General features: G+C 34.7%; 1 protein-coding gene and 1 pseudogene across 1 annotated transcript; both read left to right on the top strand.

The window, feature by feature from the left end:
* The first annotated feature begins 22,002 nt into the window (after window positions 1-22,002).
* Window positions 22,003-33,641, top strand: LOC122590286 (annotated as a pseudogene).
* Window positions 33,642-42,342: 8,701 nt separating this feature from the next.
* Window positions 42,343-45,927, top strand: LOC122586709 (probable serine/threonine-protein kinase DDB_G0278521). Its single transcript, XM_043758696.1, has 4 exons — window positions 42,343-43,200; window positions 44,392-44,622; window positions 44,718-45,176; window positions 45,494-45,927. The coding sequence occupies exons 1-4, from the start codon at window positions 42,343-42,345 to the stop codon at window positions 45,743-45,745; spliced, it is 1,800 nt and encodes a 599-aa protein (XP_043614631.1). The 3' UTR covers window positions 45,746-45,927.
* The last annotated feature ends 26,162 nt before the right edge of the window (window positions 45,928-72,089 follow it).

Raw genomic sequence — 72,089 nt, 5'->3', positions numbered from 1 at the left:
ATCGGTTTTGACATCCACATTTAATGTTTCCCATTACACATAAATGTATGACGGTTGACAGCCCACAAAATTACCAACTTGCACTTTTTGTGTTCCCAAGGTAACAAAACCATCATTTTAAGTTGAAAAAGTCATGCCACGTAAGATGAACAGTGTTGAGTCATGAAATTCGCTGATGAACTTGCTGAGGCAAGTGCTCGCTGAGAGCGTCAGCGACAAGGCTTTTCAGCATACCCTCAGCAACTCTGTTATCTTCAAGTTAAAGATTGGTTCGATGACTCACTTCCAAATATTTGTAAGTCGAATATAGGCGGGAGTTTGAAGATAAGAGGACTGGTCCCAAAGACACGTGTTGATCAAGCAGAAAGAAGACATGTGACCTTGTACCATGTAATACCTGTGCATCTTCTCTTTCATACTCGTTTGGGAAAGAAGACAAAGTAGACAGAGAACACCTGCACAACAGTCTTATCACCTAATAGATGGTTGACAACCTTCATGTGTCAACATCTATTGGGTTGTCATGTGACTCCTTCCTTTGTCTATATAAAGGAGCACATACCCTAGTCGCAAAGCAGTTAGTGTGTGCTACAATAACACTTAGTGTGTTTTTTTCTTGTTCTTGTAAGTTGTTAAGTTTTTGTATGTAAAAAACTTAACAATATTTTTCTTTCTTATTCATTGTAAACCAACCCTATATTCACCGTTTAATTAATATACATATGATTAAACGTGTTTACTTTATTTGTTTGTGTTTACTTACTTAAGCTTACATTAGTTGTAACTTAACTTAATCTATGCAAACGTGGGACTTTCAAACAGTAACTGTCCAGATAAAAAGTTTGTATTTATGGCACGCACTAGCATCAAGTATTAAAATATTATGACTTAACACACCATGACTCATTTCAATGCATCTGGAGGTTGACTGGACACTCAAGCATCACTGGTGGATTAGGCCAGTAGAATATGCACTGATGGTACACTGTAGGGACACTCCAGTACGTACCCAGATTAGACCATTCTGGTAATCCTCAAACACGCACATCAACTAATATAGACAAATGAGAGGGACACATTTACAAAGCGACTGAAGTCACTTCAAACATGCACATCAACTTATCCAGTATTAATGAGAGGGACACATCTACAAGGTACCAAAAACATTTTCCAGAAAATTTGTCCAGTGAGATAATAAATTAATAAGTTCCCCCTGAAACTTAGATAAAAAAAATGTGGTCTGAGTCTTCCCCCTGGAATGGTGATCCATAAATCTATCAGTGTAAAGATAGTATCACAAAGGCGTTCGATAGCTTTACTGGTATAGATTTATAGATCTGGAATCAAAGAACCCTGCCAGTGTCACAAAGGCATTCATAACAAGGTTCCAGATTAAGGGTTTAACATTCCCAACTCACTGACAAGATATTGAAAAGTTTTCTCATCCAAAGGTTTTGTAAATATGTCAGCGAGTTGTTTGTCAGTGGGGATGAAGTGGATTTCAACATCATTTTTCATAACATGATCACGAATAAAATGATACCTGACATCAATGTGTTTCATCTTGGAGTTCATGACTGGATTGTTTGAGATAGCAATGGCACTGGTATTATCACAGAAAATAGGAGTCTTTGAATACTTAATACCATAATCAAGCAACTGGTTCTTCATCCAGAGTATCTGTGCACAACAACTGGCTGCAAACACATATTCTGCTTCAGCAGTGGATAAAGAGACTGATGTTTGCTTCTTACTGGTCTAGCTCACCATTTTGCCACCAAGGAAATGACATCCACCAGTAGTGGATTTCATGTCTATCTTACAACCTGCATGATCTGAATCTGAATGACCCATTAGATCTAAGCCTGAGCCTTTGGGATACCAAAGACCCAAACTGGGAGCACCCTTAAGGTACTTCAGAATGGGCTTTACAGCCGCCAGATGAGATTCTTTTGGGTTAGATTGATATCTGGCACAAAGACATGTTGCAAACATTATATCTGGTCTACTTGCAGTTAAATACATTAGTGAACCTATCATAACTCTATACAGAGTGGGGTTCACTGGTTTTCCATTTGGATCAGAATCTATTGTTAAAGGTGCAGAAATTGGAGTTGATTTTGAAGGTGAAGAATTCATATCGAATTTTCTTAAAATATCTCTAACATATTTTTCTTGAATAATAAAAATACCATCACTGGTTTGTTTAATCTGGAGCCCAAGAAAAAATGTTAATTCACCCATCAAACTCATTTCAAATTTTGAAGACATAATTTTCGAAAATTTCTTGAACAAAGATTTATCAGTAGAACCAAAAATAATATCATCAACATAAACTTGTACCAACAGAAGATTACCTCTTTCACGAACAATATATAAGGTATTGTCAATTGCACCTCTTTTGAAACCGTTTTCAGAAAAGTGATTAGTCAGAGTATCATACCAAGCTCGAGGGGCTTGTCTGAGGCCATACAGTCCCTTGTCCAGACGATATACCCAATGTGGATGCTTTTCATCAATGAAGCCTGGTGGTTGCTTGACGTAAACTTCTTCTTCTAGTTCTCCATTCAAAAATGCACTATTGACGTCCATCTGGTAGACCTTGAACTTATGATGAGCAGCAAAGGCTAAAAACATTCTGATGGCTTCTAACCTTGCTACAGGAGCAAGTGATTCTTCAAAGTCAAGATCTGTCTGGACGTACCCTTGTTCCACTAATCTAGCCTTATTTCTTACCACGTGTCCATCTTCATCAACCTTATTCCTGAAGACGCATCTGGTTCCAATTGGTTCTTTCTTGCCAACTGGAGGAGGAACTAGATACCAAACTTTGTTTCGTTCGAACTGGTGAAGCTCTTCTTGCATAGCTATCACCAAGCTTGGGTCATTCATTGCCTCATCAATCTTCTTCGATTCAATCAGTGATAAGAAGCAGACATATAAATATTGTTTACTGGAGGCACTTCTGGTCTGAACCCCTCTAGATGGATTACCAATGATTTTATCAATTGGGTGATTTCTGTTCCATTTAGAGTATTGACCAGGATTGTTATGAACAACAATATCAGTGCAAGTATTCAATTGATTTTCTGGAAGATGATCTTACCAGACAACTTCAACGTCTTCATCAGAATCTGTAAGATCACGATTTGCATCATGAAATTCTTAATTTAAAGGCATTTCTTGAATTACCGGCTCAAAATCAATTGGAGCTGATACTGGAGGTGTAGTGCGAATATCTGATCCAATAACAAGTTCAGAGGGTAGTTTAAAACTTATTGAAGGATAAAATGAAGTAATACTGGGAGGTTTCTCAATTTGCACTGGTTCCAAGTCAGGATGACTGGAAACATTTTCAGATCAATCTTTGATAGGATCAGATTCACCTAAGATAATTGGATTTTCAGGGGAAGGATTAAGGGTTGGCTTTTTATTGATTGCTTCATTGGATTCATCAAAAGTGACAAGTATTGACTCTTGAACCTTTTCTAGTCTCTTGTTGTAGACTCTGAAGGCTCTGCGAATGGCTGAATATCCTAAGAAATATCCCTCATCAGCTTTGGCATCAAATTTGCCTAACTGACTAGAGTCGTTCAGGATGTACAAAAACGTGAAAATAACAAATATTTGGTTTTCTATTTCTTAATATTTCATAGGATGTCTTCTTGTGTCGCTTCACGTATACTGAACGATTTTGGGTGTGACAAGCAGTTGCAATTGCTTCGGCCCAGTACATTTTAGGAAGACCAGATTCAGCAAGCATACTTCTGGCAGCCTCTATCAGCGTTATGTTCTTTCTTTCTACAACTCCATTCTGCTCTGGAGTGCGTGCTGATGAGAAGTTCTAAGAGATGCCAGTGTCAGTACAGAATTTCTCCAGAGTTGCATTCTGAAATTCTGTTCCATTATCACTTCTTAACTGACACACTTTTCGCTTATATTTGAGTTTAATTTGCTTGATAAGAGCGAAGACTTCAGCAACAGTTTCATTCTTTGATTTTAGAAGTATTACCCAACAATATCTGGAGTATTCATCAACAACTACCAGGGTATATTTCTTACCAGCACGAGTCTGAACATTCACTAGACCAAAAAGGTCCATATGAAGCATATGAAGAGGTTCAGATATGCTAAAATTCTGCTTTGTCTTGAAACTGGTGCGTTTTTGCTTACCCATCTCACATCCTAGACATAGCCTTTCCTTTTTGAAAGAAACTGAAGGTATCCTATTTGCAAGTTGTTTTCTGGACAACTTATTAATATTTTTGAAATTTAAATGGGATAACCTTTTATGCCATAACCAGTTTGTGTATTCATTAGCCTTGGTATAGAAACATTGCTCTGAAAGAAAGCTTTCCATATCCATCACATACACATTCCCTTTTCTGGGGGCAATCAATACTACCTTCCAATCCTTATTAAATACAATGCCCTGGGAGATGTTAAACAACACCTGGTAACCATCATCACACAGTTGGCTCACACTTATTAGGTTATATTTCAAACCATTAACATAAGCCACCCGTCTGAATTTAACTTGACCATTATTCTGGACACCATATCCCTCAGTCTTTCCAGAACTATCATTTCCAAAAGTAATAGAGGGTCCATCTGAAGCCACGAACTCCTCCAGCAGGGTCTTACATCCTGTCATTGTCCTTCCAGCAGCGCTGTCAAGATACCAAATATATTTCTTTTGATCACCCTGCACATCCACCAGATTGATTAGTTAGTTTTGGGAACCCATCGACTGATGGGTTCTCTGGATCCTGCCAAATGGATCCCTGGGGGTATCTGGTTGAGTTCACTTTCTTTGACAGTAGTCTTAGTTGAAAGACCACTAGGGTTAACATTTTTGAAACCTTTTTCTTTTTCTCAACAGGAGTAACAATTTTAACTTTCTTGGAAAAAGGTTTTGCATTTTGTTTTGGGCCAGATGAAGTATCTTCAAAATTGTTTAATCTTGCATTGCAACTTTGAACTTGACGAGCCAGTAGTTGAAACTGGCTTTCCAATCTTAACAAAATGGTTTCTTCAGATGACACCTGAGCCTTTCCAGATGACTGGACTTTTGGCTTAGGTGGAACAACATTTTTCTTCTTCTGAACCTGGGGTTCCTTAAAAGATGATTGAGGCAAAGGTTTATTCTGCTTGACCTTTTTGACTGGAGCATTCATCTGGTGTGCTCCAGTCTTGACCTCAGACAATTGAATAGGAGGAATAATACAAGTTTTGGGTTCATCATAAATAGTGCTTGGTTTTAACACTTCTGGTAGTCGGTCAACAATAGGTATTAATGTTGCGGCAGTTACATCACCCCCCAGGTATGCTCGTTTTTGGGAGGGATACTGGTTTCTTGCAGCATCATATGGTTTTCTGGTCTCAAGCCATGACTGAATGACATGTTTTTCTTTTGTTAAAGCATTTTCAAGCTCTTCCTTTTCTTGGACCAGTTGTTCAGTGACCAAAACTTGTGCTTTAAAAGCCAATTCAATGTCTTGAAGTTCTTTTAACTTTGATTGTAAATTTGCCATTTCAGAAAAATCTGTTTCAAAAATATTTGACATTTCTGATCGAACAGTTTCCACAAAAATTAAATCAGAGTTTAGAGCTTCAGCAATGTCCAATTTTAATTCAGGATCAGTTTCCTTGTCATAATTAATTACCTTTTTAATAACAATGTCCACCCATCTTCCAGATGTGACATCTTCCTTCACCAGATGCTCTTGATTAGCCAGAGCCATATAACAACAATCTCTTTCCTCTTCATCATCAATTGATGAGTCATCAGAGGGAACCTATTCTTCTTCCGCAACCATGCATTTATTATTATCTTTTTCTGCAAACATGATAGCAAGTTGAGCCTTAAGCTTTTTATATTTCAATCTGTAGCTATCATCAGGCTGGTTATAAGAAGATGATGGACCAGATTGAGAAACAAACTGATTGGACTTGCACTCCTTCATGAAGTGACCTTTTCTGCCACACTTAAAGCATGTCAGATTGGTCTTGTCAGTAGAGGAACTGGGTGCATGTTGTCCAGTGGGTCTGTTGGCTCTTGCTTTAAAACGGTTAAACGTTTTAGCAATCATAGCCATCAGATCATCACTATCAGTTTCATCACAATCTGAAGAGATATTATTCATGGCTCCAGAATCCATTAATTCAGACATCATCTTTTTCATAGAAAATACATTCTCAGAAGACATTAATGCCGCACAGGGTGGTTCAGTATGACTAACCACAGGGGAACTACTTGAAGCATGATTAATAGCATCTTTTTCTGCCTCAATTCTCTGGGCTTGATTCTCTTCAGTGAATCTGAAGGCTCCATACAATGTTGACAGAGTATGGGAATGCAAGGTTTTACCTTGTCTCGAGACCACGATCATGTGAGACCATTTAGATGGAAGAATATCACAAAAATTTTCAAGAAGTATGTCCTTGTCTTTTTCTAACTGGTGTAAGTACCGGTTAATGATTCATTGGGCAAAGCAAAAAATGACTCGTACTTCTTATTTAAAGACACTTTTTTGGTAACAATAGTGTCATCACCACCTTCATACTAGTTTACTAGTTCATCCTACATGCTTTTAGCACTAGGATAAAGAACTAGTGTGGGAATAAGAGATTCAGGAACGGCCCCGAGGATCATACTTTTTAAAACAGTATCTATATTAACAAGTCTTTTATACTCTTCAGACCAGTGTTCCTCTCTCTTTTCCCTTCCAGATCTTGCTCCAAGAGGGTCAAGAAGTGGATTGAGAGGGCTTCTAGGAATATAGGGTCCTTCATTTAAAATTTTTATCATATTCCTCTCAATTCCAGTAATATGTAATATCATCCTAGCTTTCCACGTGCCAAATTCATCACCATTCCCACTGAATTTGGGAACAGGAGTGTTTGAGTAGTGCACATGCACGTGTGGAGAAGCAGGAATAGGAGGTGGTGGTGGAGGATTATTGTTAACATGGTCAGTAGTCTGTTCAGTTTCAATAATGGGGGGAGGTCCTGTATTTAAAGGGTTTCCTTGTGTATTCTCTGGGTTGGCCATCAAGAAAATACGAATCTAGGCAAGTATATTAGTCTTCCGCTCTGATACCAATTGTGAAGTCCCTCACTTGATGGTTTAACCCACAAGTGTAGAATACAACAAGTCAAGTAAGCACTAGATTGGACTAGTATTACAATGAATATAAATGCGACAAGTCAACTAAGCATTAGATTGGAAATATAAATGCAAGAATACATATAAAGTAATACGTAACTTAAGCAATATAAAGATAAGCAAGTAAAGTAAATGGTGAGACACAATGTAATTTTCAAATGTATTTTATTTATTGATGTTAAATAAAATACAAGGTTGTTAATGAACTAAGATATTACAAAATTAGTATCTAAACAACCTTATGAATTACAAGTGATCTAATATTTGCTAAATAGACTCTTTTGATCGAAATACTTGAAGTTGTGAAGTATAACTGTTTAGATCGAGAGTATTTGAGCAAAGGCACCAAATTGCAAAAGTGTAATTTGGATGAGGGAAGTGACTTGGTATTTATAGGGAAAAAGAATAAATATAATATTCTTTTTTTCGTACAAATATGGTTACATGCATTTAAGGAAACTACTTTAATTCCTTAAATACATTGGTTAAAGTACAAGAATAAAGTCACTTGATAGTGACTTGTCTTCTAATTAACCAACCACCTTTACATGCGTGTAAGGCTTTTAACAAAGGACAAATGGATTGTCCGGATAAAGGCATGTAAAGGCATAAAGTAAATTCCTCGTAATCGGTGTTCAGACTTGTAAGGTCTAGAAAACTGTCATGGACTCCAGTCAGGAGATCTGGTAAGTTTACCATTGAGCTCCGCTATTTGCCAGACTTCTTTCTTCACACTTCAGTCTTCGACTTCAGTGAGAATGTTCTTCAGTGGAAAGATCTTGACGGGAGTGAAGTCCAGTGAACCAATCTGGTGGAATCCAGATTCCTTTACAAGTAAATGGTTCACTGGTCTTCACATAATTTCTGGACAAATCTTCAGAGGGCTCCAGTAGTCACGTTTGGAGCGAGTCCAGTAAATCTGGACCTAACAAACACATTTCAGTGATTACCAACAACTATATAGACACATTTTAACATATTTACAGCATCAACTTGTTTCAAATCTCATGAACACCATCATATGGGTCATTTACCCATTTTGACACTATTTTCGACCAAAATGCAACTTCACAAACTTTCTAAAAGCTTTACACCTGATCATTTACATAATTTTAACAAAAGTATGACCATCAAATCAAAATGTACCAAGAGCCATGAGGAGAGAGATTTCTAAGCCTCTAAACCAAAAGTTTGTCATTCATCCAAGAATGACCTAATACCTTCAAGTCTTGCAAAAGTCAACGTCAAGCTCTAATCAACTCTTTCAATTCAACCACACTAGTTCCTTCTTCCGGAACTACCTATAGAATGGTATACAACTAAAATATAAGCAAAGGCTTAGTGAATATACTTGCATACATTTACGAATACAAAGGAGGGCAAAGTGCAAGGACTTTCATATGTAGCCTATGACACCGTCATGCCACATTTACATGCTCACCTTGCACACTAACATGCTATACATGGATCCATATAAGCTAAACAATCATATGAATCACAACTATCGGGATTCTTAGGCCCCGGAGGTTCTTAGGCCTCATATCATATCAACTATCGGGATTCTTAGGCCCCAGAGGTTCTTAGGCCTCACAATCACAATGCCCCAAATGGGCTTATGCCACATCAATTACCACACATGGATAAATAAACTTCAACATGATGTGGTCAAATACCACACATGGACAAAAGGCTTCAACATGATGTGGTCAATTGATCCAACATATACATAAAGGTATGCAAATATACTCACCTCCTCCGTAACTTGGAAAATAAAGCTAAAACGATTATGCACAACAAGCTTCAACCTATGATCATCACATAAAAGTACATAAGCTTATATTCACAACTTGACTAGCTCAATCTAGCCATTCTCAATCACTAGCCTTTTCTGAACCCAAAACCCAACCCATTTGTCATTGAGTTACTTTCATTCTCAACATTAATAGTAGGAAGTTCAACCTACCATTTTTCATCAATATTTCAATAATTAGTAAAATTCATCTTTTCTCATTAACTAAAATTTTCACACGAACTTATCAATTTCATAATCAAACACATCACATAACTCAATGACAACTAGGTTAACTAAGGAATTGAGGAAAATTAACCATAATTCATATTCTAGCAAAATTCCTAAATTGGTTCACTCCATGAACCCTAATTTCAAAATAAAGATGAAAACTAAATTAGGGGAATTCAATACCTCAACACACAATAAGTTAATGCAAGACTTAAGTTGGAAATTCTTCTTCCTTTCTTCCTCTAGAAATTTCGACCACCACCACAAAACCCACAAACCCTAACTTTTCAATTCTTGAATGAAGATTATTTGATGGTGATGATTATTATTATGATTTCTATCCTTAGATTGAAGGAATTAATCTTTGATTTTGAAAGAAATGGGAAGAAGATTGCATGGAGAAGATGGTGAAGAACAAAGTGGAAATGTGAATAATAGAATGAGAAAATGGCTGGCACTTCATATGAGTGCCATGCCCCTCATCAATTTTTGATGGTACAAATACCCGCTATTCGCTAAAGTTCCAACTAAATTAACCTCATATCTAAAAATAACATAGTAGGAAATTAATTTAATGTCAAAACTTGTTGATTCATGGATTCGCTGAGAGACTCAACGAGACACTTCATCAGCAAGCTCTCAGCGACCTATATTATCTTCGAGTTAAAGGATAAGTTCAATGACTCATCGCCATATTTTGTAAGTCAAATATGGGCGGGAAAATGAAGATAGGAAGAATGGTCCCAAAGCCACGTGGTGCAAGATCAAGATGAAGCCATGTGACCTTGTACCGGTTTAGTACCAAGGAGTTTCTCTTTCATGCAGTTTTGGGAAACAAACAAGATGAAGAAAGAAGAACTCTCCAGATTTGAACCATCCTCCAATAGATGGTTGACAACCTTCATGTGTCAACATCTATTGGGTTGTCATGTGATTCTCAACTCTGCCTATATAAAGAATCACTTGACCTAGCCTCCATTCTGTTGGTCTTTGCATTATTTCATACTTAGAGTTTTCTTTGTTTATGATTGTTAAGTTTTTGGTGTGTCGAAAAACTTAACAATCTCTTTCTTTTCTTATTTGTTCTTATTGTAAAACAACCCGACCATGTATTCACTGTTTAGTTTATAATACATATAACTAAACTTTCTTTCTATCTTGTTCTTATGTTAAGTAGTTTACATTAGTTATTAAATTACAATAATCTTGCAAACGTTGGGACTTTCAGTTGGTATCAGAGCGGTGTTTCGATACACTGAAACTGATCTGAGTTGATCGTTTGCAGATTATTTTTCTTTTTTGTACCTCAAACTTTTTTAAAAAAAACCCCTCTTTCTTTTCTTCTTTGAATACATGGCCTCCATACCTGTAACACCCCGACTAAGTCAAAAACACGAGATGCCACAGAACGACATGGTACAAAAGATTTAATTATAAAACATCAACACAAGTTTTCAAATGACATTCAAACCCAAAAGATTACAAGTTCAAGATGATGTTTAAATCCATTACATAACCAAATTCATAATCAAAAGATCAAATGTTTGCGTTACTTGTCCAACCATACAACAAACACATAACATCCAAGAGGTGGTCCATGAAGCTAACTTACTACTCTAAACCTGAAAAACATGAAGAAAAAGTGTCAACTACGAGAGTTGAGTGAGTTCATAGGTTTTAACTAACAACACACACACACACACACATATATATATACCAACCATATTCAAGGATAATGAGTCATAAAACTTCCAAGTATTCTTTCAAATAATCATTTCCAAAGCGTATGTTCAACTTATAATATCCAACATAATAATATCAATATCATTTCGCCACATGGGCATAATTCAAGTAAACTTCGATGAGTAAATGCTTGAGCCACTACTACTACCATTTTATCAAGTCCAACAATATATATATAATTCATTTCATAGCACAAGCTGTCAATCAAGTGTCGTATTAATAATAATAGGGTCGTGCCATGGAGACGACCATTCAAATTTAAGGTAGCTAGAGCACCACTATGGTCAGACTGGAAGTGAAGGTCGTCACAAAGGCAACCAACCTTCCACCGTTACACTTATGGGTGGGTGGACAAAACCTAGTTGCGCAACTCTCTAACTACAGGCCTCCACTTTCGGAGTAAATAGTAGTGTATCGAAAGAAAACGGGTTGACAGAACTCAAGCTCATCATAAAACATTTATCACATTGAACATACGAAACAATTTCATTTCATAATCATATTATCAAAAATCATTTCATATATATGTATATAAAAGCAATTTCATTTGTATATCATGCTTTTCACCCCGATAGTTAAACACATAAAATAGTTTGAAAGTGGGTTATGACTCACTTGTTTCGAGAGTGAAAGAGGCTGATCAAACACGTGAACTTCGCCTAGTGGTGTCATCCCTCAAACAAGCCTAAACTATGGTATTTAAAATATACACAACGTAAGTGTGTGTTGCATGACTAGTAAACTAGATCATGAGATGTACGCTAGTAGACTTGTCCATCTTTGGTTGTTGTTTAATTATGGAATTCAAGTGCATTATTTTGTTCACATCATTTGGTTGGAAGATGTTTGGTGGTGAAAGTCATTTGTAGGATTTTGTACGTTTATTGGAAATTTCGGTAGTTTGGCTTTGTTTTATATAATTTCCATTGTATACTTTGTTTAGTAATATTATTTGACATTTGTGTTCTTATAATGTAAATGTTGATAAATTTATCTGATTTATATATATTTATTTAATTAATTATTTATTTATTTTATTGATTTATTAATTAAATAATTCCTTATAATTATTTTTAGGTTCTTAAATTGTCTTTAAAATTCATGAATAATTATATATGGATTATTTATTGATTTTTATGCTTCTTGATTTATAATATTATGATTTATACTTATATTTATGCATTTTTATTTATTTATTTAATAATAGTGATTAATTAGTGATTTTTACTTAATTATTTACCCTTAAATTATATAAAACTTGGTTCTTTACTTATAATTATTTTTCTCCAGTAGGTCTTAGTTACTTTTTCCATTAATTATGTATATTTGATCAAATTCATGATTTATACAATTTATTAATTAATTTATATATCTTTTAGTCACCATTTTAATCCATTAAATCATAAAAATACTTACAAATCACCACAAAAGCTTTTGTCCAAAAATATCAGGTCTTTCTAGGCAAGTTTTAACATGTCAAATTCATATAACTTCAACCTCTCTTGTGTCTTGCTTATTTGAGGACTTTATAATCAAAAATCGTTTACCGAAAACGTGTTTTAAGCCTCATTTTTCAAGCAATTTAGGTACTTCCAATTGGATTTTTGTCCTTGTTTCAACATTTCCAGAAATTTCATCATATTTTGATAGTCCAAGTCGTGGTTGTGGTGGTGGTGTGATATGTGCAAATTTGTATTTTCTGTTAGTGATTAATTAACCTGAAAAGGTGATTTTTGAGCTTGGTATTGCCATGAGTCATATGACTTAACTTTTATACTTTTGAAACATATTATTCCCAGTAGGTTTATCATATTTTCATGCTCAAAAGATTATGGTGCATGTGTGTGCTCAAAATGCATTTTTGCATGTTTTCGATTTATGATTTCTAGTTTATTTTAACATGTTTTGATCCAAGCTTTATATCCTTGATATTTTATCAATTTTTCCAGATTATTAACATCAAGATTAACATAGTTTTTACTTAGAACAAGCCTAGCCTCATCTCATGATTCAACAAAAGATCCAACCTTCTTAAATCTAACAAACATGCAAGTATCTCAACTTTTTAACAACAAATCTTTATCATACTTTTACTTAACAACATAAAAATATTCTTTTATGAAAAATTCCAGAAAAATATATATGAAAACATATTCATCTTTTCATGCAAAAGTCTCTTTACGAACTATCATCATTTAACCACACTTTTTGAAGCAAACTTTTATGGATCTAACAACACAACATCAGATACATATTTTTATGAAATTTTCCAGAAAATATAACTTCAATATATATACAAATATGACCATCTTTTAAAGGAAAAATCATTTTAAAAGTTATATAATTTATATCTACATTTTTGGGTCTTAAACTAGTTAAATCCTTGGATCTTTCTTCATGGATTCAACATGCATGAGCATTGAATGAAATATCCTATCAACTTTTCCCTCATCAAGTGTATTTTTAAAAGAAAACATAATCTTTTGATAACACATTTTTAATATAAACAAGAACAAGTTTAAACTAGTAAAGAGATGAAGATATATACCCTTAAAGAACACTTTGAGATGATGGAAATATGCCGAAAATTCATGGCCTTTCTTGCACCAAATAACCCTTATTCTAACCTCACAATAACCCTTAAACCTTACTTAAACCTTAGATAAATACAACCCTTACTTAATCTTGCAAGAACCTTTATTATTACTATGAATTTAGATGAGTTTTTGCCTTGCTTTTTACTCCTTTTGGCTGCCGAAAATGGTGAAGAAAAAAGGAAGAAGAAAGAGTTTTTTGAGAGAAAATAAAGACTAGTGTGTGAAGAGTGTGAAGAGTGTGTGAGAAATGAGAGTTCCAAGACTAAAAAGAGTGCATGTAAAGTGTAAGTATATATATATGTGTTTGTATTATAAGTGTAATATGTATTTGTTTGTTTGTATAAGTTAGTTAGTTTGTCTAGTGTTTATATATATATGTGTATACATTTTTGGTGTTTTAATTTGTTACATGGTTCATTGGTTATAAATCTCGTATTTTATTAAACATGCATACATATGCTTATTATTATTATTCAAGCATTTTATGTACATAAAGTACTTACAAATTTTTCAAGATGCTCCAACTATTTCCATGACCAAATATTATTTAGTTGGCTTGATGGTTAAATTGTTGGGCATTTATAAGTATTTTTGGATTGCTAGCTCAACTTGTGAGACTAATATTACTATTTATAAGTTGATTAAATATTAATTAAAATTTTTGTTCGATGACATTTTATTAAATTGAACTTAACACTAACAATAACTTCTTATCTTTCTTCCTCGCTCACTTTTTTCGAGTTTCTCCTCAATTTCTATTTTTTTTCTTTTGCATGTATTTACTAATATTGCTATTATATTTTGCTTTCTAATTGAACCTTTTATTAAATAAGTGTTTTATATATGTAGTTTATAAACATCAGAGCATGTAGAGGTAATTGCAAGATTGGTCCCAAAGGTTTACACACTTTAGCAATGAGGGTCCTTTTTTAAAAATCGTTGTAATGGAGATCCCTATTTTGAGAACTTTTTTTCAAGATTGGTCCGTTTTTAATGGAACCTTTAGCGGATGTTGTCAAGTCTTCCCATGGCCATCACGTGCAGGGACTATCACTACTAGAAAACTGACTTTCAGCGATGACAATTTTCGTCAGAAATTCGTAGGAAACGGGTATCACCGAAACATTTCCGACCAAAATCGTTCGTCGGGAAAACCCCTCGGAAACAATTGCCGACAAAACTTTCCGATGAATATAATATTTTCTGATGATTTAGTTCGTCGGAAAATCCTTTCTAGGGAAATAAAATCAATCCCCCTAACAAAATAGTCTAATAATCCTTCTAACCACAATATGATAACATGTGAAAAAATCAGGGCCAAGATTAGAAAAAAGAATTAGTGGATACCACATGTCACCTTGTTAATATTTTAAAAGGATTATTAGGCTATTTTGTTAGGAAGATTTATCATTTTCCATAAATATCTATAACAAAGAAAATGTACAAAAGTCGGCTATTTAGTGACCTTTTTTCGACGAAATTGATGTCGGTAATTCATCAGAAATACACATAGTGCTTCTGACAAATTTCTATCAAAAATTTGTGTCACGAAAGTTCATCAATAATATATTTTGATATTTAACAAATTTCCATCAAATAGAACTAGTTTTATATAATTATTATAATCCCAAAAATTGTAATTAAAATATAAAAAATTAATTAATATAAATTCTAGTAAATTAAGTAAGGATTAATACAAAAAGTGACGGAGTCAGAAATTTTTATTCGAGGGGTCAATTTTAAAAATTGTTTGTTATACTTAGAAAAGTCGTATCCGAAAATATAAAAAAAATGGACCCTAGCTTGAGAAAAAAAATGGACCCTCAAATAAATTTATTTACCACACTGGGTGTAACACTCATATTCAAAAATACCAATTTTTTTAAATAAATAGAGATCACACGTGTCGGAATATGTCTTATTAAATGAAAACGAATTCAATCATAATGTACGAAACCCAAAAAATATACCTTTTTAGGAAATAATTAGCTTGTAAAATATCTTTTCTACATAACTATTATGATTATCATTATTAGTTGTTTATGATAATTATATATAATAATTTGAAAGGAAAATATTTTTTTCACAAATAGCTACACTAATAATGTGTAATACATACACCACTCGACGCTTCATCTATTACAAACAGTCACCCTCACCACCACATCGTCGTTGCCACAACTATTGCCGCATTGCGCGAGTATCGTGCTAATATTATAAATGACAATTACCGAAATTTACGCCTCTAAAAGATTACGTTTAAAAAAATAATTTGTAAAACCACATGCATTATATAGCCGGCCATTACTAAAAATAATAATTTTGATAAAATGCCAATTACAAAATTCATTGTTAATACTAACATCGAGATCCATACCAACTACAAAAATTCATTTTTAACTCTAACAATAATTGATGAAAGTAACCCACCCTTTGATTCCGCCACTACTAATTCTTTCATCACCGTTTTTTTTCTTTTCAAAACATTATCATATATTTCACTTAATTTGAAGATCAACCTGCAATTCATTTTTCACTCTTTCACTACTTTGGCCAGTGATCAGAAATCAGAACTATTGGTATGCAAATATAATTTCAATATCTATATATATATATATATATATCTGTTTTGTTTGGTCGTCTCTCTTTCTGTCTCTTTTGTTTTTTCTTAATTGTTTAAAACCTTTTAAGGTCAGTTGACTGATGCTCCACTCCTCACGTGACTTTACCGAGTATTTCTCTGTTTTTAATCTGTTGAATAATGGCCTTCGTGTGTTTGTTTAGATTTGCTTGTTTGTTGGAATAGGTGGTTACTGAATTTCTACTAAAGTTCATGCATGTAGCACTATGTTGATCCATATAAAAGAAAAAAAAAAAACATTATGTAATATTCAAATTAAATAGGATCAAAGTAAACCCAAGAACGACAGCAGGGGATGGCCACGGGCAGAGGTGGTATGATAGGTTTACGGAGAAAACCTACAAACTCCAAGATAAAACCCGTAGAGTGAGTGAGACTTCAAAAACAAGAGACAAGAGAAAAAACTAAATTTTCATTTCATTCATTCATAATTCTGAAGGATACATGCTTGACTATAAATAGGCAACGAAAACTAATTACAAGAAAACTAAACATAACTGATAACACCACGTACTACTTGACCCACTAATCACAATTAACTACCAACTCAAATGAAAATAACTTATAGACTAGATATAATGAGTGCATGGCAACGTGGGTTGAACCAAAAGTAATAGCCATTTACAGTTGCTCATAACATGGTACCCCCTTGACCCCTCTTCAATCTTTTTCCTAGAGTTGTTTTAATTTCACCCTCTTTTAATTTATTTTTGAAATCGTCTCTGGCCACGGGCCGGGGTGGGTTAGCCAATTTTGGAGCTAGACCTGATTAAAAATCCCGTCCAAACCCGGATTCACTCGATGCTTTTCCTTTTACATCTTGATATCTTTAATGCTCAGAGCGATCCAAATGTGCCCTTGCTCCTTATAAAGAACATACAATATGTTATATATTAGGTCCCTCTAAATCGTCATTTTTGCATTTTAATAATATTAAATATATATATATAAAACGATATATATTAAATGTAACAATATAAAGCTACTAAAATATAAAAATCACAATGGTATCAAACCAATCAACCGTCATCCTTGTTTGACCGGTCCAAATTCGTATATGATATTAGAGACTTCTTGTGTGTAAAAAGTTGTAAATAGATATAAACTTTCTATATCATGTAATAATTAGGTTACTACTTTAGCTAATAACCTTACACTACGTTCATTAAAATTTATAAAATAATTAGATTCTTAAAATTAATTTTAATATAATTTTAATTTTAATTAACCTTACACTATGTTATGGGATTATTCGTATAAAATCGTTTTGGAAACCAATATTATTTTGATCGAAGTATTAACTTTCGCTAAAACACTACAAATTATTTTAATATAGTTTTCACTGACAATAAAAAAATTCTTTGACCCTAATAGATGAAAACAGTATTATTGGTTTCAAAGATGATGTTATTACTTTTTAAACCTACATATCGAATAAAATAATTGATGAACTAAAAGGGTTTAAAATAATCATTTGAGCAAACTATATGGACTATATGAATAATGATAAACAAATTTCCTTGGCTTGGACGAAAATTAGGGATAGGGTTAAGTATCTGGAAGTGTAAGTAACTTTTACATTTTTCTTATTGTGTTAATGTTACTTTCATTTGATTTATTGTATGTAACTAACCTGCTAAATTTGAATGACTAATGTAAAATTTTTACGTTGACCAATCAAAAACTTCTACCTGGCAGCTCATATGGTGTGTCACGTATACACTTTTACATTAATCGTTCAATTTAGCGATTTAATTACATACAACGAACCAAATGAATGTTACATTCACACAATAGAAAAAGTGTAAAAGTTACTTACACCCCCGATCTACTTATTTATAGGTAGATACGAAAATTGATTTATTAATGATTTTATTTGCGTCCGTCTATATAAAAAATACGAACGTGTTTCTAAAAATAGGTACATAATATCGTGAAGTGTTTATATGAATGGATTGAGAATAGATTTATACACCGAGACAGACAGATTTTTCTTTGGCAACAGATTAACAACCACCTGGCTAGATCGAATGGAGTTGTGTTACTATTGTATGGTGAATGCGGGTTCAAATCTTGGATTAAAATTATTTTCAGTCAAAAGCTTGCACTATTATGTAGATATAGATCAAATGGAATACTTGTGTTACTACTGAATGGCGTATGGGGTGTTTGGTAGGAGGGAATCATAAAGAATGAAAATATAATAGAGAATGGAAATAGTGAGAAAGAGAATTAATATTTGGAAAAAAAATGAATTCTGTCGTTTGGTACCCACAGAGAATGAATATATAAAAATAATAAAATTTTAAATAATAATACATTTATTACATATAACAACTTAAATAAATAAATAAATTTTTTTTTTCCATTCTCACCCATTCTCTACAATTTGTAGAGAATGGAGAGAATGAAATTGATTCCCCTTTCTCCTTTCTCATTCTCTTTATTTGTTGCAAACAAACAAGAGAAGTCTTTCCTATTCTCTTTCTCCCATTTCCATTCCATCATACCAAACACCCCCTTAAGTTCCTTGATTTGCACAGGGTATTTAGTCCATGTCGCTACTTTTGTATCCAGAGGGGATCCTGCTTGATGGGGTGATTTTTTATACGTATTACCACATCCCGAAAGATTAGGCCTACTTTTTACACCTTAGTGGAACCTTTATGCTCAAAATCCCTATTCAAGTAGTCCCTTCGATAACAAGTCGGCCGAAACGGGATCCTACTTCTATATAAGTGAGAATTAAACAAAAAAGGTTGATTAAGAGAAACTCGATTTAGAGAAATCTAACCTCATCTGCGATTATGATAGTAATTATGAATGAACGAGTCTTTTTCAAAGAATAAGAGAAAGTAAAGAAACATAGAGGTTGTGCGAAGGAGAATCTGCCATCACAGTTAAAACATTTCACCTTGTTTTATCAAACCCTACTTTGCCATCAATCACCTTCCTTCCAGTTCTATCAGTGAAACGCTGAACTCTCAATGTTAACATAGCCAATTGCCAGTTCAGGTCGATTTCTTCCAGATCGTCTGGATCAACTTGCTTGTAATTCTCCCTAACCGGTTCAAGATCAGTCAGATTTCCTCCAATTAGCTTTAAATGAGCCGACACAAAAGAAGCGAGCATGCCCAGATGTCCCTCTGCAGATCTTATGCTCATCGGCATACCTGTTAAACCCGAGCTTGGAGAACTAATGTTCTGATTACCATTATGCACAACAATCGCCGATTCTAGAGAGTTTACATACAATAAGCTATTGTCAGAATCCATCGTCCTCTTCGTTTTCTCATCATCTCCACTGTAGAAGGCAGTAATCCCTCCACTTGAAGATCTTGAGGAGGGAATGCTTTGCTTGCTATGACAGAGTTCAGGATGCTGGTGAAGAAGTGGTGGGACCAATTATGGACGAAGCCGTAGTGTACCTCCTAAGGGTGTTGGCATTGAGGCGTGGATAAGGTAGTAAGTGGTGCGTATGGATGGCAATGGGGCGGGTATTGTCGGGGATCTTGATCCACATCCCCATCCCCGGTTTTTTCACTTGTAATCCAGCCCCATCCTCGTCGAGATATAAATTACATCCCCATACTTGTCCCCAACGGGTATCGGGGATTCCTGTCGGGTATCGGGTATACCTTTTTTGAATACACATAAATTTATCGTAACATAAGATAAGTAATATAACGTGTAGTTCGACCTTTTCTTTTTATATATAAACTAATATTTATGTTAAATAAATGATAACTAAAATATAAAATATAAAAAGTAACAAACAAAAAACTCTAAACCTAAAATAATTTTAACATATGTAAAAACTTAAAGCAAATTCTAATAAATATTTATGGTAATTTCGGGTTCGGGTATGGAGATCGGGGATTTACAGTTTCCCATCCCCGTCCCTGTCCCCATCGGGGAGTAGAATAACATCTCTATACCCGTCCCTATCCCCGGTCAATTCGGGGATTCCCTAGTCAAATCGGGTTTAGGTATCGGATTCTGTAAGTCCCCTTGACGCGGATCGTTAATAGTTTGATCCCGTTATACAGAGGTGCGGAATCCCTCTCTATAAATTCACAACGAAAGCCCCTAGATCACCTGCTGTCTCACAGATCTTCTTCGGGCTAGCGGAACGACCTTTAACCTATTAACCTACACAAATATGCTTGATAATTCGACAAATGTTCAACCCTAAACTCTGTTAGGGTTCTGGTATATATAGGAAAACTCGACATGGGCTTCAGCGAGTCGAGCTCATATTTCAGACCCAGCCCGACACTTTTATGAGGTTGTAATTGTGTTTTTGCCTCGTATTTGACCCTGCAAATACGAGGTCGTATTTCCTATATGTTGTCTCGTAATATTTCACTTAGCAGAATATTATTACACATTCAATACTTCAACTTAATCTAGTATTCTATGTATACTACAAAGTTCATTATTGACAATCACATGACAAAAACATATTACAATATAAGCTCAAACAATCTAGATTGCTATTGACATAGACGTGCACTTACAGATTCCCCATCGAGTACGGGTATTTTTGTCATCCCTACTGGTGCGGCCTCTCACTAGCACGCGAAAGAAGTGAGTGGTGCAGCGTTCGAGGGAGCAAGGCCTCTTTTGACCATTCTAATCTAACTTTGTTGTTTTGTTTCCCCCCCCCCCCCACCCCCCACCAGATTTTCTTTATATATATATATATTACACACAAACATACTACACACATAATTCAAGCACGCACACACAATCAACACACAAACACACTTAATGGCAAACAACCAAAATATGACCTTTTAGGATGCTAAAAATACGATACAAATTCACTTGAATAACGACGACAAACACCGATCTGTAGTAAACAACGTCATTCAGAGCATATCTGATAATAAGGCGGCTTACCAAGCCAAAATCAACCAAATTGAAGCTCCCAATCGGGTTTGTACTGTTGCCACAAATGAGTACGTTGTATATCTTCGACAGAAGATCGATTGGCTGAATCAAGTTATTTTCCAGATTACCACCGCCTCTACGACGTTGACAGCCATGCTAGACTACGGGGTATTCAGACAAGACAGTGCCGGTGGTGGTCGATATGTAGATTATCGTACTGACCCTGGGGAGGACTACGTATCTCCTCAACCCGGCAACGCTGTCGAGTCTCCTGAACCGTATCGGTACACTTTTGGCATCGACGGCGACAATACTGTTGACGTGTTAGTATTATGTAATGTTTTTATTATGTTTTTTTTAGTATTAGTAATGTTTTTATTATATCTTTTTAGTATTACATAATGTTTTTATTATGTTTCTTTTAGTATTATGTAACGGTATTTTAATGTTTTAGTGAATTATGTAATGTTTTTATGTTTAATGGAATTTGTATTTTTAAAATTAAAATAAAGTTGTAGTGAGTGATGGCAATACCAATAAGTTTTAAGTGAATGATGAGTGAGTGATGTATTTAAAGTGACATAAGGTGATTGGTTTAAAGTGAGTGGTTAGGTGGATCGATTGTCATCACTATAAACAATAGAAGCAGCCTATGATGTCACGCATTATGATGTCATGCCTCATGATGTCATGCCTCACTATTTGGAGTATATTAAGAAAGAAAGAAAGAAAGGGATAATAACAAATAAATAATAAAAATGTATTTTAATATAAAATAATAATGAGACAACGTTGTGTATCCACTCATAAACCATTCAGATCCATCTATCCTAACTACCAAGATTCAATTCAAGTCTACAACCCTCCGTTTATAACTTTATATATTAATTGATTAATATTGAATAATAATAATAATAATCCCTTGGATTCCATTTGCTTTTCACCCTTCTCTACCAACTCCTTCACAGGAAAAATTATCACATCTTTCACATTTTAAGATTTACCTGCAAATCAAGTTAATCTCTTTCTTTCATCACTGTATCAACTATCATTCCATATGTTTAAGGTATTTTTTTAATCCCTGACCATTGTTATTGTTAATGTTAATGTTGCATTTGTTCTTGCTGTTTTATACAGTAACTCTTGTTTTTGTGTGACTCATACGTTGTGGTAGTTGATGTTGTATGCTTTATGTGATATTTTACTTGAGTAATTTGTTTTCGTTGCATTTCATATATATATTTTCTATTTTAACATTCACATTTTTCTAAAACAAATTTGCTTCAAACTGTATTCATGTTACTTTGAGGTGTTTGTAAAATACATGTAAAGCTATATTTAAATTTAAATTACACATCTACACATAATATAAGTATATGATAAAAACATTTATGATTGAATTATTGGAAACATACATGACATACAAATTTATATACTTCGAAATCAAAATAGCGAATGTATAATTTTGGGTTACGGGTCATCTTAATCTTAATCTTAATTTTAATCTTAATCTTAATATATATTAAAATACATTTAAACTAATGACTTATAAATTAATCATATCGTTCGATTTAATCAAATTGATTCTCGCTTATGTCATTATAATCCTAGTAATCATTATAAAAACATATTATTATATTAGTATTTATATTAATATTTGTATAAAAAGTCTCATTACTTTATACTTTTTTGTTTTTCATTAATAATTTACACTTTTTAGCCCTAAACTAGATTTTAGACCCGTATCAAATACACGGATTTTACAACATTATCAATATAAGATTTAATATATGGAACAAAAATTATTTACACGTTAAAATTAAAAAAAATATACTTAAAAAAAAATTGAGATATTCAATTGTATTAACTGAATGCTAAATCATATAAAGGCTGAATGGTGTAGCAGAGTTTCTTTTATACAAACTCTCTAGAGAAGCAATATCTTAACTTTAATAACACAATTGACCGATTTCTCATTGTTGTCTTGCAAACAAGTAATTTCGTTAGTTATGATTTTTAAGAATATTAAAAGTATCAGTTGGTTTGTGGGTTTTCAATGATTTCGTGTGTTGTGATTTTATTTGTAGGGTTCAGTTTATATAAGAATAAAAAATATGTATCCTAAATATAGTCTAATTCCAATTACTAATAAAACAATGATTGTCCTAATTATACTCCAATTACGATTACTAATAATTTTTAGCTATATTTTGTTATTAGATAAACACTATGCAATAAAGTATTAATTATTTTTAAATTGAATTAAAGTGTAATTGTTGATGTAAAACCAAAAAATTGGAAAATAATTATTTTTAAATTGGGTTAAAGTGTAAATTGGTGATGAAAAACTAAAAAATTGTAAAATAATTATTTTAAATTGGGTTAAAGTGTAAACTGGTGATGGAAAACCAAAAAATGTAAATTAATTATTTTTAAATTGGGCTAAAGTATAAATTGGTGATAAAAAAACCAAAAAGTGTAAATTTAATTTACATGTGTTGATTTAATTAATTTTGAGAAATCGAGAATTATGATTGGTTGTAAGGACCCAAACCTTTTTAATCAAAATCGAATAGAAATTATTTTTTTTTTAGTACCCACTGCGGCGCAGTGGAAAACCTCGACAAATAAAGAACGAAAGCTCACTGCGGCGCAGTGAGGCAGAACACACCCACTGCGGCGTAGTGGAATCCCACGGATCAAAATTTCATTTTTCTTGCACTTGGACTCAAAAATATGTTTAACCAAAATACCATTTTACTTCAAAACCTTTCATGGACTAAGCCAAACTTGTTCATGACATATAAAACATCATTTCAAAAGACTTGACATCTATACAAACTTTACAAACACATTGTTCAACAAGTGGGTTGGATTGCCCAACTTGAATAATTCATCAAATCTTTCAAGACTTGCATTACCCAATTAAGTACAATTTTCCAGAATTTCCAAAACGAGTTAACCAAAAGGGATCATCTACCCAAATTATCCATAATGCCAACCTTCCAAATGGTAAGAGCTTCCAATTCTAACTTCACTCGATCGCTTCTTTACCCTTACTACTACCAACTCCTATAAAAAGAGTTAAACAACTAAAACGTAAGCTACGCTTAGTGAATACATACACATACAATCATAATCATGTCATTTTCACTTTGTGCATCAAGCACCATATAAGCCTAGCAAGCTAGCCTTTTCATACAAATCAAACAACATACATTCAACTTTCAACATGGCCATGAACAATTTGGCTAGTAGGAATTTACCCACCTACTAGCTCTTGCATACAATATGACTAGTAGGAATTTACTCACCTACTAGTTCTCAAAATAATTCAACAAATGGGTCATAGGAATTTACCCACCTATGACCTCTAATAACAAGAACATGATTATATGTATATATACTCACCTCAAACTTGACTACTTGACACAATAAGGCTACAAGTTCAACAATTTACTCTTCAACACCTATACAAGAATAATCACATATCATCTATGAGTTCCATGACTCAACTACTTACAAACATCTACTTGCATTCAACAACTCTAAGATTATGGTGTTTGGCTACTAAACACTTTTCCAACAAACTCCAAATTCTCAAAATAAAGCTTTATTTCATAATCACTAGCCAAACACCATGAGATTCTTACCAAGGGGGATTTTCATTAACAACATTTCTTTCAATCAATTATCCATTTATCATTCAAATTTAGTTAGAGTTTTACTTAAAAATCTCCAATAGCAAAAACCCCTAATTCTAAGGTTAAGAACCCTAAATTTTAATAACAAATAGAATTAAGGTTATGGAAATCATTACCTCAAAAATGAGAGACAAGGAATTAAGGTTATCAAATCACAATTCTTCCCCCTTTTCTTCCTAGAATTTTCGGCCACCACCACCTCCTCACAACCCTCAATTTCAATTTCTTTTACAATTGGAGATGGTTATGTTATTGTTCTAAGATTAAAATTCTTTTAATTTGAGTTTCTATTGCATGGATTTGAAGAAGAATGAGAGGAAGAAGATAGTGAAAAGGTTGAGTGGAAACTTAGTGGGAAATCATGAATCATCAAACTTGGTGGCTGGCTTTTCTCCCTGCTAGCCACGTCCCACAACATATTTTGTAGGTAAAATACCCGCTAGCCACTAAAGTTCCAACTAAATTAACCCCTTAACTCAAAACAAAATACTAGAAAATTAATTTAATGTCAAAACTATGAAAAGGGTTAATTTTTATTTACCTTAAAAAAAATATTGGGGTGTTACATTTGTCAATTGTGGTTGGATCAGTTGTCGTTTAGTATATATTAGGATTAAGATTAAGATTAAGATACTTAACTTATAGTTATTATAATTTTTAGCCATCAATTTGAAAAATTTTTAACAATGTTTTTAACAATATGATTTCAAAAGATGAAATGCAATTTATATGTTCAATGTTCTAGAAGCATATCCTTTTAATTTTTTTTATTTATATTTTTTATATTTACATTTATGTATTTAACAATTTATCTTATCTTTAAAATATACAATTCATGTATTTAACACGAATTTAAATCTAGTAAATTTTTTATAGTTTAGTTAGATCATAGATTAGATCAAAGATATTATTTAATAACTATTTAAAAGTGATATGTTATAAATATTTAATAAAATTTGAAAAACAATCTATGCTAACTCTTTTTTAAAATTTTATCCCCACAAGATTTACTAATATTATTCTCACGCATATCTAATTTATTTTTCGAATAATATAGATTTATATTAAATCTTTTTATATATACACAAAATTTAATAGCATAACTAGATTTAGTCTCGTGTCAAATGTACGAGAAGTTAACGGCATTGTAAAAATAAAATGAATTATTATATAAATTCAAATAAAAAACCTTATAAACTCAAATTTAAAAATATATAAAAAAATGAAAACTTAAAAAGCGGATTTTTTTGATATATATGCTGATCATATATTTTGTATTTTTAAGAGTAAATTATTGAAATAACACTTATAGTTTAGTCAAAATTACTAGTTTCATACATGCAATATCGAAATTACACTAATAATATCCATGATATATAATTTCACACTTGGATCATACCTTACGATGACGGTCCTTAGCTTTGCCGTCAAGTAGCCTTAGGTACCATCACCATCTGTATAATTACACTTATTATTTATAAAAACTTTGCATAAAATAATTAATTAATGTTTCTGTTGTAAAATGTGCTTTGTGCACGGGTATTAAGGCTAGTAATCAAATGTAAGGGGTGGAAGTAGAACTTGTGGAATACCTCAACATCAAAGACCTTATGAGTAGGCCACCAATTCCATTTGCAATAAGAATGATTATTTAATGTTTTTAAAAATGATAATCTTAGAATTTTAGAACAACTTTTTTAAAAATAAAATAAAAAATATATAATAATATGATGTATCTTTTATTAAAAAAAAAAGATAATAAATTTTGTAAGCTAACAATAGTTAAGAAATAAAATACATTTTATAAAATGATAATAGTTTATTTTAAAATAACGTTACATTTATTATAAAAAACAAATTTCTTGATAAATAATATATAAGGGTAATTTACATGGATGGTACATGTGGTTTGTTTAATATTACATGTTTTATACCTCACGTGCAAGGCAAGTTGGCCTGCTTAACGACACAACTAACGACCGTCAATGCGAGGTAACATATATCCGGTAGTATGTTCTATCATATAAACATAAACTTAATTAATTAACTAAAAATAAATAAAATTTAATGTAAGTATATTAAGATTTTAAAAGTAATTGTACTATTAATTTTTATTAAAATGTTTTTTAGTTATTGTCATGACGCATATAAGAAAAATAAAGCATGTAAAAATATAATTCACTATAGGAAAAACATATAACATTTTCATATTAATTGAAATATTTAAGATATTATTCATCTAAAGATAAAATCTTATTTTTAACAATGTAAAATAAGTATGTAATACATCATGTGTAAATAAAGCAAATAAAATGATAGTGATCTATTATGATTTTTTAATGTTCAAATATCAAGATGTCACAATTTACAACTTTGATGAACATATTATATTTTGTAATATTCAAATATCGCTAAGCATGTCACAGTAAACAACTTCGATAAACATATTTTAAAAAATATTTCAATATAAAACTTAGACATATAGATCAATTTATATTAAATTTTAAATTATAATAAATTAATATTTAATATTGATAAAGTCCGTAAGTCTCATGTATTAGACACGAGCTTAAAATCTAGTATATATAGATATAGATAGATAGATATAGATATTCATTATATTTGGAAAGGTGTACTAATAAAAAGTGTCTAATTTATTTTTAATTTTGTTTATTAAGGCACATATTTTTGTAGTTTTTTCGTTTGATTTAGTTTTAGTGTAAAATTAGTAAAGCTCTTTTTATTATTATGGAAGAAGGGTTTTGATCATTTAAAAACTAAAATTTTAGTGAAAACTATAAAACTATCAAAACAAGTTGTGATCTGAATTTAACGCAATGTGTTTTTAATATGTTTTCCGAAACACATTGTGTTAAGTTCATATCACAGTGTGTTTAAACAATTTTTTGATTTACAGCGCTATCAAAAACACGATGTGATTTAAAACTTAACACAACGTATTTTAGATTACACAATAAAAACACATTGTGTTTTGTAAAAACATAATTAAAACACATTGTGTTAAATTCAGATCACAATGTGTTTTGACCAGTTTTTAATTTTCACAGAAAATTTAGTTTTCAAATGAATATTTCACATGGGAAGAAATAGCTTGATAACCTTTTAACTTTATTAATTTGGTTGTTATAAGGATTTAATTTTTTTTTAAAAGTTGTGAATTATTTGCGAATATAAGGAGGTCTAGCATATGTTGTCATGATCAGGTATGTGTTAGAGAACCCCCACTCGCCTAATAGGTACTCAATTTAAACACTCGATGAGAAATCTCAATCACCCAAAAATCTAGAGTGAAAAACTCAGTCAAACCCACTATTATATGATCCTAAAAATCGTCCTATTAATCCTATTAATGCTATGAATTATAAATAAAAAAGTTCTAGCACCCTATTCCAAGACGAGCAACATCATCATCATCGGGGTGTAGACCCACAATCATTCTAATTATTTTTATTTGATAAATATAGATAAAAAAACATATCATTAATCGATTATAAATAATAAAAAGAAAAAGAAAAAGAAAGAAAAGGAGGGGTTTTGAAATAAATTTTATGGTGATGATGTATATGTAATATGATGATAATGATTTGTTATTCAAAACAAGAAAAATTAGAAATGATGAAGATGATGTATTTATTGGTCAAAGCTTTTTATTTATCTGACAGTCTAACACCAACCGACTCCACATAAGCCATTTACTCGGTTGCTTTCTACATTGAACATTTAATTGGGTTTTTAACATTATAGTTGGTTTTCACTATAAACATTCAATTATCATTAGTAACATTTCAAAGCGCTTAACCTAAACTTGTTTGACAAAACACATAGTAAAAACGTAATCCATTGAGGAGGTGCACAGACAATGTTAAGGGAAAGGTATTGATATGAATATAATAGAAATGTAATAAATAATAGGGATAAATAATATTGTAAAGTGCAGGGACTAAATATGTCAAAATGGAACTGAGTCTGTTAATAGCCGTTATAGTTGTCAGAATGTGTAACCATGTAACCGTCTTTATAACCGTCTTTATGAGTACTAGAAAGGTACCCACACGATGCGACGGTGATGGCGGTGACGGGTGGTGGTTGCGTGCAGCGGTAGCGGCGGTGTGGAGGTAACAATACTGATGACGATGTAATGGTGGAGAGAGTGGCAGTAACCAATGTTGGCATGCAGTAGTGTCTACGGTGGGGGTGGCGACGATTGTTTGTGATGGTTGCGACGGCAAAGTAGTGTAAGTTATTGATGTAATGTGGCTTTGATGAATTGTGTTATATTAAAACTTAAAATTCAACAAAATGAGATTTGTTGTATAATATAATATAGATGTAGATAAATAAATATTAGATTAAGGTTTGACCGTGGATTTGTGTGAGTTGAAATTGTTAGGGGTATTTTGGATACATCCAATAGATGAATGAGTAGAATGTTGAATTTGTGAGCGTAATTAAGGTATTTCAAAATTTTAATTAAGTAAGAAGGGGAGTTGGGTTTGTTTTATGAGGTATTATAGATAAACCAAGCTACCATTTTTAACTTATTTTTATAATAATTTCTCTTTTCTTAGTGTTCTTTCTTAACTTTCCATTTTTTTAGAACGACAATATATTAAAATAAGAAAACACCAATAAAGTATTAGAAAACCCAAAAGTACAAGAGTATAATTAAATTACAAGTGGAAGAATATGACAACCTGAAAACCCAATAACCAATACTGAAAATCGATATTTAGATCCAACACAAAAACAACTAGCGAATAACGAGAATTATTAACATAACGTTTGGATACCAATTGAAGGAAATAAAAAATTCAAAGCATACCCGGAATACGTGTAGCGAAAACGGAAGCGTAAGCCTAAGCCGTAGATTGCCGTATAACCGGTCGATAAACTGAAAGCTTTCTGATACGTGATCATAACCGCTTGAAGACTCAGTCAACCAAGTTCCCTATGATCTCTACATGAAGTCTATTTGCATGCATGAATTTAGGATATATTAAGTGGTTAATCCACAATTGCATTAGAAGAGCAGGTTTCCATGTCTTCCGTAATATTAGGATGGTAGTTTCTATATCTTATTATATATATTGTAATGGTTGGCTTTCTGGAATAGAAGAGAAAATTGCAACAAGTCTTAGTTTCAGTTTCCTTAGTTTCGTTTCTGTACATTAGTCTTCAGGAGATTAATCATCTCGAATCGGTTGCTATCACTTTCATTGTTCACAACCTAAGATTCCGGTATTTTTCTAACCTCAAACATACACAAACCAAACAAACACATCTTTTTGAATCTCAATCTTTCTCTCAAATTGTAAGTGGCATAGGTGTTCTATGTAACATAGGGCATTTGAAAGGTCTCTATTAATAATTAATAATTGTGTTAATAGGTATATATATGTCTAATAACCACAAATGAATGAACCACCAAAGTATATGGGAAGTTCCAAGTTCCAACTAGGTTATTGTCTTATTGGGCGGTTCTTCACAGGGGCCTGTGAGGGCCCGGGCAACCACCGTTTTTTCGGTTAGTAATGCTAATATACCTGTATTTCGTTTGAAAAAAATTATGTATATTAAGTTGGCCTCAGGGATTATTTTTAAAGATTTTTTTGATATGTTTAATAAATTTAATAGTCCAATAAACTTTACTTTTTTAGTTTTTATACCTTACGGTTCACTTAGCCCATCAATAATTTTTATGTTTTTGGCCTTGTCTTTATCCTTTATTTTTAGTTTCAACAACTAAATAATTACAGAAATAGTGAGTTTAATTGTTTACTTGACGAAGTGACCTTTTTATGTAACAAGCATCAAGTAGAGATGTCGGATATGAAAGCCCCATATACATCTACTCGATTTCGGCCTCGTAAAAATATCTTCACGTCACAATTGAACATTACTACCGAGTAGATTTGTTTACAGCTACATTAGATATACAAATACATGAGTTGGATAGTAGATTTTTTCAAAGAGCTTAAAGATAGTAACACAGACTTGTAATTCTAGTGCCTAGTACACTCCTTTTATCTTAGTATTTTCATTCGTATATGTAGTTTTTTGTTTGTTAAAAACTATGTATTGATAATTTGAATGAAAAACTTGGATTATTAGTATTAATTAATCTGACCCGACCCGAATTAGTAAACATGACCCTAATATAATACCCGGATACAAAGTTAAAAAAAATTTTTTTTTGGCCCTCACCATTAAGACTTAATGCATATATGTAATCTCTAAACTTCAAAACGCCCATTTCTTAGTCAAATGACAAGATCTCTCAATTTGCATAACATTGTAAGAAACTCAATTGTGTCATAAAGGTATCAAATCTAGTAAGGTATAGTTGGTTTGTAGCAATTTTATGGATGAAGAATATGGTAATCTGTTACTGACTAAAAATGCAAGATAGTCATCCATGCTTGTAAGCTAGCTTGATCCACTTTATAATCTGTTCATATATATAAATCATTGATTTGAATTACTTCAAGTGACCTTAATCTACGTGATTTCACTTCTCAAGTGTCTAAGTAACATATTTTCTTTATTTAAGGTGGTTTCCTCCTAGCTGCATTTCATATATCCACTCACAACGTCACTCATGGAAGGAATACAACACTTAAAAATTCCACTTGAAAAGATAAAGTTGGCCACGAAAAATTTCAGTAATGATAATTTCATCGCACAAGGTGGTTTTGGGAAGGTGTACGTAGGAATACTCACACTCTCTGAGCAGCAAATCAAAGTTGCTGTGAAGAGACTGGATCGTCAATTTGGACAAGGGGATGATGAGTTTTTGATAGAAATTCAAATGCTCACATGCTATAGACACAAAAACCTCGTCTCTCTTGTTGGATTTTGCAATGACAATGGAGAAGGTATTTTGGTTTATGAGCATGCAAAACATGGAAGCCTTGACAAACATCTACGAAATATTGATCTCTCCTGGATCCAACGTCTCAAAATAAGCCTTGGGGCAGCCCGCGGGCTTAATTACCTACATGATGAGGTGGGTCCACAACATAGAGTTTTGCATCGCGACATAAAGAGCCCTAACATTCTCCTAGACGAGAACTGGGAAGCAAAAGTATCTGATTTTGGATTGTCCAAAATAGGCCCTTCAAATTTGGAGTTTACGTATCTTGTCACTGCTGCTTGTGGAACCATTGGCTATATTGATCCACAATATTTAAGAACCGGCATTCTAACCAAAGAATCAGATGTTTATTCCTTTGGTGTGTTGTTATTTGAGATATTGTGTGGAAGGCAGGCAATGATTCATGGATCTCAAGATGGGCGTGGTTGTCTTGCTTCTCTAGCCCAACAATCATTCGAACATAAGAGATTAGATGAGATCATCTTTCCCGGTGTGAAGGATCAATTGAGAGAAGATTCGTTGAACGTGTTCTCCACGACTGCATATCAATGCTTAAAAGAAAATAGAAGTGATCGCCCAACAATGCGTTGGATCGTGGAGAAACTTGAATATGCATTGCGACTTCAAGTAAGTGTGTGAATAAAGTGTATTTATATTTGTTTATTTTTATATAAAACTTATTTTTTTTAAAAAAATTATGCAGATGTTAACTCCATTTCTATCTTTTTGACTACATTCATTTATAATATTCTTGTTTCCAGGTTTGCAGCTATTCTACTACATTTATTCGGGTAGGAACGTGGGGAAAACAAAGTGCGAGTCCAAATAATGATCAATGGTCTCTAGAACTTGAGCCAAATCATAAGCTGAAAAAAATAACCATTGATCATGGTGATGTAATATACTCTCTCATGTTCACCACTCAATGTAGAGGCATCTTTCACACTTCAAACAAGGCTGGTGGTTCGGCTGGTGGAGACATTGTTTCTGAGGTTAGCATATCTTATCTTAATTTTACTAATGGAGATAGATAATTTTTTTCTAAACTTATATAATTGTTGGGCTTATCATATCCAGGTCATGCTTGATATCGATGAGGAAATAATTGATATCAAAGGGACCACTGATACCCGAGGTGGTAATTTAGTTATTTCATCACTTACTTTTGTTACGAACAAGACAACCCATGGACCTTTTGGTCGAACATCAGGGAGTGTTTTCTCTATACCATGGAGAAAAGGCTCGTTAGTTGGTTTTTATGGCCTTGCAGATGATTATATTGATGGCATCGGTGTCTATCTAAAGCCAATGATGAAATCATGGAGGTTGGAACATGGGGAAGAACTGAACCTGGGGGTCCACAAAATATTTGGTCTTTCAAACTTGAGAGAAGTCATCATCTGAAGAAGATAACCATTGATCATGGCAATCTCATATATTCTCTAATTTTCACTACACAATATCAAGGGCTAAAACACAATTCTAAAAAAGTCGGTGGTTGGAATGGTGGAGAGAAACTTTCCGTGGTAAAGATTATTTTCTAACTCAAAAATGTTAACTCAAATGATCATTAACAAAATTGTTTTTTTAATTCATCTATTTTTTGATATATTTCTCCTTCTACAACAGGTAACATTTGACTGGAACGAAGAAATAATTGGCATCATTGGAACAGTTGCGTTATCAAAGGGAAAATATGCAGGTTACACAATTATTTCATCAGTTTCATTTGTGACGGACAAAAGAACTCACGGTCCTTTTGGCACAGAAAGAGGGACGCCTTTCACACTACAATGGGGCATTGGTTCTTTTGCTGGATTTTATGGCCTTTGTGGTTTTTATCTTGATAGCATCGGTGTCTTTTTGAAGTCCACGTTCTAAGATATGGAACAAAGAACCATTTGTCTTGTTACGAGTCTTTTGGACGACGATCTAGTTTATTCATTTAACTACTCTCGTTTACTATTTTCCACGATCTATGGGGTCTGCGTTGCCTACTCCCCACCCTGTTGGCATATGTAAGGATAGAGTTCTAATCACCATTAAAATTAATGTATTGGGTCTCAATTTGAGTATTGCTCTCTTCCAAAATTTATTTGATTAAATGCTAGGAAATCAAATAATAATAGTTATGAATTTATGATCAGTTTTGTGGCATTTACTGCAGATTATTATAAAATGAGTTAGGAGATCGTATCGCTTCAAACCTTTTCGAAACACTCCCAGTTAGCTAAAGTTTCTTTATGTGACCCGTTTGAGATAAGACACTACCTAATTGATCCGTGTTTTGAGATGAAGCACAATCCGCATCAACTCATATCAACTATAGCTGTAAGTCAGAATTATAGCACTTACAATATGATCTTAGCAAACACAAGAAAGACATAAACGACGGAAGTCAAACCAGTATTGTGCATATATTTTACGTACTAAACATGAGATGTAACCATCAACACTTAAACCCGGCCAAATGTTGTACTACATTGACCACCAACCTCAAGTTTTGGATATGAACTGGAACGAGAGGACCTCAAAAATTCCCCTGAATCACAAACAATACTATTAATCTTAAGTACGCAGAAATTAATAAATCACAAATCATAAATGTGGAAATGCGAACGGTTTAGTAACTTATGTTAAGGTGCTACTACCATCATAAAATGACTTTGGCCGAGTTGAGATGTTTTCCAGCTAATTAGCCTTGTTTAGCCATTGGGGCTCTACCACTAGGCACTGTCAGGGGAGAGCAGAAAGCGAGAGAAGAGTGCTATGATAACTCGGTTGTTAGGGAGTTTTCCACTTTGTGGTTTCTTCCTATGGGTCATGGGTTCAAATCCTGTCACATGCAAATGTGGTAAGGGGACTTTAACAATATTATACCCATCTACACATGGGAGAGCAAACCCTTTAGGGCATGTCATGATTCGAACCTCGGTGGACGCAACCTGGTAGACGCATCAAAGTTGTGGGTGTTAGCCATTTATCCGCTATATTTTTAAAAAAAAAATGAGCCTTGCTTATATTGAAGTACACAAACATTGAGTTGATATGATTTATTATCCCAAAAACAATGTATACGGACGAAATTAAGGATATGCGTTGTTACATCAAGATTCGGAAATAAATACGGAATAAACTAATTTGTGGTAAAAAAACGCAAGTGTGGGATTAAAAGTAAATAATCTCGGGGGAAGCATACGTACCGCCCGTAATACGTATGTTAGGTATTATAACACTCACATCCCAAATACTCAGTATCTACATTTACTAAAATTCAGGATGTAAAATGAAAATTTTTTCTTCAAAAAGTTGCAGTACGCAACATTTCCCATAATCTCGGGTATGTAGGATATTTATATCTATACTAAATTGTAAAATACATGATTTTCTTTCATTTTTTTAATAAAGAATTGATCTACCAACATATCCTTTCTTTTTTATTCACTAAACACTTTACATTAATAACCAACAGAGGCGGTTCTCTTTAGGGGCCCGGGCCACCGCCGTTTTTTCGTTTAGTAGTACTAATATACACGTCCCACAATCCAACGGCTTTTCTCTTGGTATATTCGTAAGCCTCTGCAGTTTTTTATTGGTTAGAAACTATGTATTAGTATTTTGAATGGAAACTCAGATTATTAGTGTTATTTTTGTTTGACCCGACCCGATTAAATGTATTGCATGACCATAATATAATACCCGGAACATAGGGATGGCAAAACAATTTTTTGGCCCCACCGCTAAAAATTTTAAGATCTGCCACCAAACCATCATTGTCACCGCTGCTACCTATAAGTTTTAGCCTAGTGGTAAGACAAACACTCGGTGACCTTAAGGTCTCAAGTTCGATCCCCGTTGGGCACAAAAAATAATTCCTTTAAGGTACTCGTTACCAATGAAGCCTAGACGACCCATATGTGAAGTTTAAATACACAGGTTCGACCATTTGGGGTGCCCAGATCATGTGGGGATTAGGATAGAGGTATTTTACCGGCGTCATATGGTTTATACGGGGTGGGTCGATAGGTATCAAATTGTGGTACCGGGGCTAGGGTTCCCGATTTCCTTTTCTTTTTTAAGTTTTCATCACCGCCGCATATATGTCTACTTAAAAGTAAAACATTTTCATGGATTATGGGAATACGTTTATTTCTTTTCAATTATTTTTGACCCAGTGAAATTAGAAGGGAAAAAAGTCAGCCCAATGCAATGTTGATTTGACCCAATAAAAATCATAAGCCTATTTAGTAGAACATTAGGGGGGTGGGAGTGGATGTGGGGTGGTGATCGGTGAACCCCGGCCCCGCGTGGGAACACCGCCGCCAGGGGGTCGGGGTGGGGAAAGGATGGCCGAAAACGGGGAAGGTAGCCCGAGGAGAGAGAATTTGACGTGGGGCCCGCGCGCAGGAAATGGACTAATAGTGGCTGGACACGTGGCGAGGGGGAGCGGGGTCTAGCTAGCCGTTGCCTTTTTTTTTTTCTTTTACTTCTTTCTCTATATATATACACTCTTTTCTTCCCAAAACAACATACAACTACTATCATTTTCACTACATTTTTATAAAATTCAAACACCCCAACCTTTTCATCACTAATTTCTTACACCAAACACCAAAAAATATGGCTTCCAGTATTTTGGATAATTCGAGCGACTCTACCGACGAATCAAACGATAGCTCTATGGAATTCTTTGTTAACGCGTTACACTTTCTTGAAGATACGACAACTTCTAGTGCTCCTCAAACTCGACGGTATACGGACCGGGCGTCGGGAAATTGGTCTTGCCACTCTTTTGAACGATTGGTTCGTTCAACAACCAAAATACGAAGACGATTACTTTCGAAAGAAGTTTCGAATGGACAAGACCATGTTTTTAGATATCGTGCGCGACATTGAAGCAAACTTCCCGTATTTCCAAGAACGTTACGATGCAAGAGGAAGAAAAAGTTTTACGGCGATACAGAAATGCACATCCGCCGTTAGGCAACTCGCGACGGGTAACGCACCAGACGAGTATGACGAGTACTTGTGCATGGCAGCCAGAACCGCATGAGAGACCCTTGATTATTTTTGTGACGCCATCATTCGGTTGTATAGCCGAGAGTACCTACGCAGGCCGACGTCACACGACGTTGCACGCATCTTCGAGGCCCACGAGCTTCGACATCATATACCTGGGATGCTTGGTAGCATCGATTGCACACATGTCGAGTGGTCGGCATGTCCTAGACGTTTGAGAGGGCAATACACGAGGGGTGACCACAACGGTCCAACTATTATGCTTGAAATCACCGCGTCACAAGATTTGTGGATTTGTCATTTTATATATGTTATTAAAAGCTTCAGCTACTCTGCCAAACACTTAATATATTTGCTACCAGCTTTCAGCTACAGCTTACAGGTAACAACTACCAGGCACGAGCTATCAGCTTATCGCTACCAGCTAGTTTTGTCAAACATACCCTTGATTTACACCATTCACGTACATGGCAAAATTTTTAATCAAATTATGAAATAATTTCACATCATTTTTTTATCCTCTCTTAGTTATATAGCGAAAGACGTCTGCCTCTATATATATGTATATATAGCTGCCTCTATATTTATGTATGTATATATGTACTGAAAGCGGCAGAGAAGCAATAGACCCGACCCGAAGGTAGGGTCTAAGTAGACCCGGTTCCTTGGTATATCTACTCCACATATCCCCTTGCTTATTTTTAACCGACATTAATATATCCGACCCGGCGGTAGGGTCTAGGTATACCCGATTTGTTCCAATTACTCTACATATCTTATTTGCTAGTCTTGGCCGACCCCTTTTGTTCGTTGCCTCCCCGAAACGAAGATCCATTTGCTAGTCCTACCCGGTTGTGGGTCTCGATCCGGCTGTATACCGAGTGTATCCGGTGGTTAAACATATCGTGCTTTTATTGTTTCACTCCGATCCAAGTTCATATCTCACCTAGTTGTAGACCCGGTCATGTTTTCCATCTCGCCTGGTTTTTCATAACAACTTTTTTACATTTCGTCCTGATGCTCAATCTAAGCTTTTAACCCCCGGGTATCTGTTCGGGATCAGGAATCATCTCCCGCAAACATATGTTTAGTACTATAAAAGTATTTCTCCATCTAATATTTCTCGAAAAAGAAGTTGAACTATTTAGAATATTTTCATTTTATTTAATATTTTAAACATATGAACTTGATATACATGTTATAATACCCTTATCAATTTGTATCATCTATCATTTAACTACTAAAATAGCTCTATTAACCTTACGTCAATTAGCTACATTACTCGTCGACGCCACACCACCACTAGTCACCGTCATCACATGTCACTGCCACTATCACATAGGCGCTACATCATGGGGATACCTCTCTAATATACAGATGAAGTTTGCACAATATACCCAAAATCAACCCTTTATGCATATGTGTTTGCTAAGATAAGTCTTTTAATGTCATAAAGAAAGTTATGTTGATAGTTATAACTTATATAAACTATTTTGTCTTTTTTAACGACTTATAAACTATTATTTGTTGGTTATTATCACTTTCGGATCAAAAAGATCCATTAGCCCAAAGGTATATAAAAGAAATATATATTGTCCACACAATATTATTATATTTTAACAGTTTGGGAGAGTTAAGAGAAACCAGTTGACATATATGCATGTATGATTAAACAGAAACCAGAGTTGACAAGAATATGCGTGTATGATTAAACAGAAACCAGTTGACAATATTTTGATTAGTAAATATAACACAATTGACAAGAGAAGGATACAGTTATTGAAATGGTACCTCTCGGCATCTAGCGCGAAAACTGTTTATATGAAATTACTTGTGTGTTATAATTTAAAAATTTTAAGAACCTTTTACATATCTCTTATGTAAATGATATCATATATGTCATTTACTTTTTCTTTTACAATATAATGTAAACATAGTTATGTGAACATAGAAATAGTCATTTACTTTTTCATATATACACATTAACCGGGGTATCCTTTTTACCCAAATGTAAACATAGTTATATAGAAATAGAAATAGTCTACACCTTTTATTTTTGTTGGTATGACACAGTGTATTATACGGCGTTAGATATATCAAAGTCAGCCAAAGGCTAAAGAAACTTCAAGTGTTTTAATTATCAATCATTGCATTGTCCTATTTTTGGTACTATAAAAAGCATTTCCCTCATCTCATTTCTCAAAAAAAGAAGTTGACTTCGGTAATATACCCTCCATTTCATTCACTATTTTAAACATCATCCCTTCATATCTATATTATTTTATAAAACAAATCTTTTTTTTTTCTTTTTAAACTTTCTGCCTTTAAAGAAACCAAAATATCCTTATTTTTATAACTATCCTTATAATTTACACCATGAAATACCTACATCACCCTTTACTACACTACCATTTCACATCAAATACCTTTAAATTAATAACCACACGTTAACTTCATCATCACCCGTCGCCGCATTGTGCGGATATCCCTCTCGTATATCTATAATGCTCCTATTAATTTACATGATCTATCTCTTAACTTTTATATTAATTACACTAATCCTTTACACTAACGGCTAGTAACAACCGCCGCCACGACTACCACCACTAACCGCCTCCATCACATTGTAACCGCATTGTGTAAGTATCTCTTAGTATACAAATAAAGCCCTTTGTGCATATGTGTTAGGTGATATGCCATCAATCTTATAATTTCATATAGAAGTTTATGTTCATAGTTATTATAACTTATAAACTAATATTTGTGGTTGGTTGTGCGCATGATATTGATCTTAGACGTTTATCTTTATTACATTATAAAAGTCATATTATTTTGTTGAAAAGTTAAAAAAAAGTTTGGAAATAACCAATTTACCCTTAACGAACTCTCTTTCTCAAGTAATTATAAAATTTACCTAATTGCCCTTGATAAACTAATTTTTCACTTTAAACTCTTATCTTATAAAAATTTTCCAATATCACCTTTACATTAATTACATATACATCAACCCACATCATTCGATGCCGCCAATACCGCCGCCACCAACACTACCGGTCGCCAATCAGACCACCGTCGCTACCATTTTCGTCGTATCGTGTGGGTATCATGCTATTAACTAACGCCTTTATTAGTCAGTGCCAATCTACTCCAAGTTCAAAAAACTCCATTAGGCTAAGTATATAAAATATATATTGACGCAGCGAAAAAAAAGATAAAAAATTGGACCTGTTAATTCTAAAAATACCCAGGAACAACTCTTCTAATAATCGTTGATTTAAAAGAATACTGATAATTAGGCAATTTCACTCACTAACACACACTTGTGTATACGGAGGAAAGAAAAGAACATTTCATATCATCAAAAACTTCACAATAACAAAACTTAGATCCCTATTTATAATGGGATTTCATGACAAGAAACCGAAATAGTTAATAAACTAAATTAAATACATAGGAAACTAAAGAGCCTAATAATAAATAAAATAAAATTTAGATTATTCCGTAATAATCTAGATGATTCCGCATCATTCTCCCCCATTTCAAAAAGAACTCGACCTCGAGTTTTCCTTTAGATCAAGCTACCCGGGTTGAAAGGGATATCATGTCGATTCATTTTAATTATTCTGTTAAACCCAACATAGTTTTGCTTGTGTGTAGCTTTACGTGGCACACCATATAATTTTAACTCAACATCACATGAGTCATGCATATAAGATAGCCTAATGGAAAAATTAAACCTTTGAATTCCACACATTTTTCCACCATCCACGTTATTAATAAATATTTTGAGGTTGACCATTGTCTGTCCATCCAATCCAAGACATCCTTTTGTAGACTTCATAGGTTGAAACATTTATATTTTGTAATGCATCATCGGCCTTTAATCTAGACAAATAATTGATAAGCCCAACAAAAGCACATAATGCAATATCTTCATGAAGCACTTCACTAAATGTAGAATCTGATGCATTAGTTGAAACTTGTAAGTAACCTTTGAGTTGAATAAATGTTTCAGTTTTAGAATAATCCATAATATCAATGGTCATAATTAATGCATCATCTTCATATGGACCAACCCTCTCGTCATCAAACTCGATAAAAGTCGGAGCACCCATAAGTTTAACAAACATATTTTTAAAGTTGAAAAACTGCAGAAACTTCGGATAGGAATATCTACCTCTAGAATGCTCCAATTGAAGATCCCAACAGTCAGATTGTGCATCAATGAGTCTTGGATCACATATCCAAAAATTAGCGAGATCCAACGGTGAACGAATCTGTATCGCCTCTTTTCTCGCAACTGCGCAAGGCTGTACGAAAATAAACGGATTCTTGGGTATTTTCCGAGTTGGCATGAGATCTTTTTCATTGATCTTCTCGTCATATGGACAATCATTAGACCCGAACCAATTGTACCAATCCTCATCACTGTATACATCATACACGGGTTGTGAATCATAGATTAAATCGTCACAATGAGACATTATCATCAGGAATTTTGGCTCTAATACCAACTGACGCAGAGAAGAAAAAAGATAAATAATTGGACCTGTTGATTCTAAGAATATCCAGGAACAACTCTTCTAATAATCGTTGATTCAAAAGAATACCGATAATTAGGCAATTTTACACACTAATACACACTTGTGTATAAGGAGGAAAGAAAAGAACATTTCATATCATCAAAAGCTTCACAATAACAAAACTTAGATCCCTATTTATAATGAGATTTCATGACAAGAAACCAAAATAATCAATAAACTAAATTAAATACATAGGAAACTAAAGAGCCTAATAATAAATAAAATAAAATTTAGATTATTCCGTAATAATCTAGATGATTCCGCATCATATATTATCCGCTCAACTTTATTATATTGGGTTTAGTGCGTCGAAATATAATAAACTATGCCCAAAAAAGTTATAGTGTGCACGAACTAAGCCCGACCATTATTTATGCACGAACTTGTAATAAAATGTTTATATCATGCAAAATGTATACGTGACAACTCATATCAGCTACGTGACACTCTATATCAGTTGTCACGTGCAAGTTTTTGATTGGTCGGCCATGCTTTTTGCATGATATAAACATTTTTTACTAAATTCGTGCATAAGATAAAAGTCGGACTTAGTTCATACACACTATTCCTTTTTAAGCATAGTTGATTAGATATCTACACACTAAACCCTATTATATTCAACATTTGGGGAGAGTTAAAGAGAAACCAGTTGACAATAATATGTAATGTATGATTACACGAAACCAGTTGACAATATGTACGTTTATTAGTAAAGATGGCACAATTGAAAATCAAGGAATATAGTAATCTTAATAAGTATGATGATGATGATATTTAATGAAAGTAGTTGCTAAAATATTCCTATTAGACACCCTACTACATGTGTTAAAATACTGATATATGCTGGTATATGTATGCAAGTGAGGCGAGATAACAAATCAACATCTTTCGAATTTTAAGATCCACCTACAAATCAATCATCATATCACCATCATCACCACCACCACCACCACCACCACCACCACCACCATATTACATACTTTGGCCGGTCGCCGGAAAACAAAAAATCCATACAACCACTTACAAAGTCACTTATGGAAGGACTAAAACACTTAAAAATTCCGCTTGAGAAAATAATGTTAGCCACCAAAAATTTCAGTGATGACACTTTCATCGCAGAAGGTGGTTTCGGGAAGGTGTATGTAGGAATACTCACGCTATCCGAGAAGCAGATCAGAGTTGCTATGAAGAGACTGAATCGTCAATTTGGACAAGGGAATCGTGAGTATTTGATGGAAATTCAAATGCTCACATGCTATAGGCACAAAAACCTCGTTTCCCTTGTTGGATTTTGTGACGAGAATGGAGAAAGTATCTTGGTTTATGAGCATGTAAAACATGGAAGCCTTGACAGACATCTAAGAAATGCTAGTGAGCTCTCCTGGATCCAACGTCTCAAAATAAGCCTCGGGGCAGCCCGTGGGTTTAACTACCTACATTATGAGGTGGGTGCTGAACATAGGGTTTTGCATCGCGACATAAAGAGCCCAAACATTCTCTTAGATGAGAACTGGGAAGCAAAAGTAGCTGATTTTGGGTTGTCCAAAATAGGTCGTTCAAATGTAGAGTTCACGTATGTTGTCACCGATGCTTGTGGAACCATTGGCTATATTGATCCACGATATTTAGAAACCGGCATTCTTACCAAAGAATCAGATGTTTATTCCTTTGGTGTGTTGCTATTTGAGATATTAAGTGGAAGGCATGCATTTATATCTCAAGATGGGCGTGGTTTACTTGCTAACATTGCCAAACAGTCATGTGAGAAAAACACATTAGATGATATCATCCTTCCCGATCTCAAGAATCAAATGAGAGAAGATTCATTGAACGTGTTCACTAAGGCTGCATATCAATGCTTAAAAGAAAATAGAATTGATCGCCCAACAATGGGTGCGATTGTGGAGAAACTAGAATATGCGTTGCTACTCCAAGTAAGTGTCTCTATATATAAGACTAGGTTTTTTACCCACGTGTTACCTGGATTCATTAAGCAGAATTCATCATTTAAGAGCCTTTTAAAAATATTTTACATACTATACATATATATCTCATCTAACATATATAGCCGGATAAAGATCAAAAGCGAGTTTTTTTTACTTGTTTTTTTAATTTTATTTTGTTTTTCACTCATTCTTTCTTTAATTAACTAACTCTAAAAAAAAGAAAATTAAATTTTTTTATTTTTTAAAGGGAGTAGCCCATAAGATATAGACGAAGCCTGTGAGTCTATAGCGGAGCCATGATGGCATAGGGTGGAGTCCGTTAGATAGATCACCCATAACCGATCACCCCATACACAGCGGAGCTAGGATTTCATGTTGAGGGGGCTTAGATATATTAAAATGTACTCGTAAAGAATATATAACTCGAACAACGTTATTATTTATTATTACTATAAAGACAACTATATAAACTTTAAATGATAAGTAGGTAAAGTTTACAAGTATACACTAGTTTCAACAAAAACTAATCTTCAAACTTGTGAATATACTAGATACCAATCAGAGATTCAAGTAAATTACATCAACATATTTGATAAAAACACCATCACATAACGAACTATATCAAGATTTTGTAAAATAAAAACACTGATTTCTTGATCTTAGCAATTCATAAGGAAAACTATTACATAAGATATTGCAGTTTAGAAGGGTAAAAAATAATTATATAATAGATGAAATAAATTAAAAGAAATTACAATCATATGAGCATATAGCAATTCGTAAAAAAAGAAAATAAATACAATAAATTGATATACGATAGAAAAGTAAAAAACAATAATAGATACAATGATATAAAATAGAAGACATAATCAAATGGAAACAAATTAAATTTCTGTTTTGAAAGAAACAAACAAGTTGTAGTTTGGGGGCACATTATGTAGACCGGATAAAAATGTTTCTAAACAACATGATACTTTGTTGAACATGGATGAATGGGCTTAAAGAAATAAAGGGGGCTTCATACAATTTTGATGGATATAAACCATGTACTTTAGTTGTAATTTGGGCCAATGGGGGAGGCTGGACACCCCTTGGTCCCTCCCCTCCCTCCGCCTCTAACCCCATATCACTTATCATTTCCACCAACTACGTACCCTTTAGTAATATCCTTATTGCAAGGTCTGCAACTATTCCACAACATTTATTCGGGTAGGAACTTGGGGAAAGCAAATTGCCGGTCAGAATAATGATCAATGGTCTTTTAAACTTGAGGAAAATCATAAACTCCAAAAGATAATAATTGATCATGGTGATGTAATCTACTCTCTCATGTTCACCACTCAATGTGGAGGTATCTTTCACACTTCAAACAAGGTTGGTGGTTCAGCCGGTGGAGACATTGTTTCTAAGGTTAGCATATCTTATTAACCTTATTACTAACTAATGGATAGTATAGATAGATATTTTTTTGCGAACATGCATAATGTTGGGCTTTTCTTATCCAGGTCATGCTTGATGACGACGAGGAAATAATTGATATCAAAGGAACCGTTGCTACCCGAGGTGGTAATACAGTTATATCATCACTTACGTTTGTCACGAACAAGAGAACCCATGGGCCTTTTGGTCGAGCATCAGAGAACGTTTTCACTATCCCTTGGGAAAAAGGCTCGTTAGTTGGTTTTTATGGCTTTGCTGGCGATTTTATTGATGCCATTGGTGTCTATTTGAAAGCAGATGCTGAAATCATGAATGTTGGATCATCGGGAGCAGATTACAATCCGCCTGGACATAATGGTTGGTCTTATGAAATTGAGAGAAATCATCATCTGAAGGAGATAGTCGTTGAACATGGCCATGGTGTATATTCTCTAACTTTTACTTCACAATATAAAGGGTTAAAATACACATCTGCAAAAGTCGGTGGTTGGTCTGGACCGTATGGTGAAGATAAAGTTTCCGTGGTAAGGAGTTTTTAACTCAAAAAGTAAACTCACCTGATCATTAAGAAATTGTCTTTTTCATATTTATTTTAATTATAGAAATTGTCTCCATCATGGATGTCCACTAGCAATTTTTGTCCCTAAATTTAATAGATTAGAGTTTTAGTCTGAAACTTTTCCCAGTCAAACACTTTTGGTCATGAGCCTTAATGCTTGTATAATATGTCATCACGTGCCGGTCACGTGATGAATAATTTCGTCTTTTAGTGACACAAGGACCAAAAGTGTATGTGTATCATGTATGAATGTGAGTATGTATATATGTATATGTGGCACAGGTAACATTGGACTGGGATGAAGAAATTATTGGCATCAGTGGAACAGTTGCGGTATCTGAGGGAGTTTATGCAGGTTACATAGTCATTGCATCGATATCATTTGTGACGGACAAAAGAACACATGGGCCTTATGGCACAGAAAGAGGGACACCTTTCACCGTACAGTGGGAACATGGTTCTGTTGTTGGATTTTATGGCCGTCATGGTGCTTTTCTTGATAGCATCGGTGTCTATTTGAAGGCCATGTTGTAAGATGAATGAAATTCCTTTTGTATTTGTTGTCTAATGTTTATTTAATTGTCAGTTTAGTTGAAGTTTATGTCCTGTTTTCAGCAAAGTTAGTTTTTCCCTTTTTCCCTGCTAAAGTCTATTTAAGGACTTAGTTGTAGCCATTTTCAATGAATGAAAGAATCAAATCGGTGGAATTTGATCAATTGCTTGTCTTCAACTTTCTTTATTCCAATAAATTTGGCATCAGAGCAATCCAGGTTTCGATCCTCAAATCCTCTCTTTCTCTTCGTACTCCCCATGTTCAAAGGAGAGAAATATCATTTGTGGATTCTCAAGATGGAGATGATGTTTGCGTGACAATAAGAGCTTTAAAACTTGGTGGAAAACGGTTATAATTAAGGAACTGAACCCAGCACTGGTCGCTAAAAGTGTCTGGAATTGTAATTCAAATGAGGTCTTTTGGTGAAACAATAACCGAGAAGACAGTCGTTAGTAAATTTCTAAGGATTCTAACTAGAGACTTCGACAGCATAGTTTCTGCTATGGAAGAATCCAAGGATCCTTCAGATTATACTTTTGATGAATTAATGAGCTCATTATTGTTAGCCCATGAAGACCGGATAATTAAGCAAATCCTTTGAAAAGGTGGACGAAAAGCTTTTCAAGCGAAAGGACAGCATTTTTCCAAGGGGAAACCAGAAAGTTCTGGTGGTCGTGGAAATACCAGAGGTGGTTTTCAAGATTAGGTGTAATAAACTCCATTATGCGTAATAAACTCTCAAATTGCATGTATCCGGGTATATGAAACAACATATATAAGCTCCGATTTGTAACTTTTGATTGGTCGGATACTACGATCCAAGATTTAGAAGTTCGTTATATATAATGCACGGGACATAAGTTCGATACATAATATGAGAATTTGTGTAAAGTTGTTTGTAGTAATCTGTTTTATTTACACTAGATTTATCACAACATTATTCAGTTTGTAAATGAATATGGATCTTAATTTTTTAAATTAAAAGAAATTATTTAAACAAAGAAATAAACCATTTTGACTAAATCAAAATCATATGTTGCGGCCAAAACTACTAAAACAAGCAAAAACCATATCAATCAACGTAAACAAAACTACTAAAACAAGTAAAAATACGATTAAAGGATATCGTCCATTACATAAAAACCAAATAAAAAGTAGTTAAACGTCCATTCCAACAATTAAAAACCAAATGAATTAACCATCGAAAGGCCAATTGTACGTTTTGGCGATGTGGCGTTTCTTGTTGAGCACCCATTCCAATACGATCGGATCTTTCTCATCATCATGCGGCTTCTTGAAGAACTTGTAATTGATTGGTATGTTGAAATGGAGAAGAAGATATATATATATATATATATAAATAAATAAGGTAACACTCCAGTGAGAACAGTTTTAAAATGAGAACGGTGAGAACACCTTAAAAACATCATTTTGATGCATTAAAAGTCCATAAAACTAACATAGTGCAGAACTAATTATCTTTATATAAGTGTTTAACAACACATTCATTCGTCAAAATCGAAATAATCATGTTTTTTGTTTTGTGCATCCATCTTGGATGCATAATCATCAAAATGATGCGTCCAACAAAAAACGTGATTTTTTCGATTTTGATGATTCAAATTGTTGTTAAACACTTAAATAAAGATAATTAGTTCTGCACTATGTTAGTTTTATGAACTTTTAATGCATTAAAATGATGTTTTAAAGGTGTTCTCACCGTTCTTATTTTATTTAAAACTGTTCTTATTTGATTGTCCCCATATATATATATATATATATGCAACGGCTACTTTTTTCAAATGTGGATGACTTTTTTCAAATGTGGATGAAATTTTTTTTTTTTTTAGTTGCCTTCAACGGACAAAAACATTCAATGCAAACAACCGTATTTGATTTTATTGGAGCCGGCTTGTGATACCTTTGAGCAACCCTCTAGCCCAGCCCGCTGTAAGTAGGAGTGGTGTACCGGCCGGTATAAGCCCAACCCGTTGCAGCCCTCCCACCCACTCCGTATGTCCTAAATGTTGGTGGTTGGCGTTATGAAACTTCTCTGGTAAAGATTTTTACAATATTGAATTTTAACCATTGATATTGTGTAGTTAAAATCAGAGAATGTATGACATTAAAACCAACACTAGAGACCAGGACACATCCTTTTCTTCCCATGAATTCGGTCAAACTCTATATCCACTGCTTGTTTAATTTGCTACGTAAAACAAACTCAAAATATACTCCTAAATAATAAAATCCAATCAAAATTAACAAAGTCAAGATTAATTTTCAACAACCCGGTTTTCTAAATAATATAACTGGAAAATAGTAAACAAGACTAGCTGCATGAATAATTAGATCGTCGTCCAAATGTTTTGTGAAGACAAAAGGTTCTTAATATCTTACAACGTGGCCTTCAAGTAGTCACCGATGCTATCAATAAAAGAGCCACAAAGGCCATGGAATCCAGCAAAAGAACCACTGCCGTCCCATTGTACTGAGAAAGGTGCCAAAAGGCCCATGAATTCTTCTGTCTGTCACAAATGATATTGATGCAATGACTATGAAACCTGCATCTGTAGCTCCCCTTGATAATGCAACTGTTCCAAAGATGCCAGTAATTTCTTCATCCCAGTCAAATGTAACCTGTACGTGGTACACAGAGAAATATATCAGAAAGTGGATAATTAAATAAAAATAAAATCAATAAAGGAGATCCATAATGCATTTACAAAATGAATAACTTTGTGATTGATAAATTCAGCTGTAAATAAAAGGGCTAAGTGTGCCTGAATGCAGTCAACTAATCACCAAAAGTTATTGTGTGCATGACCTCTAGGTCGGCTTTATTGTATTCAGGAAACTTGAAATTATGTTTATTGTGAACATAAAACAGATGTGAGACCGGTTACTCCACATAAAACTTGTTTCATATATATTTTTTTATTGTGTGCATAAACTAATTCCAAAAAGTTATTTTGTGCATGCCACGTAAGCAGTCAACGGTTCAACGTGAAAGTGGTGACCGGCTAATTTCTTACCCGGTAACTTTTGTTTACTATAGGACTCTTGAACAAGTTTTCTGAATACAATAAAGCCTACCTAGTGTTCGTGCACACAGTAATTTTTCAGGATTGGTTAACTGCATTCCGACGCACTTAGCCCTAAATAAAATGTTGTTTGCTTTTAAAGTTTTTGTGATATAACATATTGTGTTACTTCTATCACGTACAAAACACACTTTAGGCTATGTAATTAAAGATCCTGATTTCTTATGTTCTTATGGTTGATGAAAATTTGATATGCCTGTCAACATTTTAGCCAGTTGAAAGTAAGTTTTGTAGCATCTGTTTTTCATATATATGTTGGTGAAGAGAGCAAGGTCACATACGGTTATCCGCTATCATTTAATAAACTAATAATACGTATATATTGATGTAATAAACTAGCTTGATGGTCATGTGAGAGTTAACATGCGTTTTTGAGTTAGAAATTCTTTACCACGGAAAGTCTACCACTCCCACCACCATAACCACCGACCTCTCTACAATTGTATTTTACCCCTTTATATTGTGTAGTAAAAATCAGAGAATGTATGAGATCGCCATGATCAATAGTTATCTCCTTCAAGTGATGATGATATCTCTCAAGTTCAAAAGACCACTGGTTTTTTGGCCGCACAAGTGTGGTTTTCCCCCATGGTCCAATCTTCATGATTTCAACATCGGCTTTCAAATACAGCTCTTTCATCTTTATCTAAAGATTTGATTGATGAAGTTTCTCAATCCGATATTTCTATATATGGATTTATCTCAGCAACAAAACATCTCGGGGTACAATTTACGATCTAAATCAAACCTTTCAGATCCCATTGTTTCCGGTCAGGGGGAGGGGCCTTTGGGGGCGACTATGACAGATGAATCATCTATTGGTTCAGCCGATACTCAAGAAAATGAAGGGGTGCAATACAATGCCGAAAACATGAGAAAATTTTGAAAATGGGGGCTGACGATGAAAAAACGGGGACTGATGATGTGTTGCAAAAAGATTTGAGGGAGGAAGACCAGCAAAACATCAAGCAGAATGTTGGAGAACAAGATGTCAGCCCGAAGGTACACATTCCGAAGTCGTATGCTACCTTTTTTAAAGAAGCTCCAAACATCTTGAAAACTGGTAAACTACGTTACATTCCTCCTGTGTTAATGGAAATCAGCACTAAGCATGCTTACATACCTGATGAATTACTAGTGAATTAGAATGAGAAATGGTTATTGACTTTGGTCGGTTATTTCGTTGGGAAGCGACCTGCTTTCCAATTTGTTAAAATTCATGCTTTTAGATTGTGGAAACAGTTTGGATTAGTCGATGTCAATTTAGTAATGATGAAGGATTGCAATATGTTCTTAGAAATCGTCCTTGGTTATTTTAATGATATACCTATTTTGCTGAAACAATGGGAATTCGGTATTGAGCATGATAACGTTAGGCCGAGTTCAGTTCACATATATGACCTCGCTGCTACTATGTGGGACCATGACATACTGAGCCATATTGTTAGTGTTATTGAAGTCCCTATTGCTATAGACAGGTACACTACTACACTGAGGATATGTGTGAGAAAAAGTCTCGTAGAGCTGTCTTTCCTAGAGTATTGGTTAAGGTTAATGCTGACCGAGATATTCTATTCCAAATATTAAATATTAATAGTTTAATATTATTAATTATCATTAATCTTTATGTGAAACTAAAATTTATATGAAAACTAAAAAAACTGGACAAAATATACTTTGATCTGAATTTAACACAATGTGTTTTATTGTATTAAGTTTTAAATCACAGTGTGTTTTTTATAGCACGTGAAAATCAGAAAATTGTTCAAACACTGTGATATGAACTTAACAAAATGTGTTTTTTAAAAACACATTAATAACATATTGTGTTAAATTCAGATCACAGTTTGTTTTGGACAATTTTTTAGTTTTAACGAAAATTTTAGTTTTCAAATGATTACAATCCAAGAATATTAATTTGGAAGGGTTGAAAATTTTAATGAATGCCAATGGATAAAGTTTAGAGGGTTGGTTGGGAGAGTTGAATAGTAAGAATGATATGGAAGAATTTGATTGGCTAATTTTGGAAGGGTTGATAAAATCATATAAACCACTCCTTACCCCCTAAGTCACATGGCCATTAAGCTAGCTAATACATGTTCAGCAATTAATCCACATTGTTCAAACTGCTTGCGTTGTACAAACATTAAAATAAGTAATACTGACATACTGTATTACCAACATGAAAATGAAATGAAAGAAAATTTAAATGAAACCGGCTGTAATTAAGATGTTGACATGAATATTAGAAACTATAAGAATTGATTATCAAAAACTACAAAACAAAAAATGTTTTATTTAATTTATCACAACGGTACTCATCATTTTGTAAATTGATTATCAATCTCCTTTAACTTTGTTATCCTTATTTATCTATTTTGTGATATGTTTTCTCCTTCTACTGCAGGTAATTAATTAACATTCGACTGGAACTAGGAAATTATTGGCATCTCTAACATCTGCGATACCAATTGGAGTAATATATGTAGAATATAAAATCCTTTCTATCAATACCAATTCTGAGTGTTCAAAGAATCTTGATAATGCGTTTAACGATTAGAAGTTGAGCATTATAAGGGGTTGTTTAAATGTACATCATTCGTTAAACTTGTATTAACACAAATAAACAAACAATTTTCATCTTACATGAGAGTAGATTATTTCTATCCAAATTTTCTATATGCCCTTCCGAAATTAAGCCAATACATAACTAACGAAAATTAATGGTTGCAATATTTTTTAGTTCATGGTTTAGATAAAAACGTTAGAATTTTTTTTTTTTAAACGGTCGTTTTCCTAAGGTATTTTGTCAAACAAGTTTTTGAAAAAAAAAATTTATAAAACCAGGTAAACCGGTATAAAATATACCGTTTCGATTTTTTGGGTCGAAAATGGTATTTCAATTACCGGTTTAAAAAAAAAAAGAGATTGAAGCCGGTATTTGTATTACCGGTTTCGCATTGAACTGACAACTTCCAGAGCATCTTTAATTTGACCAAAACAATACGATGTGACTAGTTACAGCGAAACCGGTTTTTGTATTACCGGTTTCGAACTTCACGACAAAAGGGGGAAGCAGGCTCAATAATGAATGATTACACAAACCAATATATATATATATATATGTATATTACGAGCAGAAGAAGAACCATACTCTCAAAAAACATATATAATCTCAAAAAACACTAAAAAAACGGATAAAAACAAATGGCAAGTCAAGCATCTTTTAGTAGTGGTGCATACCCAAATATCATTAGGGGCGGAGCTTGAAACTCCATTGGGTCTCACATGGCTGTTGATAACAAGGTTCAATCGGACGTGGCGGGTATAATTGATGGTTTAAAACAAAGAAAGTCGGCCTATGATGCCGAAATTGAAGATGCTAATGCAGTGATCATACGGCTCCGTCCCGGAATCAGGACCCCCCTTTCCTTTGACCAACGGGTCCTCAAACCAACTTGTCCTTCCTTTCTATTTCTCGGTAAGCGGTTTTTTTCATTCATTGATTGATTCAAGGTAGCTTTAGCTTGCTTCCAAGTCCAAGCGCTAGCGGTAGAAGCTAGTCGTCAGAAGCAATCTGAAGAAAATAGACATAAGGTAGGCGGGCTAAAAACCTGACTCCAGAAGAAGAATGGGACTCCAGTGATGCGCGTTTTATTGATACTGATAATTTTGGCTTATTTCCTTTATAATCGTTTCAGTTTTGAATAAAGTAACTCGTTTTATTAGTTTTTAATATTGTTTTATATGTTTTTGATTATATAATGAACAAACAGAAAAATGATATTAAAAGTTGTCACATTACAGGTACTTGATGTATCTGCAGTCGAAGGTCCAATGGATGGAACTAACCATTAACAATCTTACTCATGGCGATATCTCAATAAGGAATCAACTTGAGGAAGCGCAACGCTTTCAACCCGAATTTGGCCAGGTGGATAGGCGGCCCGATGGTTACGTGACTGATCCGGGGGAGGAATACGTAACAGGATACCCCGAAGCTACAGCCTCACCTGACTATGAGCCCGGTGAATACATTCACCGTAATGATGGTGACAGTGACGTGTCATCTTCATATTCCCGATTTGGTTCGCCATATCATTCGGTTCACCGTAGCAATTGCAACTTTTAATTGTTAGGATTTATGTAATTGTTTTTGTTTTAAATAAAATAAGATGTTTAATTAATTAATTTTTAATGTTGTTTCGTATGTTTTTTATGTAATCGTTTTTGTTTTATAATGTTTTTAATATTGTTTTGTTTTAAAATAAGTGACAAAAGGATACCTAGTAAGAAAAAACAAACATAAATTTCTGTTGAGTCTTGGATTCGCTGATAAGACTTGCTCGCTGACATGTATCGTCAACGAGTCACCAGCGAGTCTTATGACTCTCTTCAGTGGGTTGTATGCTGCCCAAATTGTTTGTCATGGCGGGAAGAATTCAAACCAGATGAAGACAAAAATCACATAGTGGTTCTTCCAACTGTAATTTGATTTGAATGGCAAAGGTACAGTTCGGACCAAAACAAAGGTTTTTTCTTTGATACCCGTTTTGGTAACGAAGACAAAGGCTCATGGTTCCAAGTACATCGAGCCTATAAAAGATCGACAACCACCATCAAGTCACTATCAATGCAAGGTTGTGTTGCCCTAATTCTCCTCTATAAAAGGCAACACAGCCGCAACACATTAAGTGTGTTAGTCACCTTGAAAAAGTGTGTCACTTTGTTTGTAATTGTTCAAGTTTTTAGTGTGTCTAGACTTAGCAATTACTTTGTTCATTTGTATTCTTATAAGTCAAGTTTGTAATATCAACCATGTATTCATCGTTTAGTCAATGATACATATGATTATACTTGCATAGATTTATTGCATTTGAACTCGTTATTGTTCTTGTTATTAGTTTCTTCTTTTCATTCTTGTCTAGTTAATTATAATACAAGTTGTGCATTCGTGGACTGTCAAGTGGTATCAGAGCCACCGTTCCTAAATCATTGGATCAAGATCTGTTTGCATTCTTGTGTTTACATTAATTTATGTTCTTTTCTTTTCTTGAAAACTTTTTTTCTAAAAACAAGAACATGACTACTGTTCCTTCCCTTGTGAACCAACGTGACTTTGGTTACGTATTCGTTCCTCCTAAATTTGAACCCAAAGACTTTGGGTCGTGGAAGGAGAGAATGTTACTTCACATTGTTAGGGTGGAACCTTATCTCATGACCATTCTAACTGAAGGCCCTTACATACCCATGTATATCCAAAGAACTCCAGGAGCTATACCTGAAGCTCCTGAAATTGTGACTGACCTGGTAAAACCAAAGGTCCAATGGACTGATGAAGAGCGTAAGTTGGTCAATCTTGATGCCAGGCTTAAGAACATGATTGTCACCACCCTTCCTACTGAAATCATGAAGCTCATCATCAAATATCCCTCTTCAAAGGAAGTATGGGATAGACTTATCAACACCAATGAAGGGTCACTTGACTTAATAAAAACCAAAAAGATTGACTTAAAACGTGCTTAGGAAAATTTCTTTTCTCTTCCCGATGAAAGTCTCGTGAGCACCTATACCCGTTTCAAAGGGTTGCTCAATGACATGACCAATGTTGGCATTACTCATGATAACTTTGAAGTATGCCACAAATTCATCGATTCTCTTCCTCTCAAATGGCAGAATTTAAGACAGATCCTCCGTACTACCAAGAAAATTCAGGAGTTAGATCTTGAGGAACTATTTAGCACTCTTCAATTTGAAGAGAAGGCCTTGTCTCAAAACATTCGAGCCTCTACTGAATCTCGGAGACATGCTGGCTCTTCTTCCTCCACCAGCAAGTCTGTCTATTCTGTTTCTGACCCTCTTGCTCTTGTCTCTGCTGAGCCCATCAATCTCTATGATGGCGCCAGCACCTCAAATCTTCCTGCTCCTATCCAAACTCTTTTTCATGAGCTTGATGCTGACGAAAAACAAGAGATGTTTAGTGACTTTATGGGCTTTGCCCTTCTTGCTAGAAAGAAATATTCCAGAAAATGGAACAACCGTAAGTCGGGTTCTCCATATATGCCTCCTGTTGATAAATCACAGGAAGAATGCTGGAGGTGTGGTAGAAAAGGCCACTACCAAAAGGAATGTAGGGTTTCTATTCCCACTCCTACAACTCCTAACACTAACTCTTCTAAGTCTGCTGATGAGTACATGAATAGATACTATCAGCTAAAGGCTAAGATGGCTAAGACAGAGGAAGCCAAAACACCAGCCAAAGGGTTGGTTGCTGAAGAGCATGATTGGGCTGACTCTAATGAATCAGATAATGAAGAATACATTGACACCATGTGCCTGATGGCACTCGCTGATGATGATGCACTGACAAAATATCAAGTCTCCTCAAGTCAGTGGGTGAATGTCACCATCAAAAAGGGCTCGCTGAGAAAAGGAGTGTGGTACTTGGACAGCGGCTGTTCAAAACACATGACTGGCTCTAAGTCCTTGCTGGATAACTATACAAAGGCACCTGGTCCTACTGTAGTGTTCGGTGATAATTCTACTGGACAAACCGAAGGGTATGGTATTCTTTCTAATGGTCTCATAAAATTCTCCAAAGTTGCTTATGTAAATGGATTAAAACATAATCTCATAAGCATTAGTCAACTTTGTGATGCTGACTACAAAGTGATTCTTGATAAGCATCAAGGCACTGTTGTAAATATTAACAAGGAAGTCGTCTTGGTAGCACCAAGAAAAAGAGATGTGTATCTTGTAGACTTCACTCCTATCAAAACTGATAGTGAGACATGTTTGTTTGTAAAGTCAGCAGCTAAATTAAATTGGTTATGGCACAAGCGTATGTCGCATGTGAATTTTAAAACCATTAATTTACTGGCCAAAAAGAACCTTGTTCGTGGCCTTCCTCCTCTCTCTTTTGAAAAAGATAGACTCTGTGGTTCTTGTGAAAAAGGTAAAAGCCATAGATCTACCTTTAAAACAAAACAAGCCAATTCAGTAAAAGGTTGTTTTCATCTTCTTCACATGGACCTTTTTGGTCCAGTAAATGTCCAAACTCTAAAAAGTAGCAGATACACTTTAGTTATTGTGGATGAATATTCACGATATGCTTGGACTATCTTTCTTCATTCCAAGAGTGATGTTGCTGATGAGATTATCAAATTCATCAAGAAAATGGAAAATCTTAACAGCATAAGGGTTAAAGAACTCAGAAGTGACCATGGCACTGAGTTTAGAAACCACACTCTTGAAACGTTTTGTGCTGATCAGGGGATCTCACAAAATTTTTCTTCTACTAGAACTCCTGAGCAAAATGGTGTTGCTGAAAGAAGAAACAGAACTCTTATTGAAGCAGCACGTACAATGCTCAGTGAGTCCTCTCTGCCTAGCAGGTTTTGGGCAGAAGCTGTCAGCACAGCTTGCCATACTCAAAATCGCTGTCTGATTGTCAAAAGACATGACAAGACAGCATATGAAGTTTTGAGAGGCAAGAAACCTTAAATCAAATACTTCCATGTCTTTGGATGTCCCGTCTTCATTCTCAATAACAAGGATCACCTAGGAAAATTTAATCCTAAAGCTGATGATGGCTACTTTGTTGGATATTCTGCCATCAGCAAGACTTTCAAAGTATTTAATACTCGTCTTCAGAAAATGGATGAATCTATTCATGTCACTTTTGATGAAAGCTCTTCAGCTCTCAAAGACATTCAATCTTCATCATCTGAAGTAATATTCAATGAGCTCGCTGATCCTCTTATGGAGGTTGCTGACTCATTTGTTGATGCATCTTGCTCGCTGCCCCCTGTCAATCAACATCCCACACAGGATTGTTCAGCAGAAATTGAACTAGAGCAAGTTGCTGCTCATATCTACACGATTGAGCCAGTTGAGCCTATCTTAAGATCAATCCATGCAGCGTCATCCAAACCTAGATCACTGGCTGATGATGTGCAAGTTGATGACTCTGCTGAAGAAAAGTTTCATGATGCTTCTGCTAATGCTGAAGACATGGAGTCTGCTGATGACCCTATCATTAATGAGAACTCTTTTCATTTGAATGGCTCCACTGATCATACTCCTCTTGAACCTTCTATAACCATTGATCTCTCTTCTTATAATTCTCCTGCTGATTCCATCCCTTCGTCTTCCGCTGTACCTCTATTAGGTTCATCAAGTGTTCCTGCACTTAAATGGACATCTAGTCATCCTGCTCACCAAGTGATTGGTGATCCTTAACAGGGTATTATGACTCGATCAGCGACTCGAAATACATGTCTTTATGTCAATTCCCTGTCAATGATCACTCCTAAAAATATTGGAGAGGCTATGGTTGACCCATCATGGGTTGCTGCCATGCAAGAAGAACTTACTCAATTCCAACGACACCATGTCTGGTTTTTGGCTCCTATACCTCCTGGAAAGGAACCCATTGGAACCAAATGGGTTTATAGGAATAAAATGGATGAAGATGGTGTTGTTATTCGTAACTAGGCTTGGCTGGTAGCACAAGGTTACCTTCCGGAAGAAGGTGTCGATTATGATGAAACCTTTGCTCTAGTGGCCCGATTGGAAGCTATACGTTTATTCTTGGCACATGTTGCTTATCGAAACTTCACAGTATATCAAATGGATGTAAAGAGTGCTTTCCTACATGGAAAACTCAAAGAAGAAGTTATGTGGAGCAGCCACCTGGTTTTGAAGATCCAGCCAAGCCACACCATGTTTATCGTCTTTATAAGGCTTTATATGGCCTTAAACAAGCTCCAAGAGCTTGGTATGACACACTTTCTGAGTTTCTTCTCTCTAATGTCTTTCAGTGAGGATCCATTGACAAGATCCTCTTTATTTATAGAAAGGGTGTTCATGTCCTATATGTCCATTTATATGTTGATGACATTATCTTTGGATCCTCCAGCAAGAAGCTCTACACTAAGTTTAGCTCGCTGATGTCTTCTCACTTTGAGATGAGCATGATGGGTGAGCTAACCTTCTTCCTTGGTTTACAAATTCGCCAACTCCCTGATGGCATCTTTATAAATCAAGAAAAATACATTCGAGACATGCTGGCTAAGTTTGATATGACAAATATCACTCCTAAGCCCAATCCGATGTCTCCTCCAAACAATCTCCATGCTGACCCAGATGGGAAGCATGTGAACCCCACTCACTATCGTGGGATGATTGGCTCGCTGATGTATCTCACAGTGAGTCGTCCTGATATTATGTTTGCTACCTGCCTTTGTGCAAGATATCAAGCATCCCCCAGGGAGTCTCATCTTCTCGCTGTTAAGCGCATCTTTAAATATCTCAAAGAGACTTCTTCTTTGGGTCTTTGGTATCCCAAAGATTCCAACTTTGACCTAGTTGCATACTCTGACTCTGACTATGTTAGTTGCATCTTAGACAGGAAAAGTACCAGTGGTGGATGTCAACTGTTGGGGGGGAAGGCTGACTAGTTGGTCTATTAAGAAATAACATACAGTTTCCATCTCCACTACTGAAGCAGAGTATGTATCGGCAGCAAGTTGCTGTGCACAAGTCCTTTGGATGAAAAACCAACTCGCTGACTATGACTTAGATTTCTCTAAGATCCCCATTATGTGTGACAATACAAGTGCTATTGCCATTACACATAATCCTGTTCAGCATTCCAAGACCAACCACATAGATATTAGGTATCACTTTATTCGTGACCATGTCATGAAAGGTGATGTCGAAATCTACTTCATCCCCACTGATGATCAACTTGCTGACATTTTCACTAAATCCTTGGATGAAAAGATATTCAAGGATCGTGTCAGCAGATTGGGAATCCTAAATGGTGATTCTGCTACTTAACTTACATCTCTTTTGTAAGTTAACTCTTGACTCTCGTCAAGATCACTTCAGCAAGTTCAAGTGTGTCTTACTTGTTGAACAATAAGGCAATGAAGAGCCACAAGTCTTCATCTAGTCCAGCATCAAACGGTTGCTAGTAAAGACTTATAAAATTCGTTGATCCCTGTTGCTTTGGGAAAAAGCAAAACAAAAGTAATAGGGTGCTGAAAGTCCCTATCCAGTCCAACAGCAAACGACTGCTGGTAAAGATAAATAAAATCCGTTGATCACTGTTGCTTTGAGAAAAAGAAAAACAAAAGTAATAGGGTGCTGAAAGTCCCAATCTAGTTCAGCAGCAAACGGCTGCTGGTAAAAACAAATAAAATCCGTTTATCCTTGCTGCTTTGGGAAAAAGCATACTGAAAGCAATAGAGTGCTGAAAGACTCTATCTAGTCCAGTAGCAAACGGCTGCTAGTAAAGACTTCTAAAATCCGTTGATGGCTGACAATTTGCCAAAAATTGTATAAAGTTAGTCAGCGACCACCTCTTTCATTCTTTTATTTCCTGACTAAAAACTTGGTAACCATATTCTCTTCTTAAAACTTGTCAACGGATATACATTATCATAACCAATTGTCCATGAGTGTATATCCACTAAACACTTTTTAATAATATTTTTTTAAGAATTTCAAACGGTTAGCTCGATTTTCACCCTAATGGGCAACTTGTACACTGTACCGCCGTAAACACTTGAGTATATTTGATTTATTGGTACAAGTTGTCACATCTAACTTCTCTTATATGTTACTCACATACGTATATTTGAACGTATTTTCTTAAATTAAATATTAATTTTCTGTACTATCATTGGTACAAAATTTAATTTATTTAATTTATATTTCGAATAAATACGAGTATATGTATATTACGTATGAGAGAGAAAATGTGACGGTTCACTTTTTGCAGTTACGGGGCCTATATCCATGCCATATATATGCAAATCCCTTCCACTTCTCCGTCTTTTACGTTCATTTTTCTCTCATATTTTCCAAAATCTTTCAAATTCTCTTAAATCTTTTCCATTCTCTTCAAATATTCTCATTCATCTTCCTTTATTTTTTCATCTTTCTTCAAATAACACAAATGGCTTCTCCATCTGATTAACAACAACATCAACAACTTGAAAATCCTGAAAGTCCACAAAACATTCCTTTCTACCTCACTTCAAAAGAATTTGATCCAGAAGGGATTGTTGCTTCCCCTCTGGTATCCTTTCAAGCATCAAAACTAGTTGTTAAAGCAAACAACTACTTGGGTTCTGAAGGTGTTCCATCAAAGGTTTAAGGCTATTATTCTATGTTGGATTTCATCAAAGGATATCCAGTTAGAAGAACCATTTATAGAGATCCCCAAGATGTGTCTTCATCTCCTAAGAGAATTTTGGTGGACTTGTGATTATGACGTTTCCAGCAGTACCATCAAAGGCACTGTAATGAAAGGGGAACATACCATCATCATCTCTGTTGATTCGCTAAGAGATGCTCTTCGATTTCCTAAACAATCTGAAGACCACCCGTTTGTTGGTTTGGTCCCTACCTCTGTATGGAAAGAATGATTGTTGACCATTGGGTATGGGACAAATGTGGAACATGCACAAGCTGTGCACAGCAACCCACAAAAGAAATTTTTGCTGGTGTGTGGAGGTTGTTGTTCACACATGTCATTCAATGTCTTAGTGGGAACAGTGGCTCCTTTGATCAAGCCACTGTTGCCCAAATGTAGATGATATATGCGCTGCAAATGGTCGTCTCATTGACTTTGCCAGTGTCATATTTGAAGACCTAAAGGGAAAGGTCACTATAAGGAACAGATCGAGCTCAGTGCCCTTTGCACGATTTCTCTCGCTGATCTTCAAAAGGGAGCTCATAGACAAATATATGCCTCATGGATCTCAATTCATTCTCTCTCCAAGGATCGCAAATACTGTATATAAAGTTCCTGCCAATGATCCTGAGCAATTTGAAGCAAGATACGCTGCCCTCACTCCATCGATGAATCAGGTACTGCTCTCTGTCTTCCCTGATATATATAAGCAAAACCCCTCAAGAGCTGGTTTGTTGGTAATCCCCCAGCAGCCTCCAAAGTTTCCAAAAAGGCCAAGAAAACACAAGTTTCATCCTCTTCCACTTCACCTCCTGCTGCTGTCCCAAAACAGCAGCAGCGAGTACCAAAGGGCAAAACTATTAAGGTCAGGAAGTCCTCACTACCCAAGGACACTAGAGACCCAGCCAGCCCATCAGCAGTCTCCCAACAGACTGCTGACAAGAATAAGGGGCAGTCAGCTACCACCTCAAACTTCTGTAGGCGAGGTTGGTAAAGAACAAGGGCCACCCAGCCCACTAGAGTTGAGTCAACCCCACAAATACTTCCCTCTTCCTCTTCTCAACCCTCTAAGTCATTGTCAGCAGCCTATCATAGGTGATGCTAGAGACAACACATTCTACGGTCGATGATGCATCAGTGACATAACACACTGAAGCTGAGGCACCCGATTCCCCTAACCCTTTGAATTTTCCTTTGAAGGGGTGGATGTTGAAGGTGCTGAGGATGTTGATATGGGTACTGGTGCTGATGATGTCGCACAAGTGGCTGAGAGAGATGTGTTTGATAGTGAAGGTGTTGGTGATGGAAATGATGATATTGCTGAAGAAGAAAGTGATCTGGAGTTGGGTGATTTTATGGCGGATGTGTTCCAGCTGGATTCCTCCAACCAGGCTGATGAAGTGGATGCTAGTGATATGGAGGTAGATGCTAAAGAAGAGGCTGCTGCTACTGATGAAAATGTAGAAACCATCATTGAAAATGTTGAGGCTGTTGCTGATGGTGAAAATATAGCAGCCACTGAGGAATGTGCTGACCCTGCTGATAACACTACAGTAGAAAAAGTCGAAGAAACTGAGGTGCTGACTCTTACTGCCAGGGCTCAGACTCCACCCATGCCGCCAGTGAACATAGCTATGGTATCTTTAAGCATGCCCTCTTTATTCTCCAGTGTTCCTGGCTGCTCATTCTTTGCCAAGCCTGACATTGAACGTCAAATAGCCAAGAGTTTGGGTATCTCTTACTCTACTCACTCTGCTAACAGGATGGCAAGGGTGGAGCATCAGCTCAATGACCTCACCAAGGCTGCCACACTTGTTGTCGAATTAAAAGATCTAGAATCCAACAGGTTGGTGAGGACATTAACAAGCTGGTATAACAAGCAAAATGAAAACACTGCCAGCATCGAGACTATAAAAAGTAAAAATGTTCCAATGGCTGCTGATCAAGATAAGATGTGCACATTTACAAATGTGATCAAAAGAGATCAGCAAGCCATCAGAGCTTTCATTCGATCGCTGTGCAAAGTTGGGAATGACATTCACTACACAGCGAAGAAAGAAGCCACCAGCATCGACACTACTGTTGCTGAAATCAAGAAAGTTGCTGACCTGGTTTCCTCTTTAATCACTCAGGTTGAAAGCAACACCAAGGCTATTAATTCCTTGGTAACACAGTTGGCCAGTCTTCCTACTCCTCAAGCATCTTTCTCTGAGGAAGATCGTAAGCGCAAAGAAAAATTGGAGATTGAGGTTAGAGAGATCAAGCAACCGCTCTCTCAACTTCTTAAGCAACAGACTGCTCCAGTAGCTACTGTGGAAGTTGCAGTTCAAGGAGCATTCAACAATATTCTTGACTCCTCTGCTGAAGCTGTTTTAAATGAAGATGATTCTGTTGAAGCCAATGAAACTAAAAATGATGAAATGGCGATTGTGGTTGTTAGTGAGAATCAAGCAAGTGAAGTTCCCCCTGCTGATGCTGAGGGGGAGACTGAAATAGAGAAGGTTGCTGAGGATCTCCCCACTGAAGTTGAAGTGGAGAAAGCTAAGGCTGAGGGGGAGCAACCATTGATAGTTGTTGATGCTCCCCAGTTTGAAGATTTTGATGGGGAACAATTTGATCCCCCGGTTGTTAGAGCAGAAGTTGGGGCCAGTTTTTCTGTTGAGATGGCTATAGACAGATCCAAGGAAGTACTTAACATCTTCCATCCACGATTCCTTGGAAATGCTCAAATCACTCATCTATCTGAAGCTCGTCGAAAGCAGCTCATAGATTCTGATTTTTTTAAGTGACCTGCTTCTTCTTCTTCTTCTCTCTGCTGAGAATATATCCATTATTTCCCTGGCAGGCAATCAACATCAAGTGATCGATCTACTTTCCTTAACTGCTGAGGGAAAGACTCAAGATGAGGCCTTGGAGGAGCTGGACAGAATCAAAGCAAACCAAGAAAATGAAAGGAAAAACTTGGAATATATAACCAGCTGGCTCTCTTGGAAAAGGATCAAATTGAAGGAGAGCAAAGGATGTTGCTGACCACTGGTGGGCCTAAAGCACTCTACAGGCAGATGCATGCTGATGTAGAGCAGCAACTTAAAGAAAAAAGGGCCAAGTTCGAGAAGGAAAAGGCCAAGTGGTTAAAGATTATGGAGGATAGGAAGAGGCCCTAAAGGATAACTGTTGTCGAAGCTCATAAAACAGCAACAGGGCTCAAAACCAATCTGAAGATCTTAAGGGAGGGAGCAAGTACTCCAGTAAGACTTGAAGATGTAAAACTAACCAACTTGGGGGCTTCAGAATGGGTTGAGGTCTATATGCTTATCAAAGACAAAAAGGCTGCTAGTTATGAACAACTCCAAGGAATGCTGAAACGGTATTTTAAAAAAGCATTGGAGTACGAAACAAAATTCAAGGCAGACCTACCAATGTTGAGGGAAATTTTTGGCACTCCAGTAGCTATCTCCTCATCAGCAGGCAAGCGTGTTCAGAAGAAAAGAAAGGAAGTTTATCAACCCTTGTCTGCTGACCTTCCTTCTATCTCTGGGGATGTTGATTTGAATCTTAGACTTCCTCCCAGAAGTTTCTTTGAAGAAGGGAGAGTTCTTGAGTCACCTGCTAGCATCTTCTTTCTAAACTTTCAAAATGATCAACTCTACTTCCGACTGGCAGAGATTGAAAAAACATCTACTGGCTTTCTGACCAGCATCAAAAAAAGATTTGCAAAGATGACAAGTGCCAGATCAGTTCTCAGCCAAATAGATGAAGAGCTGATGAAGCCTAATAGATGAGATGATGCTATGCTGAGAATTGCCAAGCAGGAGGATGCTTACGAGATTGAAGCAATATATTCCTCTGATGTCTTTTACATGTAATTTATATCTGCTTGTAATACGTTTAAATGATATAAAAAGATATCCTTTCATCCATCTTATACTCTTTTCTAAGTCTCCTCAGCGAATAGGGGGAGATTGTTGAGTCTTGGATTCGCTTATAAGACTTGCTCACTGACATGTGTCGTTAGCGAGTCATCAGCGAGGCTTATGACTCTCTTCAGCGGGTTGTATGCTGCCCAAATTGTTTATCATGGCGGGAAGAATTCAAACCAGATAAAGACAAAAGTCACATGGTGGTTCTTCTAACTGTAATTTGCCTTGAATGACAAAGGTACAGTTGGGACCAAAACAAGGGTTTTCTCTTTCATACCCGTTTTGGTAAAGAAGACAAAGGCTTCTGGTTCCAAGTACATCGAGCCTATAGAAGATCGATAACCACCATCAAGTCACTATCAATGCAAGGCTATGTTGCCCTAATTCTCCTCTGTAAAAGGCAACACAGCCGCAACACATTAAGTGTGTTAGTCACCTTGAAAAAGTGCGTGTCACTTTGTTTGTAATTGTTCAAGTTTTTAGTGTGTCTAGACTAAGCAATTACTTTGTTCATTTGTATTCTTATAAGTCAAGTTTGTAATATCAACCATGTATTCATCGTTTAGTCAATGATACATATGATTATACTTGCATAGATTTATTGCATTTGAACTCGTTATTGTTCTTGTTATTTAGTTTCTTTTTTTCATTCTTGTCTAGTTAATTATAATACAAGTTGTGCATTCGTGGACTGTAGCGCCTAGGAATTCAGAAATAAAAGGATTTAAAACAACATACAAAAATAACACACAATAACGGAAACAGATAAGCGAAAACATTATTGCCATATTCAAAGTTCAGGCATGTCTTCCTGTTATGGGCCAATCTGCCGCAAACGTCACATCTAGCTTGTTGCCTTGAGGTTGAAGATCTGCTGGTAGAACTCTCATCCATCTCGTTCCGGTACCGTCTGGTGTGTCTGCTACCCCTATGCGTGACTGATTTTGTCGGGTCTCCCTGGATCTGCCAATCTACCTCCGCATGTCTCGGAGGGGAGCAATTGCAGCGTTATACTGATTTGTCCACGTCCTAGTTGTGTACCTCTTACTAGGAAGATTAGCATATCTCTCTTTTCTATATCCGCAAACAGCAATGGCATGAGAACATGGAAACCTTTGATGCTGTCAAGCTCCACAAGAGCATTTTTTCCTATTCTCCGCCATGACAACATTGCATGTGTACTTGCCTTGTGCATTTCTTTGGTTTGTTCTGACCGTGTAATTTCCTGTTCGTTCATCATACACTTCCACCCTATGGCTTGTTGAGGCTCTTTCACGCATCTGATAAACCTCTCACATTTTGCGAGCTAGTGGTGGGTTTCAATTGCTGGCCTTCTGGTATTGGCTGACAAAATGGTCTTTTGTCCAAGTAAAAGTAGTCTCAATTAAAGCTCTAATAGGAAGCATTCGAGCCTTTCCAAGGATATTGTTTTTGCACTCGGCAATGTTTGTCATTAAGTTACCCCAACGACAAAGCCCCGAGTTGTTCCTTGAAGTCCACTTATCCAAACCAATGTTTCTCAATACGCCAAAACACCATCATCTTCACCTTTGACTTGATTCACCGCCCAAGAATACTTGGATGGTTGGGAGGTGGAACCGATAACCCAAGCCAAATTTTTTATTCTCCTATTCTTGAAGTGCGAGTTGACATTGCTACAAACGTGCCTCAAACAATACCGATGATGCCACCCGTCAATTTGGTTCACTGCATTAAGTATGCCTTGGTGACGGTCTGAAATGATACACAAATCACCCTGCCGGTGCGATCCGACATGCTCTTTAAAGAGATTTAAAAACCATCCCCAAATTAGACTCTTCATCAACCAAGGCAAAAGCGACAGGCAATAATTCTCCATTAGCATTCTTCGTCATTACAGTTAGCAACTTACCCTTGTAGCTGCCTTTCAAATGAGTGCCATCGACAAAGATCACTGGAATACAATGTTGGAATGCCCTAATTATCGGTCTAAATGCCCAAAATACAAAGTTCAATGTTTGTATATGGCTTGAATTGGTTGGAGAATGGAACCATTCCACAACAGTGCCTGGGTTAGCACGTTGTAATTCAGCAATATACTTGGGCAATGCATCAAAGTTACTCGGCCAAGTTCCATACAACCTTTCAATTGCTATCCTTCTTGCATTCCAGGCCTTGGTGTATTTCACATTGACATTGAAAGTAGTTTTTACTTGCGCCTGGATCTGTCTGACTTTATAAGTTAAATCCTCCTGCACGTTAGACAAAATTTCAGAAGCAATCATACTTCCTGTCATACATCGGTTGCTATTAGATATCACTTCTCCATAGCAATTGTGACTCTCCACCCACTTTGTAATCTGAAACAATCCTAAACTATTTCTGCTAGATCCAACTACAATCCACCTACACGGGACCCGGTCCATAACACCACGATAATTCTTCCCTCTGGTCATGCACTGTGCTTTCCAAAACGTTGGCCTCGTATCTTGAACAATAAGTTCTATATTTTCTCTTATGTTCCAAAGCCTAACATCGTATACAAGTTCCGCCTTGCTTTAAAAAACATTTCTCTTTCTATCACATTTCTTTATTTCGACCAAAATACCACATCTTCATGAACTTCATTGAATGGCATTAGACGATCTTCATTATCATCGACAAGATTAAGATGTTGTTCATGCTCCAAAGGACCTTGTGGATGGGCTCCTTCTTTTTCTTCATCTCCAAATACATCCCCATCAACGCTATATCCGTCGATGGCATCAACTCTATATCCCCATCAACGGTATTGCAAATACCGGTTTCGAGCCAAATTTTTGAAACCAGTCGGTTGAAATTATTGCAAAACACCCTAGAAAAACGACCATTTCAAAAAAGACAACCGTTTCAAAAAAGTATTTGTATAAATTTTTGAAACCAGTATTTGGATAAATTTTGAAAAATTTCTTGACAAATTTTTGAAACCAGTCAGTTGAAATTTTTGACAAACAAGTATTTGTATAAATTTTTGCAAATATCGGTTTCAAACAAGTATTTGTATAAATTTTTTTTTGAAAACTTATTTGACAAAACACCCTAGAAAAACGACCATTTTAAAAAAAAATCAAAAATATTACACCCATCAAGTTGAAATTATATAGGACTTGGCCGGTCAACAATCTAATGACATAAAAACCAGCCAGGTTGTTCGTGCATAATAACGACAATAGAAATTTGTTATGGCATCTGAAATTGGGATGTTAGTGTGTGTATGCAATGATGTTTCCTGAAAGATGATGGAGATTGAAAATATAGAGTTTAGTATCTAGGGCTGTAAGCAACTTTCACAATTTTTCTATTATATGTAAGTATCAAATTTTTTTTACATTGTATGTAAGTTTCTCGTTTAAATTGAACATTCAATGTAAAATTTTTACGTTGACCAATCAAAAACTTCAACGTGATAGCTCATTTGGTTGCCACGTATACACTTTTACATAAAACGTTCAATTTAGCGGAATACTTACATACAATGTACAAAATTTTTGATATTTTCATACAATAGGAAAAGTGTGAAAGTTGCTTACTTTCCCAGATACTAAACTCGAAAATATATTCAACTCAACTTACACAAAATCTAATTGTATTAGAATAATATCACACTAGGTCATTGAGTATCTCCCAATAACAATAAAAGAGGCCCCTAAATTATTTTTTGAAAAAGCTAGAACCCTTGATGAAAATCAAGATTGAGTTGTAACCTTTGAATATTTTTCTTACATCATCTTCTATTTTTCGATTTCTACTAATTAACTATGTTATTATAATTATTTACGAGAGAAAGTATTCGCACGTTGTGGCGCTAAGATGGTGGAGGTGATAGGTCATAGTGTGTGATAACTCATAGGAGGTGATAGGTCATAGAGTGTGATAACCAAATGCCTTAGCCATACGGGCTCCGTCTCAGATTTAAAAATTCGTCGAAAGTATATCAAATAACCTCTCTAATGAAAGAGCATGAAATTTTATGAACACTCTTATAGTTTTTATAATTTATCGATATACAGATTTTGAGATAAAAGATTTTGAATAAATTAGAGTAATAAAATGATTTATAGAGGAGAGAGAAAAAGGTGAGTGATTGATATTTAAGAAGAAAAATGAAAATGAGTGGTTGAAAGTTAAAAAAATTTGGCAGAGACAAATGCTTTATAATGTAGTAGAGATAGAGATTTGCTAAATAAACTATCCTTCCAAATCAAAACATAATGACAGGAAAGATGTACGTTCGTTCTTTTCATTTTTACTTTTTTTCTTTTAAAAAAAAAATTATTATGATTTTTTTTAGTTTATAATTAACTACTTTTGTTCTGAATTTTTGACTACATATATACTATCCCTATATATAATTCACTTATACATTAGATATAAATACAAATTTGGTCCACAGTTTTTTAAATTCAAATATATCTTGATTCTTAAATTGATAAGTGTAAATTTAAGTTTTACAATTTTGATAATGATCATGATACTCGCCGGATATATTACGATGGATACATTAGGTCATAAAAAATCGTTAATATTGTTTGAGAAATACATAATTATATATGATACTGTGATAGTTTTTTTTTACAATATTAATATTATGCTCGAAGTCATCATTTTTGTTTTATAATTTAGACAAGTCATCATATATATGAGAAAAGTGAATATAAAGATGTCACATATCCAAACTTAGATATGAAACCCTTCACATACCACTTTTTTAGTATTTGTTGTATAATTAATTAATCACATAGCCTCACTATATTTTTGGGTTAAAAAACAGTATGTGACAATTGCATACCTAAGCTTAGGTATGAAACAACCTTATATTCACTTATATATATATATATATACACACTAGGTGTTTTACCCGCACGATGTGCGGTTATTAAATTTATTTTTTGAAAATAATTTTGACACGGATAATACAAAGAATTGGTTTAATGATAAAAAATTTATTTATAAATTACCGAGTATAATTTATATGTGTGAATAACAAACAAACTTACATGTTAATAATTTTATTGAACCTGATTAAGTTGACTATACATGTAAAAATCTAAATAATTTTTTTTTTGGTCAAAATCAAACGATGACCATAACAAATTCCATAAACCCCAAAATAGTTTATTAATATTTATATTTGATGAGAATTTATTAAAATATCTTTTTCATATATAGAATTTTTGGAATTCATTAAATATGTTTAAATAAGATAATTATTATAAAAATTTATAAAAATGACATATGAGATAAAAGCTTATGTGTCAATTTTTAAAAATAGCTTTAAATTGAAAGAGGTTTTAAAATATTAGGATAACTATTTTTTTAATAAATATATATATATATATATTGTGCTTAATTTTATATTTGATATTTAAAAACAAATGTAGTATAATATATGGGTTATGTAATTGTGTTATTTGTGTATATCATATTTTAGTTAACTTGATTTAAGTTAAAATGATATAATAGTTTTGAAACTAGAAAAATTTTTAAGCGATTTAACAAAAGTTTATAATTTTTACAATGTAATAACTAGAGACCTTGTAGATTCTTTATGTTCTTATGTTTGCACTGTAAACAAAGTGATTAATATAGTGATATAAAGTGGTTAATACAAAGTGATTAATATAATGTAATAACTATTTTCACGCAATGTAATAACTATTTCTATGAACATTTTGTTCACGCCAGAATTTGAACTCAAGATCTCTTAATCTTAGGCTCCATCATATACCAATCCATCTATTGATAAGAGATAAACATATTTTTAATCACGGTATATACCAATCCATCACGCCAATCCATCACGCCAGAATTTTTCAAAGTTTCTAAAATTGTGCTATTTTTTTTTTTTTTTGAAATAGAGTAATTAAGAGATAAGCATACAACAATAATGGCCAAAAAAAGGGGGAATAAGATAAAACAAGAAATTCTAAATGGAAAAGAAAATAGAGAAAATTACATTTTTGGCCCCTTAAATTGGCAGTATTTTCAGTTATTGTCATTAAGTGAATTAATTAGAGAAAAAAACCGTGAAGTTGGTGAATTTTTTCACTTTTCACTCTGCAACTAACAACAGTCTAATAGGTCTTTTAAGTCAGGGGCAAATCGTCATATCACCATGTTCCCTTCTTTTTCTTCTTCTTCTTCTTCTTTTTCCACACTCAAACACTACGCCAGAAAAGTTAAATTCGCAATATCTCTTTCTTTTCTTCCATTCAGAACACGAAACCGGTACGAAAAAGCTCAGAATAGAAGTCCGAACAAACCTTAACCAACAGATTTCTGATTTAACGATCGTCGAAAATTTTAGAAACTCGCTAGAAAACTAAAAATGGCGAATACGCGCATGTTTTTTTTATTCCGGACCCAAAACAAGTTGCAATCAACTCAGAATTCAATCGCGCGGAAACCCTAGCCAAAAGAAATCTGAAATACAGTTCGCCGGAAAAACTTGACTTCACTGGAAAAGTGTAACCGTCAACAAAAATCAACCGTTCGAAAAGTTGAAACCATCATCATGATCAAAATTCGACCGTAACTAAAACTTGATGAATTTCAAATTGATTTGATGAAAACGGAGACAAGATCTATGAAAGTAGTTACGAAAAACTTGACAATTTTGAGTGTGGTAGAAGATTGAAGAAGAAGAAAGGATCATGGTGAAATGATAAATCTGCTCCTTACCTAACGGACCTAATAAACAGTTGTTAGTTATGAAGTGAAAAGTCAAAAAAATTGACCAACTTTAGGGTTTTTTCTGTAATTAATTCACTTAAGGGTAATAACCGAAAATCTTGCCAACTTGAGATACGAAAAATGTAATTTTCTCATGTAAATAATAGTCAAACCACCAAACCACTTTCTATCTATCTCTCTCACACAAACACATACAATATTTGAAAGCACCAATTCTTTCTATTAATACTTAGGCCTCTCCTTATACTACCCACTTCTTCCTCACTTCTTCTCCACTTTTTTCACTATTCATTAGCTTAGAACACCCCAAGAACACCCCTTCTTATACTACCCACTTCTTCCTCACTTCTTGCGCTATTCATCCATTATTTTATTATTTTATTTTTCTTTTTCATAAATTTAAACAAACGCATTTTATTGTTAAATACAAACATTACAATACTTTCAAAAGAAAAAAAAATTCTCGGATTGAATTAACAAATTTTCAAAACTAATATAGTTCTTTCATAAATTTGGTAACATTTTAAGGGTTACATTGAAAATATATCTTTAATTACATAAGACCCTCACCTACCAAACAGTCAAACACCCCATCTTCTTCAACATCAGAAAACCCAAAAGATGATTGAGGGGAGTAATACTAGCAACAAAAAAAATACAACAAGATTTTGTGTATATATACATATAAACATATATGAAAACCCAACTTAAACCCATGTAAAGAAAAAAGAAAACAAAAGAAAAAGAAAAAAGAAAGAAAGAAAAGAAAAGAAGTGCGTCTGATTTTGGAACAAACCCCCGAACATTTTAATTAACGGTTGACTTTAGTCGTTAAGTCAACACAACGTGTCTGTTAAGTCTCTAAGAGATTTAATGCTTATATGTGATTAATATGCTATATGTGGAAGGCTTCAATGCCTAAATGAGGTATATGTTAATGTGTTTAAGATGTCAAAGATGATTAAGATGTGTTAAATGTGTCGGTAAGTATTCCCGTTAAGTCGTTTAAGCCTTAGATGTGAAGATGTAAAGTTGAGGGGCCTAAGTGCAAGCCTAGAAAGTTGTTCCAACAGGTTAACGGGTCATTAGGGTTAATGAAAACACAATTTCAGTTCTCATTCCTCCCTCTCCAAGCCCTAGGTCGCCCCTTCCCTTCCCTTGATCAAGTCTTGCGTGTTACGATCGTTTCTTGGTGATTTGAAGAGGTTTTGATCCATAGTTTGCATCCTTCTTGTAATCTACAGGTATTTGAGGTATTATTACATTGATTTCATGTCCTTTCAATCCCTTGATTCGTTTCATAACTGATCTAGGTCTTTAGAGGGTTGATTGGAGTCAAAATCGTGAGTTTTAATCGATTCGGTAACCTAAAACGTTTGTTATT

Source organism: Erigeron canadensis, chromosome 2 (assembly GCF_010389155.1).
Source record: "Erigeron canadensis isolate Cc75 chromosome 2, C_canadensis_v1, whole genome shotgun sequence".
NCBI classification, from domain to species: Eukaryota; Viridiplantae; Streptophyta; class Magnoliopsida; order Asterales; family Asteraceae; genus Erigeron; species Erigeron canadensis.
Note: the sequence above shows the minus strand (reverse complement) of the source record. Positions and strands in the feature narration are given on the sequence as shown.

What these genes read in the sequence shown, in the direction of transcription:
- LOC122586709 (XM_043758696.1), top strand. Translation starts at nt 42,343, where the DNA reads ATGTTAGCCACCAAAAATTTCAGTGATGACACTTTCATCGCAGAAGGT. An exon ending in AATATGCGTTGCTACTCCAA is followed by an intron (nt 43,201 to 44,391) that starts GTAAGTGTCTCT and finishes CCTTATTGCAAG; the next exon opens with GTCTGCAACTATTCCACAAC. An exon ending in GTGAAGATAAAGTTTCCGTG is followed by an intron (nt 45,177 to 45,493) that starts GTAAGGAGTTTT and finishes TATGTGGCACAG; the next exon opens with GTAACATTGGACTGGGATGA.